The sequence below is a fragment of the Cuculus canorus genome, chromosome 1, assembly GCF_017976375.1.
Source record: "Cuculus canorus isolate bCucCan1 chromosome 1, bCucCan1.pri, whole genome shotgun sequence".
In the NCBI taxonomy this organism is placed as follows: domain Eukaryota; kingdom Metazoa; phylum Chordata; class Aves; order Cuculiformes; family Cuculidae; genus Cuculus; species Cuculus canorus.
In genome coordinates this window covers 171570769-171639496 of record NC_071401.1, presented here as the reverse complement: position 1 = coordinate 171639496, position 68728 = coordinate 171570769, and the positions used below count along the sequence as shown (strand labels likewise).

The window sequence follows — 68728 nt, the reverse complement described above, 5'->3', positions numbered from 1 at the left end:
TACAGGTGGTCCCGCTCTGAACATGAACTACTCAATATCCTGTCCTATCTCCAGATGCTGTTGGGAGAGCGGCATGGTACAGCAGCACTGAGAGCCTGGGGCCATGCCTCAGCAGCAGCTATGTACTCATTCCAGGAAGATGAGGGTGACAAAGATACTTAAATGAGACAGAAATCCTGGCCCCATTAGGTCAACAACAGTTTTACCACTGACTTTATTTAGGCTAGAAAGGCATCCCATGTGCCTGACTCATATTCTACCAAAATTCTGAACTGAGTGTCAGGATTCCTGCCCTGCCCACCCTTGCTCTTCTGTTTCCTCACCAGTTCCAGCATGGGGAAGGTTTGTACTGGGAGATGAATGGCGCCATGCTCCCCTTCCTTTAGCACTGTTCAAAGTATTGTATAGCTTCTTATATAGGACGTCTGGATCCCACTCTCCATAGCATACAAAGGCAGCAGGAGAACACATTTGAATGGCTGTGGTTCAAAAATCACATGATTTTTGGATTATTTTGTTCTCCCATGCGGTTAAATGCCAGAAGGGAACATATGGCCCAAAGCAATTTTTTTCCCACTTTACAATTCACATATTCTTTACCATATGCAAGGCATTATTTCATGTTATGGCATCTATAATCCCTCCCATTTCTATTCTTCCTTATCCTAGGACAGACATTATACATTCTTGTATTTCTGTTCCTAAGGCACTGCCACTCTGATGGTCTTTTCAGGCATCGGCTATAGTTTTCCAAGAATGTTCCCAAATGATTTTGATGTGCTTTTTTGTTATTTCTGTGAGAAATTGTAATGATATCTCTAGTTTTAACTTTGATTCTGTAAGCACTTAAAGCTTTCTTGCTAGACAAGTCACAGACCACTTGATCTGTTATCAAAGAAGCTTGCATGATCCCACAGTCGCAGAATTTGAGCTTTTAATCTCCAGTGTGTGACATATGCATCAAAGGCTTTGTGGGCAGCCACATTCAGCAACTATAATCGTACAGCTCTCATACATTTCATTCCTTTTCAGTGAGCAATATTTATCAAATCTGCCCATTATCTCCTCCAATAGATGTAGATGTTAAACCCTCTGAAGCTGATGTTGCAGGTAACTTTGATAAAAGAGATTGCTTCCTTTGATACAATACAAGAATAATTTTGTAAAAGATTATTTTCTGTCAACTGCTGTTCATGTTCTCCATCATTTCTAAGGCAGAAACTTAAGTGCATGCACTTTTCTTTCCTTCTTCCCATTTTTGCTTTGTTAAGATCTTCTAGCTTTCCCTCTACAACCCCACTAAATTCAGCATTGCTTAGTGTAAAACAATGTCCACTAGAGTGGAAAAAATAAATCCTGGTACCTCTTCATAAGATCTAAGAAGATTTGTCTCAAACAGATATAAGCAACATATCTTCAACTGAATTTCCCCCTGCATTTGGGGACATCTAGGGAAAAGTAATCCTATTATATGTAATAGTGCATAGGGACAGACTGGACTTCTGTCACAGACAGGACGTTTAGAAGCTGTCTCTTTTCTGCTCTACATCTAACTACTTTGTGGTGAGATATTAAATACACTTTGAGATATGTAATAATCTGTCAGAATTGATAGAAATCAACTGATCAGTTCACAAACATTGTTGAACATTGTGTAGATGTCATTTTCATAGGATGCCAAGACAAAAAATAAAATCAGTGGTGTGGCCTTGTGAATGGCACATTTGCCAACACGGCTCTGAAAGGAGCAGTGCTAACAAATAGCCAGAGAAAGGGAAGAATGACCAGGAACATGGAAGAGATCTGATAGAAAGAGAAAGCACTGTAGGGAAGGACTCAAGCAACTTGAGTCATGATAATCTTTAGAGCAGTAGGTACTGGAGAACAGAAGGCTAAGGGACATTTGGTTTCCTTAGTCTGCAAAACAAGGGAATGTTAATGGAAAATAAATAAAGGTAATTCAAAACCAGGAGAATATTTGCCCGTTGTCCCCAGAACTGGCCAATCAAACTTAAATTCATTGTGTCTGATAACAGATAGGACCATGCCTGAAAGAGCCTGGCAGCCTCTTGGCAGCCCCTGGTGCTTCCCAGCCATGAGACCTTGTGGTGGCCCAGGTCCATGCTGCAAGTCATGTAGTGGTGCTCCTCCTTGCACTGCTTGGCTGCAAGAAGGGCTGAGCTCAAGTCCTGAGCTGGGCCTTCTCCTGGACCAGTTTTGTTCCCACAGAAGTAGGGCCAACAGATGCCCTTGGTAATCACTCCAGAAATCCACCCTGGTAAACAGAATGACACAGATAAATAGTGTTTTTACTTTCTCTGCAGGAGAACCACCGTGAGCCAGTAGACCCTGGAGTACCTGCCTAAGCTAAGGCTGCCACTTCCAGGCAATATTCCATCCCCTCTCAAACATCTCAGGACAAAACACCTTGGTGAGGCTGTAATGAGTTTTCATTTGCTAAATTAAAGTACTACAGAAGTTTCATAAATACAAGGAATAACAGGAAACTCATAGGAATGGTTTTGTATGTGCATATTTCAATATAAGAGTTTTCTTTAATTATTTCCAAGAATATTTCACAACTAAATACTTCAATGCAACTTGGCTAAATTAAGTCCAACTGCTAATCTTATAAGCAGGAGTGGTACAGTGAATTATGTTAACACTAAACTAACGTAACTATTTAGTTTAGCATGTTTTTCAGTTGTCCTAAGGACACATAATTTTCATTACATACTCTTTATCCAATGAAAAAATCAATAATCAAGATTTGAGAAAATGGAAACAATTACAAATATTTTTGCATGGAAATGATTTATAAAAATGCAATAAAACTGAAAAAAAAGGTCTATTTTTCTTTATTTAAAATTACTTTGGTCTAATTGTTTTAAAATAAATATTCACATCTCTAAGTCAAATACAAAATCTATTTCAGAAGTGCAACTTGAAGCAACGTTACAAGTTATACCACCAGAAGAAAGAGCTTAGAATTGATGCATCAGGCTGATAGCAGTAATCAATTTTGGAATTAATTGATAAAATAGTTAGTGTGCACTGTTCATTTTAAAAATGAAACCATTAAACTCTAAATTTACTTCAAACTATTAAAATAATGAAAATTAAAATTAATTATATTAAAGGAATGTGTATTTGTTACTGCAGTTTAAAAAGTTAGATTTGCTCTTTTAAAAGCTGAGAACTGGCAAACAAGTTATAAGAAAAACCCATCATTTAAAAAATTGCTAATTCAATGATTCAGAAACTCCCAGAATGTACATTGTGCATATAACACACCTGCATGCATTGTAAGATTGCAGCTAATAATATAGTTGCAGAAAACACACAATGCCTACTTGATACTTCATTTTCTCCAAACTCTACATCACCTGTCCCTCATCATCTCCACTGTACTGTCTTTTAAAAGGCAGAATTGTACATTTGTGCACTATGTCTGGGGTTATCTGCCTGCATTTTGGGATTCGGCAGACAAGACTAAAGATCTGATGTCAGGCAACCAGAAATGAAGAACAAAACTTGGTGACTACCTGGGAAAAAGAATGAAGGAACTTGCCTATTGCCACATAGGAACATGATAGAAACAAGGACAAGGACATCTCTCTCTAACTTCTTTAGTGATGTGACCATTTTTACTTCTGCAAGCTCCTGTCTCATTCACTTTTAAACTTTTCAACTTCAGCAACAAATGAGGGAGCAGGTCTAAAAATAATTGTCTTCTTCAGCACGAAGCCTGATTCAAAGCCAGATCAGTTCCATGCTCTCCACTGGATCAGCCACAAATATTGTAGGAAGAGAAATAGAACAGGTAAATCATCTGTATCATAAACATTATCTTATAAAGTAGGAGACCTCTTCCACCTCTAGGGTGTGATGTTACAATTTTCAGAGTGTTGCTTTAAAATAGCTTTTACTATTACAATATAGACTATATTCTAAAATAAATAATGGGAATGTTATGTTCAGAATAATTGAAGGTGGAGTGTCTGATTTCCCATTTGAAATGTCAGAAAATTTAACAGACTCCAATTTCAGAAAAAAATATTTTTCTAATAAAAATAGTTCCATGATTTCTGTTTTTTTCCTGCTAGCTCTAAAAGCAGTTGTTTTGGCCTAAACAGCAAGAATTTAAGATCTAATTCCCAATTAATAAAATTTGTTTCTGCTGAAACTGGCAGGAATTTTGTGATTCACTTTTGTGAATAAACCCAGTGAAAGCTGAGCACTTCTGAAAAAATCCTGCTTCAATTTGGCATCTTCTTTATTTAAACTGTGCAGTTGTTAGTCATTATCTACCAATGTTCACCACAAAGATACAAATAAATAAAATATAGATTTACTATTTCTGCACACCTGGTACAGAAGCAGGAGGTGAAGCAGCATGTACAATCCCTTTGGGATGAAAATCATCACCTCAGGTCATATTTATGCCTATTACTGTTATTAGTGAGTCCTATTTCTCCCTCGTTTTATATTACTCATAACAGATGAACGAAAGGCACCAGGCAGTGACTTCCGTATCCCTCCTTTGATACATCATCATTCAAATCATCCATTCATTAATTCATTCCAAGGCTGTCATCAGGGGGACGCTGTCAGTTGCAATGAATGTTAGGGCAGGCCACAAATCCACTATAGAAGCATTCCTATGAAAGTCAGTGGATTATGAAGCCACATTCACAACATAGTTCTGTTTTCATGTATGTTTTCCATTTCGCTAAACAAAGAACCACAAAATCCTAACTCTTCCAATCCACTCTCCATAGTGCTCTCAACTCACTTAAAAAATTACTATTATTCCCTGAAATATGTCATGTAAGTTAGGAGAAGGAGACATATGAAGAAGGGATCAAGAAGAAATATAACAAGCTTTTACCTAGATCTGCACGTTGAATTCAAGCGGGCAGTATGAACACAAGCTTTGTGAACCATATCCTCAATGAATCTCGCTGTGGTACCATCCTATAGTAAAGAGAAACTGAGGAGAAGACACACTGTGGCAGAACAGGCCAACCTGAGCAATACGATGGAGATCACCTAAGCCTTGCTGGATGAGAGAGTTGGGGTTGTTCAGCCTGCAGAAGATCTGGGGAGATCTTTTAGCGACCCTCCAGTACCTGAAGGGGGCTACAAGAAAGCTGGGAGGGACTTTTTACAAGGGTATGGAGTGATAGGTTGAGGGGGAATGGCTTTAAATTGGAGGGGAGGAGATTTAAACTAGACATCAGGAAGAAATTCTTCACCATGAGGGTGGGGAGGCACTAGCATAGGTTGCCCATGGAAGTTGTGGATGCCCCATCCCTGGTGGTGTTCAAGGCCAGGTCGGATGGGGCCTTGAGCAGCCTGGTCTGGTGGAAGGTGTCCCTGGCTGTCAGGAGAGATAGTGAGCAAGAGATAGCCACAAGTGTTGTTGAATCTCTGGAGCGAGAGTGCAGAGCGTTTGATATGAAGCAAGCCTCTGGCCTAAGAATAATCAGCATCGGTAGCAAAAACAAGAAGGCATGAAAACAATAACACTGGTCACGAGGAGCTTGGAAGGAGAAGAACATGCTGTGGAAATTTTTATGAAGGGCTTGTGGGACTGGTGTTGACAGATTTTGTAAGGTATAAATACAAGCTTGTAACAATAAACTTGGTCTTAGCTTGAAACGAAAGCTGAGTCTTTACTTGTTAATACACTGCACCTGCTCATAGCAGGGGGGTTGGAACTAGATGATCTTTAAGGTCCTTTCCAACCCAAACCATTCTATGATTCCATGATTCAATGTTGTTGGAGAAGAGGTACACAATGTGGAAACACAAGCAGAGGTGTATATGGACTGGGACATTCTGGAGATACAAACACATTCCCACTGAACAGTATTTCAGCCACCACCTACTTTGACGGAAAGCAAGCTGATCGTTATGCTTTTTTTACTCAGAGGTGTCTACATTGTACCCCTGGAGTTTCAGAAATGATGGGCTACTACCTGACAATTCAATTCCTTTGCTAGATCTTAACAAGGCGCCTTTAAATGATAAAAAAACCAGTATTAGAATCATGGAATCATAGAAAGTTGGGGTTGGAACGGACCTTAAAGATCATCTAGTTCCAAATCCCCGTGATGGGCAGGGACATGTCCCATTAGATCAGGCTGCCAAAGCCCTATCCAACCTGGCCTTATTATGTTAATAATTATTATGTAAATAATTTTATTAGAATATACAAAAATCATACCTATATTAGGGTCTCTTTCTAACCTCTTTCTAAAAGGTTTAGAGTTCAGATATTTTTTCTCTTTAGTTGCAAATCATAGAATCATAGAATCACCAGGTTGGAAAAGACCTCTTGGATCATCGAGTCCAACCATTCCTATCTGCCACTAAACCATGTCCCTGAGCACCTCATCTGCCCATCTTTTAAATATCTCCAGGGATGGGGACTCAACCCCCTCCCTGGGCAGCCTCTGCCAGTGCCCCATGACCCTTTCTGTGAAATTTTTTTTTCCTGATATCCACTCTGAACCTCCCCTGGCGCAAATTGAGGCCATTCCCCCTTGTCCTGTCCCCTGTCACTTGGGAGAAGAGGCCAGCTCCCTCCTCATCACAACCTCCTTTCAGGTAGTTGTAGAGAGCAATAAGGTCTCCCCTCAGTCTCCTGTAAATGTAAGATGGCTTGCATATTTTTTAAGCTAAGAAAAATTAATCCCGTGTAGTTCTTAAAATCACAATATTTTTCTGCTTTCTAAAATCAAATCCATTAGTAGTACATTTCCAAAATAATTAATAGCTGTTTTCTTTTACACATCCCAAATCTCCACGTGATAGATTTTTTTTGTTTTTCGGCACGGCTTTGTTTGAACATCTGTGGGAAGTTCTCTCCACCCGTTTCTCACGCAAGAGGGTCCCTGACAGCCCCTCCTGCGGGACGAGCCCCCCCCTGCACTCGGCGCGGGGTGCAGGAGCGGCCGCGGCCGGCAGGGGGCGCCGTCGCACCGGCCTCCCGGGGGAGCCGGGTGATCTCCTCCCAGCGCAAACCGTTCTATGATTCTAAGTCCAACCGTAACTCTAACGCTGCCAAATTCACCACTAAACCATAAAAAAATAAATAAATAATCACCTTTATCTAATAAATATCTAGAAGTCGGACGTTTGTGTTAGACTTCATACGCTGACTCCAGTTTTTGGAGCCTAAGCTTTTCCCGCTAGGCAAGTTACTAGGGAATCACCTGAGGCTGGAACTGGATGATCTTTAAGGTTGCTTCCAACCCAAACTATTCTATGATTCTATGACTTAAGAGAAGTGTATCCCATCCTACATTTGCCCACAAACGCTCTCCTTGGGTAAACTTCTGCAAGATACTCCCTCCCTGAGTCCCAGCTCCCCATCTGTAAAACGCAGCGAAGCTGGGAGGAAAGGGCTTGGAAAGTGTTCGGAGGCGCAGAGATGCCTTACATATACTGGTATATAGAAAATTAGAGATGTCATTTTAATGCTCTGCTTCAGAAGGAAGAATTTCTTCACCATGCCAGTGATGAGGCACTGGCACAGGTTGCCCGGGGAAACTGTGGCTGCCCCATCCCTGGAGGTGTTCAAGGCCAGGTTGGATGGAGCTCCGGCAGCCTGATCTGGTGGGATGTCCCTGCCTATGGCAGGGGGTTGGAACTGGATGATCTTTACAGTTCCTTCCAATCGAAACTATTCTATGATTCCATGATAATTACAGGTTATTCATGAATGTATACATACACATACATACACACAGCATGGAAACATGTGTGCTTCTCAGGTACGCTGTATGTCTGCTGTTCTAGGAAATTTGGAAATAAAATCCGAAGCACATGGGACAATAGAAATGAGGGAGGGTACCTACTGCAGGACGGGAACAGTGACATGGGATTAGTGAAGCGATCCATCGACAGCGGCAGAAGATTCCTCAGAAGGAGATACAGGAAAACCCACAGCAAAGCATATCAGCAGGAGGGGAAAGTCATTTCATGTGTTGAAGCATAGACTCCTTGCTTAAAAAAATAACTGTTAACAGTTTGGCTAAGCTCTTCACACATGAAAATGAAAACTAATGACACAGCTCAGTATCTTTTGCAGGTGTATACACTGATATGGCAAACTCTGCTGAAGCAGATCTGTCTGGAAAAGCAAGACCAACTTCATGTTGTTTCCCGTGACCTGAAGAATTCAATTTCAGGCGGTTAACCCAGAGATAACTTTTGCAGTCACACTAACAGGGTGGAACGGAGTCCAACAGCGTGGAAGGAAACATTCAGAGACAGACAATACCCTCTAGTTTCTTCCAGAACATTACAGACAGAAACCTGGGACTTTGATTCAAATTGTATCTATCCTGGATAGTTTTAGCTTTTAGAAAAAGACTTGATTTTTTCCTATGAAAGAATCCAGCAAATTGAGAAACTATTCTTTTCCTTTAAAAGGCATAATTCTGTTAAAATAACTTTCTGAATAGAAAATTCTTTCAGCTTTACTAAGTTTCTGTATTGAGCCAGTTCTGCTTTCTGTGTAAATGGCAACATTTCAGAGTTTTTCACTTTCTGCTGTTCATGAGGCTTTCAGACGAAGGCCAGGTGAAAGCTTTTTCTCTCTTTAGCACACTGTCATATTCATTGTGCAGTTCTCTAGAGCTGGGAAGAGCCGTCACTCTGTGGCCTCACTCTGTGCCCTCATCCGCCAGTATGGGCAGGCGCCTCGCCCAGCTTTGCTGCATCCCACTGGGAGCCCCTACCCAACTGCATCCACGTGCCATTTTGGTGGTGCTTCCCTAATCCATAAATCAAACTCCGCATATTCCAGGCAACTGCTATGCGCAAACTGAGGTTCTTCAAGCAGAACTGAGGTTCTTCAATGATGCTTTTGTGACCTGTGGTGGAGTTCCCATCCCTGGAGTTGTTTAAAAGATGTGTAGATGTAGTGCCTAGGGACATGGTTTAGTGGTGGACTTGGTGGTGTTATGTTTACAGTTGGACTCAATGATCCTAAAGGTCTTTTCCACCCTGGATTATTCTATGATTCTGTGACAGCCAGGGTGCCAATGGTGCCCCTGCAGAGCACACACTGGGAGAGGGGCTGGGACATGCAGCACCTCGTGCACAGCCGTGCCAGGAATGGTGACCCTGCAGCTCATCTCCCGTGGGAGAGGAGGTAGGATAAGGGGCAATGGGTATAAACTGGACAGGGGCAGATATAGACTAGACATAAGGAAGAATTTCTTCATGATGAGAGTGGTGAGGCACAGGCAAAAGTTGCTCAGGGAAGCTGAAGTACTAGGGAATCACCTGAGGCTGGAACTGGGTGATCTTTAAGGTTGCTTCCAACCCAAACTATTCTATGATTCTATGATGTAAGACAAGTGTATTCCATCCTACATTTGCCCACAAACGCTCTCCTTGGGTAAACTTCTGCAAGATACTCCCTCCCTGAGTCCCAGCTCCCCATCCGTAAAATGCAGCGAAGCTGGGAGGAAGGGGCTTGGAAAGTGTTCGGAGGCGCAGAGATGCCTTACATATACTGGTATATAGAAAATTAGAGATGTCATTTTAATGCTCTGCTTCAGAAGGAAGAATTTCTTCACCATGCCAGTGGTGAGGCACTGGCACAGGTTGCCCAGGGAAACTGTGGCTGCCCCATCCCTGGAGGTGTTCAAGGCCAGGTTGGATGGAGCCTCCGGCAGCCTGGTCTGGTGGGATGTCACTGCCCATGGCAGGGGGTTGGAACTGGATGAACTTTAAGGTCCCTTCCAACCCAAACTATTCTACAATTCTATGATTCTATTACAAAAAGTGGATTTTTTATTTAAGAATTAAATTAATTTAGAATTAAGTTTTATCTAAGTAATCGTAGGTTTTGGAAGTTAGACAGAATGTCCCTCCAACAGTATGTTTTCTTTCAGACAGTGTTTTGCCAGACACTGGTCATTCTTTGAAGATAATAATGTCTCGTGTGCAGTGTGATCTGTGCTGAACAGATGCGTCTGCTTCTCTGATCACCTCTGTGTTTGGAGTTTATCTCAAGTGCGAGGTCAGGCAGAGAGCTGGAGCCGGCTCCAAATTAGCGAGAGATTTGATGGTTGTGAAGATCATAATAACATTAAAATGAGTCCTTGGGAAGTAATAGAATATGCATAAGATTTCTGGGAAAATTCACACCCATGCACGCGAGTGGGCAATACACCCTGTCCCAGCTCCTGTCTCGCTGCACGCGATGGATGGAGAGAGATCGCTCCCCCGCTCGCTTTCTAAAACTCTGCAGAAGGAGCCTTAGAGCGTTGATTCGCGGCACTTTAGGGCTCCCGCGGCTGTGCCCACCTGCAGCCCCTCCTCCCCGGGGCCGGGGCCGGGCCCCGCCCCGCCTGGCGCGGCGGCAGAGCCGGACGGCAGCGCGGAGCATGGCCCCGGCGGGGCGGCTCTGCGCGGCGCTGCTCTGCGGCGCCCTCAGCCTCTGCAGCCTGCGGGCAGCGCCGCGCCAGCCCGACACGCTCTACCTGTGGATCGATGCCCGGCAAGCGCGGCTTCTCATCGGTGAGCGGCGGGCGAGCGCCCTGCGAGGAGCGGAGCCCGGGCGGGGGTCGGCGTCGCCGCCGCCCATCACGCCCCTTTGCCTTTCGCAGGCTTCGAGGAGGACATCCTGATCGTGTCCGAGGGGAGGATGGCCCCGTTCACGCACGACTTCAGGAAGGCGCAGCAGAGGATGCCCGCCGTCCCCGTCGCCATCCGCGCCGTCAACTTCACCTGGCAGGCGACGGGACGGGTAGGTGCGGGCACCGGGCGCGGCCTCCGCGGCCCGGGCGGGTGGGGAGGTCGAGGGAAGCCCTCCCCGAGGCTCGCGGGGTGCGGAGCGGCCCGGAGCCCACGCGTCCCGCGGAGCCGAGTGTGCGGGGAGCAGCGGGTGGGACGGGGGGGCAGAGGGTGCGGGGAGCAGCGAGGAGCAGCAGGAGGGACGCGGGGAGCAGCGGGGGGACACACGCAGGGTGCGGGGAGCAGCCGGGGGACACACGCAGGGAGCAGAGGGCGCGGGGAGCGGCGAGTAGCAGCCGGGGGGACGCGGGGAGCAGAGGATGCGGGAGCAGGGGGGAACACGTAGGGAGGAGAGGGTGCAGGTAGCAGCGAGAAGCAGCAGGGAGAGGTGGGGGTACGCGGGGAGCAGTAGGAGGGACGCGGGGAACAGCGGGTGCGGGGAGCAGCGGGGGTTGGGAAGGATGCGTGTAGGGTGCGGGGAGCAGCGGGGGAGGACACACGGGGAGCAGAGGATGCGGGAGCAGGGGGGAACACGTAGGGAGGAGAGGGTGCAGGTAGCAGCGAGAAGCAGCAGGGAGAGGTGGGGGTACGCGAGGAGCAGCGGGTGCGGGGAGCAGCGGGGGTTGGGAAGGATGCGTGTAGGGTGCGGGGAGCAGCGGGGGAGGACACACGGGGAGCAGAGGGTGCGGGAGCAGCAGGTGCGGGGAGCAGCGCGGGAGGGGACGCAGGTGGTGGGGACGCGCGGGTGGGATGCGGGGAGCAGTAAGTAGCGGCGTGGGGGACGCGGGGAGCAGAGGGTGCGGGGAGCAGAGGGTGGGACGCGGGGAGCAGCGATAAGCAACGGGAGGGATGCGGGGAAGGTGCGGGGACCAGCGAGGGGAACGCGAGGAGCAGAGGGAGCAGCAGGGGAGGGCGGGGGTGGGGTGGGGAGGATGCGGGTGGGATGCGGGGAGCAGAGGGGCGAGGAGCAGCGAGGGGGAAGCGAGGAGTAGAGGATGCGAAGGGCGCGGGGAGCAGAGGGTGGGATGCCGGAGCAGAGGGTGGGATGCCGGGAGCAGGGGGTGCGGGGAGCAGCAGGTGCGGGGAGCAGCGAGGAGCAGCGGCGGTCGCGTCCGGGAAAGCCCTCCTGAGGGGTGTGTGGGGCGCTGCGTCTCGGGGCTGGAGAACCGGCGGGAGGGGTGATCGGCGCCCGCGTTCGGAGGGGGCACCAGGAGCCTTTGCTCTCAGTAAAACGTTACCTGACAGCGGCTCCATGGATGCGGTTTTCTTGGAGCTCTCTCTGGCTTCTGGGCATACACTGTAGGTCATTCACCGTTTCCTGACCGTAACGCGCTCGCTCTGCACTCCTGGTGAATAACAATTCCCTTCTGTAAACATAATTTTACCAACTTTAATTGCAAAACCACGTAAATCTGCCGTGTCCTGAATCCCTTCGGATTCTTTTGTTGAAAAGATAAGAATGTGTGACATATTTTCATGGAGAAACATATGCATGATTTGACACACCGAGGACGTACGTTAAATTTGGATAAAGCTGAACAGCATTAGGAGGCGTTATCACAGATACAGAAAAAGGTCATCGTAATATTAAAATGATGAATAAAATGGACTCATTTTTACAATGCTGAACATCGACTTTATACAATGGAGAACTTGGTAAAGTTGAAGCTATTTACCTTCAGTGAAAAATGGTTGTATAATTAAGCTAATTGCAGCTTCACAAATTTGGTTGTGGTTTTGGTTGTTTTAAAATACTCTTCATAATTACAGGACTTGTTTGGCTTTCAGGTGTTGTCTGAGGTCCTTCTAATTTTTGCTGTCCTCACAAAGCCTTTGTGTTTCCTAACACTCCACCTCCTCTATTCTAGAGAGGGAGGGGAATGTGGAGAAACAAAATGCTACCCTCAAAGGCTAAGTGGCTTACTCAAAGTCTTTGGCGTTCCAGTCCAGCTTTACAGAGAAAACAGCTTTGTACGCCAAGGCTTGGCATTTAAGTAATTAGAAATAATCAGTGTTTTGGGGGTCTCTCTTTCCTGCTCCATTTCTCCATCAGCTTCAGTTGCCATCCATGATAGAACTACCTGGTCTTGGAAAGGAAAATTGAGATGTTATTTTGTAATCTGTCCCCTTTCTTTTGTCCTTCTTTCTTGTGCTCCCTTCTCCGTCCTCTGCTGCCTATTGGTAGGTCATTAGGAAAAGATGTTTGTAGTGCTGACTTTGGTCAGAAGACTCACAGACTTAAAGACAAGCATTGTCCTTGATGCAACTTGCAGGGCAAAATCCCTCTCAGCAGCAGCAAATCTGTTTAACCCATTATTCCTCCTCCTCTTTGCTGAATTCGTATTAGACAAAACATAATTAGTAAGCAAAATACTTAAACGGTTAAAGTAGAATCATTGCACTATGGTGTTCGTAGCATGATGTATTAACATTCACATATTCATGGGTAAACAAGTGTTAAAATTGGGAGACTCTGCATTTGGAGATGTTATAATCCTATCTAGCTATTCCTTACAAGTTCATCTCTGTGTACGGCCAATATAAACATTGGCACTCCAGTCTTGTGGCTGAAGATACTTAAAAACCTATGTGGGTTTGCAGATGAAGAGCAGGATTTCAACCAGCAGCCTGAGCCAAGGAAGGAGTTTAACCCTCTGGTGTTTTAGGAGTGGGAGGGAAAAATGGGCATACTTAACATCCTAGAGAAAATGTCTGCTTTTTGGTAGCACAAACATATTGGAGTTTGCATCCTTTAGAGATGTTTGGGTACAGCTGCCTGTTACCTACAGTTCTTGTTGTCCTCTGTGGAAACCAGACACGTACTGTGCCTGTGCCACCCAGCCCTTTTCCCAATGAGAAGGAACAGGAAGAAACATGAGTATTTCTTCTGTAGCCCATATGGCAACACCATCATTGGCACACCTTTTTTTATGTCTCTTAGTCAAAGGGTGTCCACAGTAGTGTTGCAAATAGAGTAGGATAAAAGTTTTGTGGCAAAAGAACACAGTTTGTTTTTCACAGAATTTCTGATATTTTTTGAGGGGAAGAAATGAGTACATTTTAACAGGTTTTTTTCAGTGTTCTGTTTTGGTTTTAAGTGTGCAGGTTCTTAGAAGTTTCCTCTGACAAGTTCAGGAAAGTACTGAATACTTACTACCTTTACTCTGGAAGAATACTTTTGTCTGGAAATTTTTTGAGTCAGGGAAGGGGAAGTGGGAAGGGGAAGAAGAAGGAGAGGAGGAGAGAAGGAGAGGTAAGGGGAGACGAGAAAAGGGGAGAAGAGAGACAAGAAAGGAAGAAGGAAAAGGAAAAAATACTAGTTCTCTTTGAAAGATGAAAAGCGTTCAGGATATTGAAGTACTAGACTGCTCTCTGTAAAACAACTGTTAACTAGCATACAGTTGTCTGTGGTTTGGTAAAATTTCCTCCGAGTCTTATATCTTGTGCCTTATAGGCCTCTTACCATTGTATAACCTGAAATCTGGAGATGTTTCTCTCAGGTGCCAAGTTTTGGGGCTGTCAGTATTAGCTGGACCCTTTTTGGGTCTAATAAAGATAGGAGGAGTTCTGAGCAGATGCAGGAGAAACTCTCTATGTCATTACATTTTTCCTAGCCCTGATATCAACAACACAGGGGAATGAGAGAGTGGCTGGGTGGGTGCCTGGCAGCCAGCTATCATCCACCCACAACACCTGGAACCTCCAACGGGGTAGGACTAAGTCTCTTCTGCTGTGCACTCTGCACCCCTGTTTACACCTGTGCAAAGTAGGTATAAATAGCTTGTGGGTAGATTCCATCTACTCAGTTCTGGGATAAACCGTGGTCCAAGTTGTAGGTGAGGAAATAATCCAGCCCAGGGAGTGGCAGTACTTCTCAGTCCTATACCACTGCATATGTCCATATTCTAGTTCAAAAGTGTCTGTTGAAAGGAACATTTTAAGGACCAGATTATGCCTGTATTCTGTGAAAACTGAAGCGGTAAAAGCTCACTACATTTAGATTTAATACAGTGGCCTCTATGACCTGGAACCATTTTATGTAGAAAAGATTTTATATGGTAAACAGACAATTAAAGCCTTTTTCACTAGGAAACATTAACCGCAGAAAAACATCCGTTGCTTTTAGTCCGTAGTCCATTAGTCCTAATTAATTATTAGGAAATATGAAGGGAAACCAAAATGTAAGTGTCTGAGGGTGCTGAATACCTGTTTTTTTCTGGCAAAATCAGGGTAAGCCGGGGGTTCTGAGAAGGCTAGGATACTGCAGAACAGGATTGTTATGGCTTTATGTACCTTGTGGGTTTATGTATGAATATAAACATAAGATTAGAGATGTTATGTTCTGTTTAGAAAAAAAAAAAATGTATTTTGGGTAAATTGGTAATTACAAAGATTGTTCCTTGGTTTGCAAGGTTTGGAAAAACAAAAGTCAGTGGTAGTGTATCTGTGTAATCACTAAAACTCAGTGGCGTGCTTTATGGTTTTATTCCGTCTGTTTTTTTGCAAAAGAAAGAGTAAGGACTTTTGGGGGGTTTGTCCTCTGGAGAAAATTGAACATAAAGTCTGCTGAAAGAAGAATAGACTTCATTATGCTGACTAATGCTGCAACATATTTCACAGTGTCCACCAGTAGGAGGTACTGGAGATTGTAGTGATAACATCTCCACAGTGTTTAGGAACTCAGGGCAGGTATTTAAACTCCAAATGGACAAACACCAGTATGTATGCTTAACTTTCGGTGGGAATTCTGACAGAAATAAAATTAATTTTACATATAAGTGAGTGCTGGTGGGAGAGAACCATATCAAAAAAAAGGTTGATCAGTGCACAGGAAGCGAGTGCTCAGTGACACAGAAACAGTCAATTTGATTTAATAGATGAGAGATGAGAAAAGGAATCAAAAACCAAGCTGGAGTTTTTGTTTTGTGGCACTGCCTGGTTTGATCCACAGAAACAGACCATCTGGGCCACAATTTGCCCAGGCTACTTTCTTCCTGTCAGATATAGAAGTATTTGGGGTCAGATGAATTACTGTAGCACGTCGCTTCCTACATCCAGTGTCGTGAGTACCCCACGGCTCTTCTCTTGCGTAGCTAAATGTGTGCCCATGGTGTGACATCTGAATACTCAGTTTTGTGCTGGCATGTGAATAGGATTTGGCCCATGTGCCTGGAGAGTGCATGCACATATCTCATGGTGCACGGATATTGCGTGTGTATTACGTGCTACAGATATATCCAGCCTCGTGCTGCCAGATGCGTGTCTTTTTGTGACATGAGAGCGGCGATCCTGCCCTATGACAGGAGTAATACATGTGCACACAAGGGGATCAAGTGCTGGAGAAAGAACAATCTTTAGTCCCAGGAGTGCTTGTGGTCACAAGAGCACAATAAGGGGACATCACAGCATGCAATCCCTGGGGCCCTTAAAAGAAGCAATTGGACCTGTCTCTACTGGAAAGGATGAGTTTCTTCTGATCAAAGAGTTGTTAGTCTTCATGAGTAAAGCAAAAAGATGCCCACCTCTTAGGAAGAGGGGATATATGTCATCAGTACATTTTCCAGCATCATTTCTACTATAAATTGGAGCTTGGGAATGGTATATAACTGCAGCTCCTGGAGACTGGTTCTGATCTCAGTAATGTGACCATCAGCCATGAAGAACTCAATCTCCTCCTCTGGAATTATCTTGTATTGCTGAGACGTGGCTTGACTGTGAAGATAAACTATCCAGCTATGTCAGAAGTTTTTCTCCTTGTCCAGAGGAAAGTTAACAGACTACTAATTTTAAGGCATTCTTGTTGCAATTGGATGCTCCATCCAAACATTACTGTTTCCTTCAAAACAAAACTGGTGAATTTCAAAACAAATTAATTCTTCAAAGGAAACTTTTCTTCAAAGAAACTGTTGATTTTTTTTTGTGTATATCTTATTCATACCCAGTGATTACACTGATGCTTTTCAGCTTAAAAAGATGTCTTGTGTGCACAATTCAGTTTTTTTCCAATAAAACTATGGCTGTTCTGGAAGTTTGGTCAAGGCAATTGCACAAACTCACACTTTGAGGATTTACAGTAGTAACTTGACTGTGGTTTCATGTCACCAAACAGAGGAAATAGTTTGTTTTCTGACCTCTGTACCAAAATTTCCATGTGGAATGTGAAGATGTTTACATACTGTGAGCATGATTTTCAGACAGGGGGTTCTCATATCGAGAGCCCAACTCCAAACCTTTAATATTTAAATTCTGCTCAGCTGTGGTATTTTGCATCTCAGTGTTGTAGACATGCCACCAGGGATCAAAGTAATGCTGTAGAGATCCCGCTTTCTTAGTAAAGCAAGCATGTGCCAGCCATCTGTTGTATCTGCTGATAGAAAACAGCAGTAAAGTTTCTCAAAGTTTTGCCAAGAAGAAAGAGGGGAAGGATTTATTGCTCGGCAGAGATGAGTTACAAGGCACCTTGTAGTGTAAGTTACATATGGTTTCCATAGTAATTTACATGGTATATGTGTAAACTACATAATTATTCTTTTTACACAGCAGTGTAAAGTTGTGTTAAATAAACCATTCTTCAATATTTTCATTGTTTATCTTTTCTATAAATATTCCAATGCATTTTTAACAAAAAAAAAAGCTTAAATAATAAGATATTTTTACTACTTTTACAGTAGTAGCTGCATTGTACAACATAACTATTGAAAAGCAGTGGAACTGACAGGACAGCCCAGTGTTCAAGACTGCATTTTGTGAAAACGTATACATTTTTCTCTTCATGTTACTACAGTCTCTCTGAAATATAAAATCCAGGCTGTATTGCTTTCTTCTTCTTCATGTAAATTAAAGTGTTTTCTGTCTACATCACCTCTTTTTACTGACAGTTTCCTAAATATGTTCTTGGTGATCTAAAGTTAATGCTATTACTAGGAATGCCATGAAGTAAGAAGTGAGAACTAACTGGAAGAATTTTTTCATGTATTTAGCTGCTTCTGTTGGTACCATGCTTTCCAAAGGGGCTTTTTTAGGGCAGCTACAAGTATGAATTACTTGCTTCTAGCAAAGTGACTAATGAACATACAAAACAAATACAAGAAACCACACTCTTCCTGGGCCATGCGTGTGTGTAAGAAATATGGTGTGATCCAGAACTTTCAGAATAGTGATATGTAGTGGGTACTTGCATCATGTTGAGTAAGATTTAAAATATTGTATAACTTAGCTCAGAGCACTGAGTTCTTAACTGAGATTTTAAAAGCTTTCAAGAAAAAGCATCTTAAACCCTTTTTTGTGTCACCTTACTGTGGCTTCACAATTGGTTTGCCAGGGTCTGTTCTTCTTTTATTCTGCCCTTTTTCATACAAATTCCACCTTGGAAAGATACTACTTTACTTCTATTGGTCTCTTTTAATTCTGCTGTTCAATCATGATAGATTTTGTTTGTTTGTTTGTTTTCCTGGGTTTTTTTTGTTTGCTTGTTTGCTTTTTTAACTGTTTATTTGTGGTCAAACTCTTCACTACATCAGACTGTAGCCCAGACATGAGGGAAAGTGCAGTCACCCACAATACACAGCAAAGAATGCATAGTTACATTGCAGTCCTCAGTCTTTCAATAAGAAACCACATAATGTGCTTTGCAGTGACTTATTTGTACAAAATGTAGTTTGTGTCTGTTGGTGCAGGTGTGTGTTTCAGTAAAGGTAGAAGATAGTTTTATTTGTATATTCTGTTAAGTAAATGGCTATTTTTTAAATTGTAAGTGGAAGAAACACAAGATCACATCTTTGATATGTTGTTGAATGCATGCTTAACTTTGGTTTTTTTCCCTTCTCTTTGGTTTCTGGAGACTTAACATCTTGAAATGTGAATTGTAATAAACTGTGATTGTAGTAAAATGTATGTAATAATGTAATGAAAGACTAGCTCTTCGTATACAAAATAAAATTCAGATCCATGCATAAAAAGCATCTGGGCCAACTGTGATGCTTTTAGCTCAGCCAGTTGTGTAAAGTAACAGGCGTCCTGTTCAGTGAGTATACATGCATTGAGATCTGATGCATTTTCCCCTTGTGTAGCACCCTGGCCACTGCTTTGTGTGAATTGACAGTCCTACAACGCCTTTGACCGTAGCACTGGCCCTCCCAGTCTCTAATGAGACTTGTCAGGCTGTAGGAGAACCTGTAGAAGATTCATCTCTTTCCTTATGCTTTCTTTGTAGGAGAGCTAAGCTAGGGAAAAATCAGATATGTTCTGAAACTTCTGTGAGGCATGTTCCCATGCCTTTATGCCCCTTCTTTGGACTCACTCCATTGTGTCCATGTCTGTCATACAGGGAAGCTTAGGACTGGACCCAGCACTCCAGGTGTTTCTCACCAGGGTTGAGCACAGGGGAAGGATCACCTCCATTAGCCTGCTGGCAGTGCCCTGTCTGATGCAGCCCAGGAGGCTGTTTGCCTTCTTTCCCACAAGGGCACTTTTCTGCCTGGTGGTCAACTTGGTGTCCACCAGGACACCCAGCTTATTCTCTGCCAAGCTGCTTACCAACTGCATGGTCACCAGTATATATTGGCCTTGGGGATGTTCCTCCCCAGGTGCAGGACTTGGCACTTCCAGTTGTTGTGCTTCGTGAGGTTCCTGTCGGTCCATTCTTTCAGCCTGTTGAGGTCCCTCTCGATGGCAGCATGATCTTCTGGTGTGTCAGCCATGCTACCAGTCTTGTATCATCTGTAAACTTGCCGAGGGTGCAGTTTGTCACACCATCTCAGTCATTAATTAAGTTGTTAGACAGTATTGATCCCAAATCAACCTTCGAGGTATTCTGCTAGTGACTGGCCTCTGGCTGGACTTGTGCTGCTGATCACAGCCCACTAAGCGAGTGTCTGCCTCGCTTATGCAAATTCCAGTTCCTGGCTTCTTCCGCAGGGATGTTGTGGGAGACGGTGTTGAAAGCCTTACTAAAGTCAGGGTAAACACAATCCACTGCTCTCCTCACATCCCTCAAGCCAGCCATGAACATAAAGTGGGCCAGGCAGGAACACAGAACTGAGACTGGGTTGTATAATCACAGCAAAGCAGCAAAACCTGAAGTCTGCCTCAGAAGAAATATTGTAAGTAAGACAGTGGTACTATTATACAGAGACACCAGAAAGACTTTAACCAGCTACCATGCTTGAAGTCTGCCGTGGTATATGGATTCATCGTCTGTGCATAGAAGACCAATTAGCTGCACAGAAGTGCTTAGGAGGCATTACTTGACGGGTCTGTCTGACTTGGACAAGGGGCATCTGCAGGATAGAAATGTCTTAGTAAAGGCTTACAAAGATTTGGAGTGGATTTGCTTGAACCAAACAAGAACCTCCGTGGATTTTATGCATCCATGTATGAAAGTTTGCTTTGTTTTGCAACCAGTTGGTGGAGTCAAGCTCATTTGACCGTAGAAGGAAAAGTTGGCAATTATATTCCAGCTGCTTCAGCGCTAGCTGCCATCGATATCAAATACTTCAATAAGCTTTCAGAGCTGGTCCTACAAATCCTCTGAAGCTACCTCTTAGTCTGGGTAAACAGCTACCTAAACCCAACCGATGCTAGAGGAAATAAATATTGCCTGACATCAAGCCTGACGATCTCCCAGCCTCAGGTTTTGGCACGGCACCATGAAAAACAAACTCCCCAAACAGCAGCCCATGACTGAGAAGACCTGTCACCAGCTCTCAGCACTGAAGCACGGAAACCAGTAGCAGGAACTGCAGAGCCAGCCTTTGCAGTGATAGCTAGTCAGAGAAGTAGGGAGCAGACTCTTAGACCATCAGAATAGAGAACAAGTTCAAAGCTTTCAGCACTGCGGTTATGAATCTATTTTTTGTGAGAATATGAGGAAGACATGGAGAGTTCACAACTTGTCGAAGATCAGGAGAAAATAGGCTTTATCTGCAATGTTTTTTACTTGCTCTCACCTTGTGTATATGTGAATATTGATATAGTAAATAGAAATCTGAGACTAAAAGCTGCATACGCAAATAATCAAATCCACTGAACACCTTCAGTAAGGAGTACAAGTACCACCTTCAGCCTGTTCCTTTTAAACTGCAGTAAACACTGCTTTCATTTTTCCCACTTTGAGCCCTAGCCAGTCTTTTTCTTGCAAAGGTTCTGGGAAATAAATTGAACTGTTGAAACAGAGTCCATTTGAGTGACTATATTGAAAAAAAAATATAATTTTTCCTTGTGAAGCCACAGGTATATCAAATAGCTGCAGGCAGCTTATGTGCCTGCAGTATTCCACACAGGGACCTTTAGGGAGAACAGGCAGGTTGCACAACGAAACACACTGGCATCTGCCAGAAAGGAGGGAGGGGAAAGATAGAATTACTCAGGTCTGTAATCGCGAGCAACAGATGAAATGCGTAGCCATATTAAGAGTTGGGAAATAATTCGCTAGCAAGATGTGCTGACCATTACCTTTATTGATGTTTGTTTGTTTGTTTGTTTGTGCTGGGATTTTTCCCTCCCTTCCATTTTTTTCATGGGAACATCTATTTAAATTGCATAGGCATGGTCAGATTTCTGTATCGGCAAAAGAGTGTAATTGAAAGCTTATGATGCAATATGTTATTCCCCTCCAGTTGGAGCTGTGACATGTCAGTATTGGGTATAGATTCAGGAGGCTTACACTGTCTCTCCCAGACAGAAATTAGAGGGCCTTCATCACATCAAGAACCACCTGCATTCACATTTTTACTTGGCATAACAGTAGCTTTCCTTTGATGGAAAAAAGCCTGCACCTTATCGTGCCCACTAATGGGGCCCACATTTTAATTTTATCATTGGGAATATCCTGTTTGTTAATGGACCCTTTTAAATTGTCCTGCCAAGCATCTGAGTCAAGTAAACTTTGTGATTTATATAGTTGGTGCTATGATGCCACTGTAACTGTGATTTGTTTAGACAGCAGTTAATTGAAACCTAGCAGTAGAAGTGCAAGATTTAAAACATTCCTAAATATGTAGCTTATTTATATTAAAGACCTTTATTCATCCAAAAGTAAGGTTTTCTCATCCTGTAAAATACAGTCAAGCAGTCTAAGTTAATTGAATTTAATTAATGGGGAGTCATTTAAAAGGATCAGGAATGTGCAAGTTTTCTGGCAGGATGAATGGTTACCTGGAGGTGTGCAGATTTCCTTTTCTTATAAAATCTCTGTTTCTCCACCCATCCCCAACCCCAACAACTCCTAACAGAAACTTCCATCTCTAGGTTTATACATGTTTCTGACCCTGTCTGCAAAGACTGTGGTAACTGCAGTAAGGTCTTTCCCTCCCTTCTTGGTTTAGAGCAGGTAATGGAGCATACCTAGGTTCTTCAGGATTTGTTCCCTTCCCCAGGCCAGAGGTCTCATGAAAACTGGGGAGCAGAAACCAGTTTTATGAGAGATGGAAAGAAAGGGATGGTCATTGCCCTTCTGTGAAAACAATTCTTCCCTCTCTGATTCCTCTATAACACTCCCAGCAAAGCAGAAGAAGATCCTCGAACTAACTCACTCTGCTCTGAGGAGAGAATTGTGCCAATCTTCTGACTGGGCTGTGGTTGGTTATTCCACCCAGAAGGGAAACTGGAGGAAGCAGCCAGTCCGGAGGGGCTTCCCTGAGCATAGTGAGACATAGAAGGAAGGCCTTGAGTTCTTCTTATAACCCAAGCAGAATTCCCTGAACTAATATTCATTCATGAGAGTCTGCAACACTGTTTTGCACGTTATTACTATGTCTTGACAACAAATCTGGTTTTGTTACCCAAGCCACAGTCAAATGACAGTTTACTTCAAATGCATGAGCATCTGCTCTGATGATAATCAAGCAGCGAAGAGATCTTTAGGTGAAGCTTACTTTTTATCTCTGATTACAGACATGCAGATAAACCAAATTTAGTAATGAAGTGCTTAAATTGGTTCCTGTGGTAAAGTATAAGTTATATTTCTGGCAAGCACAAGATGAGCTACTGACCAGTCTCAATGCACAGAAAGTATTTTAATACATCTCTTTGAAAAAACAAAAAGCCTTCGATTAAAATATGTGTGAACTGCCTGTGGAAAACTCAAACGTTGACTAGACATACCTTTTGCATCATGTCAAATGGACCTTTTAACTGAGGTGCTTTGTTCAGTTGTTCTCCTTTAGGACGACGTTAATAGCCTACAGTTCAATCATAACTTTTCTGAAAACAGATTTATACTACTTTAAAAATCTGCATTTGAAAATGTGTGTGGGCATCTGCGTATGACCGGTGTGGTTTGGGCTTGAGAGTTTTTTCCATACCTATTTCCCCCAAAAACATTTCTAATGAATCTTGTGGTCAGCAAGTTGTGGCATTGCAGTTTCTGCCATCCCTATTTCATACCCTTCTCAGTTTGTTGGATACAATTGAAAGGTTACAGCAACAAACTATTAAATTAAGTTGATTGGTCTTTATGTGAAAGCATATTTTCCCTAGACCTCTGTCTGTCTTGTACCACACAGCTTACAACTGTGCAGCTTACTGTGTATCTGCATATTAAAGTGTTCATTGACTCAACAGACCTGATTTTCAAAGGCTACTCAGCTGTTTGTAACAGCTATGTACCGAGAGGAAACCTGCAGGATTCTGGCACCAGTTCCTTGGCTGTGTAAAATTCACAGTTCTAGGAGAAGCTTCTTGATGTTGTGTCTCATAGATGAGAATTAGTATGGGCTTGTGTACTTAATGAGGTTTTAATGCCTTGTGAAAATAAGGAGACAGAGTTAAGCCTGTACATATAGCATTACTCATTGGTATTTCTTGATTTTTGTTTAACTTAACCATTAAGACTTTTTGAAACTGTTTTTGGTTAACACAAGTGGTTTTTAATGGCATTTTCTCTGAGGAAAAAAAAAAAAAGAGAGATTCAAAGGTAGAAAGGATAGGAGGAAAAAACCAAAAACCACTGTTCCTCAGAGATTTGGAAGTTTGAAAATAGTTTGTGTGTTGCATAAACTTAATGCCATTGTCTAGACAGCAGTGTGTTTCCACTCTCAGCAGAGCAGAGAAGGAATCTCCTTCCTGGAACACTGTGGAGAGTGTGGGAGAGTCCCTTTTCTGAGCAGACCTGAAGAGAGAGCAGGTTGCGTGGCATCTTCCTCAGCTGCAGCGCTCTAGAGCTGTACTTGCATGGTCCTTCTCTGGTACATCTTGGGAGATCCACAGGAGGGAGCCCATATGCTGTATGCACCACCTTATCCGTAAAGGCTGGTGGAGGAGTGTCAGGCTTTCCAGATTCAGGAGTGCATGTGTTCCAGTCATGTTTGCCCAAGCACTTCATGTGCAATAGCAGCAAAATGGGCCTCACCTTTGCACCAGAACGGCATCATTCTTAGCTGAGACAGGTCATACCTGGAACAGTGGATTTCCTCAGTGACAGTTGGCTGTACGGTTGGCATGATCACGAAAGCCTCCTGGTGCAACATCCTTATCCACTCTCTTCTGTAATATTCTGTACAACATTTTCTGAGACATGGCAAGACAGCCACTTGAAAACAGACATTCATCCTAACTTCAGTTCAGCAGAACAGCACACCTAGGTGGCATGCCACAGTTGGAAGGGTGGCAGTTGGCGTGTGCCTCACTTTCCTGAGAGGTATGTATGTCATATTCTGTTTAAAGAGTACAGCTGCTTTATCACATTTCAGAAACGTGTTTGTACCCCACTGTTGGTCCAAAGAAACCCTCAAGCTTAAATACATGACAAACATGAGTCAACTTGTGTTATTTTTGGTGTATAATCTTAATGAATGATTGCAAAAGCATATTTCTGAGGATGGGATCATGTGTTTGGAATTTTTGTTTTTCTCAGACATAAGAAGCCTTGTGTTCACATGGTGGCTCTGGCAGTGCCATTAGGATGCGCATGTCCTGTTTGGGTACAGGTTCTATTGGTTTCAGCAGTGCATTGGAGGAATCGTCTTCTTGTTGATGATTTTCAGTTTGGTTTCTTTCCCACTCCATGATAATGAAATTTGAGAGTGCAGTGAGAAAAGTTGATGCCTGCCCATGGCATGGGAACAATTTGCCTCTCTTCCAGTGCCATTCCACAACAGCTTCAGCCAGGCTGGCAGCTGACACTGTCCCATCTTCTTTCCCATTCCTGTTCACACATTTCCATTCTCTTTCTTGTGCCAGTGCTGATGCGGCCACTCAGGGAGCTGCCCTGGTTGAAAACTAACCATACAGAAAGTGATTGATTTTTAACTTTATCTGCTGTCTTGGTTAGCTCATCACACACCCTCGGAAGAGGGTGGGACTGCAACAGGGCAGTCTTGGGCTGCCTTCAGCTACCCTGGTGCAGTCCTAGAACTGCGAGCTACAGAAAATGTGACAAATCAAATCAAAACAAAGACACAACTCCCAAACCCAAACCGCTATTAAGCAGAAATTCAAGCAGAACCAAACAGAATTGACCCAGACTCAGCTGACTGGTATACAACAAGTCACTACAGGTGACAGGCAGGGTCTGACCCACAGACTGCATTTCTGTTCCCTGTAGTGATCTAGAGCGAAGACCTGACAGGTCAGCAAGGTTTGCAGTGTGGGACATCATTCTGCTCCAGTATTTATTTCTTTATGAAAGTACCGTGGACCACACTCAGCCAAGAGCTAGTCACTTCTTTTAGTCAATAAAGGCTGCTTTGGGGGATTTGGACAACCTCCAGCAGCCTTCGACTCCAGGACCAGCACATCTGGGATGTGTTGAAGGACGAAAAGGATAGCTTGGCCTCAGTCTGCAAGAGCAGACTGGAGTTACCATAGCTGTGCATTGAGGAATAAATTACAGCTGTGATCTTAGCAAAACTTTTCAGCCCAAATGAGGCAGTTATGTCAAGGCAGAGTATAGACTTCTGCTGTCATCAGACTCGCTCTGGTTTTTCATCAGAGGTAAGTTTGGGTTTGGGGATGTCCACACATTCATGTCTGAAGCTGAACTGTTCCACTGGCATTTTCTCTAATAAAAATGAGGTTAGGATCTCTGCAAGTTGTTCTTCTGGTGAACTTTCAGTTCCTGACTCTTACTGTCAGTATTTATACTACAGATGATAGTTCACATTATCCAGAGTTTAAAAAAAAACAAACCACCAAAACCCAAACAAACCAGAATGTGGCTTTCCGAAAATAAAATTCATACCTTTCTGAACAGGACTCATTCCTGCAAGTGTGTGCAAATGGTTCATCTGGAAGCTCAATGTTACCCTGACGGTCATAACTCTACCTAATTTCTTTCATCTTTCTTGAACGAGGGACTGCCCTGGCTGCTCCAGCACTGCCTCTATCAGAACATTGCTTTTGTCTTTAACCAAGTTCATCTGCACAAAACTTTTAACCTAGAAAATGCCAGGACCACTTCTTAATCCCAGTGACGAAAGAGACTGAAGCAGAAGGAGGAAAAAGAAAAAACAGCACGACTGTTTGACATGTTCATCATCTGAATCCCCTCTAAAGAGAGATGGTGACAAGAAGAAGGGGAAGGCAAAAAAGACCGGCCTTGAAGTGTGGGAAAGAATTAGTGCAGTAGCAGTGGCTAGGAGCAGAAGGAAAACACGTCTGAGGAGAGGATTTCTCCAAATAACTGTTGCTAAAAATCAGTAAAATGATGCTTTTCCTGAGGGCTGTGCAGAGGGCTCAGGACTCGCTACCACCTGTCTGGGTTGTGACTTTGCTTGCAAACCAGCATAGAGAAAGTTAGCAGAGTCCAGGCCACGTGAAGATTCCTACACTGCAAATTAACTCAATCTGCACCCAGGAAGACCCAGGGAGAAAAGAGAAAGGCACTTCAAGACAGCAGGTAAATTGGAGTCTGGCTCAGCTGAATTTTCTTCTGCAAGTGCTGGTCTCTCCTTTGTGTGTGCAGGAAGTCAAGGATGAGCTCACTCTAAAGAAGATGCTTCATTTAAATGGTAGGACCATTCTAGACTATTCTGGACCTAAAGTCAAAAGGCTTGACCTCCTGAGACTGATACTGAAACCCAGGGCTGAAGCTGTGCAGATCCTGCCTGTGAAAGACAGAAAAGTTGTTTGGCGAAAGTGTTCAGTTTCCAATCGGAAGCTGGGGATAAGGTAATACTTCTCTGCTTTACTATGAAGATAAGTCCATCTTGCTTTGAAAAGTTCAAAGTATGGTTACAGAGGACATAACTATATGGAGGCGTGTGTGGTACGTGGAAATATTGCAGTAATTTATGTCCACATACCAGGGTCTTGTCTCAGTAGACAAATCAATGTGTTTTCCAGTACACCGATCAAATGTTCTGTTTAAGTAAGGAATTTAGTTCTTCTTTCATGGTAGTATCTAGAATTTGCTTTGGTCAGTGGCAGCCCATAAAACGAGAACAAAATTACTCTGGACATTCACAAAGAAAAGATTTTTGAAAAATCCCTGCAGCAGATGGTAAGAGAGAGCAGTGTTGAGGAAGTCTTTCTAACAACTAGTCAGGAAAGAGTTGCATTTGTTTCCAAAACTTTTCACCTCAACTTTTAAACACTTGTTTGCTTCCAATACAAGGTTAAAACATTGTGGAGCGCTAAGTAAAGAAACTATCACTTGGAGGTGCTGCAATTTCTGTCACTTGATATACTAAAGTGAAAGCATCCTCCTTTGAGACCCTAGAAGGACTCCAATGTGACAGATGCTGCTGTGAGATTTCATCAATTTTGAGAAAGCTCATTGCTTACGTTTGGAGAGAGATGTTTATTATACAGGAGTGCCAGTTAAAGCCAAGAGTGGCTTTAACACATGGACTCAATAAAGGCCCAATTACATGACCTTTACTGTTTGCCACGCTTTTAACTTGTGTGAGTTACTGATTATGCTTTCATGAGATCATAATCAGAAGGTTTCTTTGGTAGTGGTGTGCAAGAGGGGCTTTATCCTTAACTCAAAGCTGTCCTTTGAGGCTTAAGAACAGAGTTGGAAGTTTGAAGCATGGCCAAAATGCATCTGTGTGCATTATCCATGTTTACCACTACGCAAGAGGTGGATTAGCTGTGCTTCAGCTGTGACTGAAGAGTCATCATGTCAGATTAGCCACCATCTCTAAGTTTACATTTGCGCTTTTAAAAACACTCTGTTTAATTAAATGTGGTGTCTGCTCAGATTTCCATCATAATTAGTCAAAATACTTGTTAGTGCAATCATTTTTCTTATGTTAAAGGTTTTATTGAAATCGTATTACATTCTCTGAGTAGAATTGTCAAGCTAATTAATTAGTCATAAATAAATCTGTCCAGAGCCTGAAACTGTGAACAGTCTGTAGTCTATGTAAAGATGCACTCCCAGGACCGTCCAGCCCAGGTCTTCATGTATGTTCACAGCTGTGAGGGGGGAAAAAAATAACTTCATAGTTTATCTTCAGTGTAGATAGGGCTGCACAAACGTGCTGCAGGTGCCAGTAGCAGACCTAGATATCATTCTTTTGTTGGAACTAACCTGATGAGGCAGTATTGTATTTTTTTTTTCTCTACAGAGCAGTGATAATTTTCCCCATTTTTATAGCCTTAGGAAACTGGTATTTTGGACATCCCTGATCATGAAATCTCCACTAGAGTGAGCACTGATCTTTTTCCAAGTGACGAAAGAATTAATTAGCCCTTCTTGTGCTGGAAAAATGAGTGACTTTTCAGCAGAAGAGCTTTCACCAATTCTCAGGATACCAAAACAGCATGTTTCATTAAATATTTGAAGATAATGAAGGCTTTTATATATCATACATTTTTTTTAATCTGAACTCTTAATGCGATTTCTCATTTTGGTGCACTGCTTGCTTCTCTCCCATTCCCCAAAGCAGAGTTCTCTGATTTTTATCTGTAGGATGTAGGAGAAAACAATTTAAGGGAGACTTGTGCACTATGTGTACATTTCAGCCTGGTTCATGCTCAGAAATGTAATTCCTTGCTAGAGATTTTCAAGATGTACATATTTGTCAAAACCCTGATGATTTTGTATCCTTTTACCTTAGTTTTCTCAAAGGTATCTCTGGAGAAGCAGGAATAAAATACATTGTAGAAAACCCATTAAACAAGAAAATTTCTAAATATGGGGATTTGTGCTCTTTTGCTTTCTCTTTTGTTTCTGAATAAAGCAAGGTAGAGAAGGAGTGAGAAACTCATAAGTCTTTGGAGAAATGAGGAACTGTAAATTTGTTGCGACTTTGTTTTTTAAGAAATCCTGCATGGCACATGCCTTTGTAGCAGTGTACACAAGTGCAGGTCTTACTTGGAAATTGCTGTGGATATGTCCATCTGTACACTGCTTTCCAAGATTTTAGCGTTTTGAAACAGCTCGGCTATGTCCACTGCAGTTGCCTGCTGCATCAAAGGATTGACACTGTTCTAAACCAAAATCATATTTTCATTAGCAATCTAATGATGAGACAGGAGTGTCCAATAGGCCTTTGTTTGGCCGTCTGTTTCAGGAAGCTCCTGTGCAAGAAAATGAGTTTTAAAATCAATGTTCTGGTGGTGTACTTGGATTTTTCTTTTTCACTGGTGTCCCTCTCGAACCCCACTCTCTGCCAAGCCCTTCAGTTTCCAGTCTTGGGTTGGTTTCAAATGACCTCTTCAAATACTAGAGCTCTTCCAGAGCTGAAGGTCTGGTGAGATAAAGTATCAGCTCATAACGACCAGGTACCAGGACAGATACCTGTCCTGTTTCCTATGTCTCTCAAAGAGCAGTCAACTGCCAGAAACTCAGTTTCTAAATGTGTTCTTAAATGTATTAATTTGTGGCCTCACCAAGCTTCTTCACAGTGGCATTACTTATCTTTACAGAAATTCTTTTATCATTACGTGGAGGAACAGTTAATATATTCTGCAAAGACTTCTGTCCGTTTCTCGTGTGCAAAACGTTCTGGGAAGCCTGCAATGTCACCTTTCAAAATCTGGGACTCCTTTTGACAGCAAACAAGAAATTTCTCTTTCGGCTTTCTAAACCATTCTCTTGGAGGATCTGATCTGTCATCCACAGTCACATACCACAGGAAACATTAAGCTCCAGTTAGTCATCTTGCATTGGCAAAATCAGGGGCGTTTTGTACCATTTCTTCTAAAACCACTAAACCCACAAATGGTTATTGTTGAAAGTTGCACACAGGGATTCATTCTGTGGTTAAAAAAGTCTTCCTCCTCGTGCATTGGTTTTCTTCAGTCTGCCATAGTTTTCTTAGCGTGAAGAGAGCAGGCACAAAACAGGCTCTGCCGGGTTGTGTCCATTTCACCACAGCATCGTGTAATTAACACAGTCATATAATGTTTGGGGGTTCTTTTGAGATTGCCCATTCCACTGAATTCTAATTTGGCTGCCTCTTTTTTTTAGAAGTATTAAAATATCTGTCATTTTCCTTTCGTGTGCATCTCTGATTTTGTTAGTCCTGCTGCTTCAGTTCATTGCCATACCCTTATCAGCCACTACTGGAACACAGGCAGCTTATCTTGTCTTCTGTGTAAATTGATTTTCTCAGAGTGTGTTTCTGTATCATTCCATATTGTTAAGCGTGCCTCCCACTTTGGAACTAGCTTGCAAGGCTGATGGCATGAGGTACAAAAAGTAGTTTACCCGCTCCATGACAGGACCAACAGGTAAGGCAAAGCTGCTTTCCCTAGCAGAAAAAGAAAGCCTTGTAGGCAAATGGTTTATTATCTGCGTGTCTAAGGAGGCATCATGATGTTGTTTGTTACTACAGTGTCGTGAACCGCAGTTACAAAATCTGCTGCTGAAATACATGTTCTTGCTCTGGCCAGACTCCTTCAGTATCCTGGTACACACACACAGTATGGCTATGACCTCCCCTCTGTTGAAATTAGTCTCATTTTGCTTCATGCTTCATCTTGGAACATAGACGGACCAACTTCTCTGACCTAATGCAGTTAATATCTTGGAGAAGTAATAGTCCATGCCGTAAACACCTACCAAACACATACATTGCCTCAGTTTGTGCTTTTATTTCTGCAATACGCAGCTGTGAGCATCTGCTATACATAATGCGTACTAGAATCTTCTAGTGTATGCATAGCCAGAATCATCCATGGATCTGGGATAAAAAGGAATTTTTTTGATGAATTTCTCTCTTGAAATGTAGAAAATTGGCATTGGGGTATATTTGTATAATTGATAACAGAATAGAACATTCAGCACTGATCTCTTTAAAATAATGAGAAGAAAATATACTTAATTTTTTACATCTACTTACAAAGCTAATACACATTCTCTTTGTTCAAAAGGCTACAGATTTCATTAAGTTATTGAGGTGTTACATGCAACAGTTTAAGCTACTGTGCTTTGCTTTCGGGAACTACCAATCCTACGTCTTTCATGTAAAATGAAGAAAACATGAAGCACGTGCTTTGATTAAATATGAAACAAAACCATGGTAGGCACATTATGGCATCTGAGCAATAAGAAAACTCCAACACAGTAGAACTTGAACTGAGGAGTGGATTTCTGTAGGAATTTGAAGTGTGTGTCATTTAAAACTAAACTGCCAACAGATGTTTGCTACAATACTTGTTAGGGGGCTTCGTTATTTTTATAACCTTTTAAATTGCTCTGATTTATAGACAATGGCCATTTAAAATCCATAAAAGTTAATCCTGATCACGGAATTATTTGCCTGAAATGAAATTTTCTCCCTTTGCCGAGGGCTTTGCCCACATGGGGGACTGTTAAAGGGCAGCTGCATGGGGCTACCTGCTGCCTGAAGGCACCAAACCCCCAGACTGTTCACACAAGGGCTGCTGGGGCCCTTTCCTCAGTTTCTGAAAATCTCAAAGTCTTTACAGAAACGTAAAGCCCATCTTCCTTGGGTGCTTCCTGAAGTCAAGCCAAAACCAATAAGTCTTCTGTGCATGCAAAGCTTGGAATTGTCAAGGCTCGACAATTTATCTCAAACTCCACTTCCTCCATCACTTCTGATAATACCGTTCCTCTAAGATTGAGCTTCAGTACCAAGTTTTGCCTCTCCAGTACCCGACAGTTCATAGGCTGGCTTAAAACGCGAGAATGCTTTTATAATGGAAAAGGGATTATATAGTAGAGTATGTGGTTTTCCCCTTTATCTATCAACAATATCCAAGGAAATTTTGTTCTTGTTAATAGGTCACTTGCAATGGCCACTTACAGCACAGTTTATGGTATTGCTACACAGTATTTTAATTCCACAGACCTATCTCTTCAATTAACCATCATGACTAACTTTCGTGCTAGGCTGGAGTATGGTAAATATTTGCTGAGGGTGTGTTGTTTGCTTTTCAGACATGGTGACTGGTGCAGATGAATTGGCAATCAATTCAATTTACAACAGGACAATTCTGGAGACTGGATGTAGGGATTGTGTCAAGATAGATTTTTTTCCAAATAGGTGGGATTTATGGCAGACAAATCTTGTTTCAGACTCACAGGTGTGAGGAGTTAAGCTGCTCTGCTCCATTCTGTGGCTTCTCTAGATTTGATTTTTGTGTATAATTTTTATATCAAAATTTAACCAGCTCAGTCCAGCTCACATGATTTGCACATACACTTTGCAGCACATGGATTCATAACTTTGAAGTCATGCTAGCTGGATCTACCTGAGGTGTTTCAGGTCTTCGTAGATACCATCATATCAAGAAGTTTGGTTTTTGTCAACTCAGCAGATGTACAAACCTTTGTACAGAAACAGTGAGAGCGAGTATCTCCCCCCAATGCAGTGTGTGGCTTTCCTCCTGAGCAGCCTCTTGCTTGCACAATCTCTTCCTGTGCTTTTAATGTGTGAGCAGAATGTACTCCTGCCTCAGGCACTAATCACTGCTACGCCTCTACTCTGGTCAGAGTTCCTTCCTTGAAAGGCAGTGAGTATTGTGGTTCATACAGCAATCAGTCCCCTTTCTCACAACAAACTTTCATTTTGTCTTTGTTCTTAAGCATCGTTTCAACTCTAGAAAATGGGATTTCAGTTACTTTCCTACAAATCAGGGTTCTGGCTCACAAGCTGACCTGCTATAACAGTGTGGCTGGAATGGAAATATGGGAGTGGAGCTGTTTGGTCTAGTTAACAGTTGTTGTTTACTAGAATAGTAAGAACATAATGTTTTAATATCCCAACCCATTTATCTAAACCCTGGTTTAGATATAACTAAACATCAAAGCTAACCAATGAGAAACAGACAGTACAGTGTTGACTCACTCACTGTACTATTCTATAGATGTGTGGAGACATATAATTATTTTTCTGAACCAAAGTTTTATTTAACAACAAAAATGTTCACAATCTGACTTTATGGCTTGTTTTCATATTTTGGCATGGTATATTGTATTGGAAAAAAAAAACCCGGGTCTTTAATTAAAAGCAGCCTTTGGAACATTACCCCAGACTTCAATTCTCATCTCCTGTTTTACTGCTTCTCTCCATGTCCCCTCTCCCTCCCACATACACTCCATGTGTTTAACCCACCCTTAAAAACTTTGATCGCTTCCTTCCCTATTGTTTTGCAAGTCCTCCTCTGAGGTCTCCGTGCCTACACAACACCCTCTGAAGACTGCAGAGCATGGCCTCTGCATGCTGTTTGGGGTCTCCTTGCTGTCCCCACGGAGTGGGTGGATGTACTGGCAGGGTTGATGAGGAATTTCATAACGACCTTTTTACCCAGCTTGCGAGTGCTTGGCTAGCGTCACCAGGAGCTAAAGCGAGATGATTGACAGCTGACTGAACATGAGCCAGCAGTGTGCCCATGTGGCCAAGAAGGCCAATGGCATCTTGGCTTGTATCAGAAACGGCATGGCCAGCAGGTCCAGGGAGGTTATTCTGTACTCGGCACTGGTGAGACTGCACCTTGAGTACTGTGTTCAGTTCTGGGCCCCTCACCACAAGAAGGATGTTGAGGCTCTGGAGCGTGTCCAGAGAAGAGCAACGAAGCTGGTGAGGGGGCTGGAGAACAAGTCTTACAAGGAGCGGCTGAGGGAACTGGGGTTGTCTAGCCTGGAGAAGAGGAGGCTGAGGGGAGACCTTATTGCTCTCTACAACTACCTGAAAGGAGGTTGTGGAGAGGAGGGAGCTGGCCTCTTCTCCCAGGTGACAGGGGCAGGACAAGGGGGAATGGCCTCAAGCTCCGCCAAGGGAGGTTCAGGCTGGACATCAGGAAAAAATTTTTCACGGAAAGGATCATTGGGTACTGGAACAGGCTGCCCAGGGAGGTGGTCGATTCACCTTCCCTGGAGGTGTTTAAGGGATGGGTGGATGAGGTGCTGAGGGACATGGTTTAGGGATTGATAGGAATGGTTGGATTCGATGACCCAGTGGGTCCCTTCCAACCTAGTGATTCTATGATTGTATGATTTCTCACATGCTGTTGGGGATTCTGCTAATTTTAGCAGAGCACAGCATCACAGAAGGGCTGAGGCTGATCTGAGGCCAAGCAGTCCAATCTTGAGTACACATCTTTGCTCAAGTATGGTCGGCTAGAGTCACTTGCCCAGCACTGTGTCGAGTTAGGTTTTAAACATCTTCACAGATGAAAGCTCCACAACCTCGCTGGGCATCCTGTGCCAGTGCTAAGACACACCCTCAGTAAAAAGGTGTTGTATCATGTTCAGGCAGTTTTCTGTATTGTGCCCATTGCCTCCTGACCTGTCACTGTTCACTGATGAGCAGAAGCCGTCTTAATTTTTCTTTACACCCCATTATCAGCTATTTATACACACTGATTAGATCACCTCTCAGCCTTCTTCAGGCTGAATGGTTCCAGATCTCTCAGCCTCTCCTTGTATGTCAGACACTCTAGTATCTTCATCATCTTTGTTGCCCTTCACAGGACTCACTCCTGTAAGACCATTTCTTACTTGTACCAGGAAGCCAGGATATTACAGGAGAAAAAAGGACGGTCTTACGTCTATGGACCATTTATCAGCCCAAAGTTCTCATAAAAAGTGAGCTTTAATCTCCCTTTTCTTCACCGTTTTAGCTAAAAAGCAGACATTACAATACGGTCTACTACCAATGAGTTCCTGGATGAAGACACATTTTTGCTAGTGCCTATGCTAAGGTCAGAAATGCTTTTCTGAGAGCGGCAAGTACAATTACCTGGTTTTCCCCATATGATTCAGGGTAAATGAGAAGCCGGACTATAGGGAGAAGGTCCATTTCCACTTGCTCTGCATACGTGCAGCTATGGCACTGATGGTAGTGGAAGTCTCCAGTGACTTGCCGGGATGCGTATGTCGCAGGTGCACCTGGTATGCACAGATATGCTGCAGACACGTGATGTCACTTTGCATCAAATATGAAGAAGCACTGAACAGATGACTGGACAGAGGGGCTAGGATGCCATGGAAGAAAGTACCAAAGCCTACAATCTGTGCCACAATGCAGGTGCATATTTTGAGTCAGATGAAGGTAGTGGAAAGTAGTTTTTCAATCATGCCAACACCTTTTGGAGATCACCAAAGCAAATCATTATGGTGCAGTTAATAAGGAGTGAAATGAAGCCAACTCTGTAGGAAAGCTCTCAGCTCCACCCTGGAACAATTCAGTGAACTGAGGTTGAACAAGACAGAGTCAGAGCTGTAAGCAAGATATGTATCCTAGCGTGGCACTCCAGTAACGTGGCTGTTCATTGCCTGGCATTGTTTCCCCAAGGCCACGTGCCATGTTGTGCAGATCAACCAAGAGCAAGCTCAGATATTCTCACACTACAGTTGGTATTATGCATGTGAGTACGTCCTTTAAGCTGTGCGCATGGTGCAGACGGCTCAGGCAGGCTCACCAGTCAGTTCCAGGAGGATTCTCCCCAAAAAACAACTTTTAAGAATTAGCTTACTGCTTGTACATGTTTTGTGGCCTGCCAGATAAAATGTGTGGGTTGTACAAAGTGTCTTCTCTGTATAACAGTTGTTCACTGTATATGTGCCATTTTCCTTCCTGTTATGCTGCGTCCTGATTAATGTATGGTCACTTGCAATCTCTGAAATAAGAGGATGTTAGCTGAAAATTATACTTAGGTGAAGAAGCACTCAGAGAAATAATAGAAACAAATTCAGTGAATGGCATAATGAAAAGCGTAGTATTTTTCTGCTGTAGTTTATATGCTAGACAGTTTGCTTCTGTGAATGCAGTTAAAATACATATTGATTTTTCATTTATTTTGTCATAGGCTGAGTACTTCTATGAGTTCCTGTCTTTGCGCTCTTTGGATAAAGGCATAATGTCTGATCCAACTATAAATATCCCCCTGCTTGGAAAAGTTCCTCATAAAGCATCAGGTTTGTGCTGTTGATATTCTAAATTGTGTTCCTGTAAAAAAGTATTCTGCAGCCAGTAAAGCCTAAATGTTTTACTATGAATTGCAGTTCTGAAGTTTATTGCTAAAGAAATGCATTCCAGAGTGCTTGACACTGAACAGTTTGTGGGTGCCTTGCCTGACTACAGCAGCACATTTTGTCTGAGCGAAGCCACATGAAGCTTTTTTGTGTAGATAAATCAGCAGAAACTTGTGCAAAATTGCTGCATAAAATTCACGTGCATGAACATTATTACTTAAGTTGGGCAACTTTTGGAAAATAAAATCTTTGATTGCTATAGGAAATAGTTATTAAGTTATTCTGTGGCTGCAGTTTGCAGATGTTTTACTTTCACTTTGGGTCAGCTGTTGTCATCAGACATTCAGCTCGAAGACCCAAGTTCTAGTTTAGGATATTATCATTTACCACTTCTCCCTTAGTTGTGTGTTCTTAGTCCTTCACTGGAGCTTATAGCTCCACAGCAGAAGCTGAGTCCAAGCCAACAGGAATGCTCCAGAAGCACCGCAGTGCACAGTGAGCCAAATGGAGCAAAAAAGCTTCCCATGAGAGGTTATTGAATCCACTTTGCTCTGAAGTAGATGAATAACAGCCTGCATGATCTGTTCCAGGGCTAATGCATGGTAGTCTCTGGCACAGAGGCAGAAATATACATCTGGGTGACAGTAGTGTCTTAGTGATCATGGTTTCATGATTAGCCTTTGCTAGCGTAAGACCATGTGGGATAAAACGGAAAAGAAATGAGAAATTGAGCAGGTGGATGGGCCTGAAAGTGGGGCACTGATGTACAGGTTTACATCTTTGACCAATCTTTCTTTCTCTTCTCTTTTTCAGTCTATAAATTCTGAAAGTTTGTGTTTTATGTACTTCCTTTTCAGCTGTGTGATGTGTTGCAGGACAGCTTTCTGCTGTGGCACCTAGAATTTAACATTACTAATTGGCCTTTCCATTTGGTGTGGATTGAATGGGTGGTATTGGAAATGGATTTGGGTGAAGAGTGCTATAATATTTGTACCATAATTGATGCAATTTAAATAGTTGCAAGCCTGATAATTGGCAGATAAAAATATTTAAAAGTAACTAAAAGTAATAAAGGCAACATTCTTGTTAAGCATTATCTCTATCTCTATGTAAAGTAAGTGGGAAACTGCACTCAGCATCCTCTAATATAAACTAGTTTCTCCTTTAATTTGTAACTATCTAGAAAGGCTAGCCTAGAATGTCCCCCTTCTATCTGTGTATAGGAAAACATAATCCACAAATGCAGAGAGGCCAGAGATGATATCTCAAAGTTCCAGAAGGTCTGTAACCATCATGAGGAGAGGTCTGATTAAAGCCAGAAAGGATTTACCCTTTTTGCAGCACTGGTACTTCAGTTCCTGGACTAATATGGGCATGTCCATGGTGTTTCCTTACATGGATTACATGCAGTGCACCACTGTGCTTAGTATATTTAAGCTGTGTTTAAGTCCTGAGTCCAGTGTTTAACAGCGGTGGATGATCAGTACATATATAGTATTTGAAGCATGTATATTGTTTAATGGTGAGTCACTAGTATGATGGTGGGTTTTTTTACGTTGCCTGCTATCTGGCCAAAATTAACCGAAGTAGCCTTACGTAAGTACAAGCTATAAAAGTAGTGAATTATTGCTACTTTGTAGTTATTTCTGTAGTGATATGTTTGCAAAATTGTTCTGACAGATCTCGTCTGGTTTACCTTGATCTATTGCATTACCAAGTAGTTTTTCTACACATATGCATGTCAGAAAAAATTCTATCACAAGCTTGTATTTGGTACCAAATCAACATTGGCAAGTTATTTATTGAAAAGTGGTTTAGCCCAAAAGATTTAATTGAGGACAATTAAAGAGGAATAAAAGAGGAAAGAGAACTGTATTAAACATAAGAGTGGGAACTAAGAATGAGGATTGGCAGTTAGATGCCTTACTCAGAGGCAGCAGAATCCAGTGGCCTTGTCAAAATCGGTGGACTTTTTGAACTTCTTCTAGGATATTTGCCTACCACCAATAAAGCATAAGGATGGCTTCAGTGCTTTATGGCCTGCCTAACTTGTTCTTTGTCTTATGGCCAGCAGTGTCCATAAGAAGACTTGTGGAAGAGCGAAAGGAGAGCAAGCATGTGTTATACTTCTCTTTACCCTCTCAGCTCTTACTAGCTTCAGCTTGGAAGATTTTCTCAGTCTTAAGTGATTTTCTATTTTATAACCACCTTGGGTGGCAGATCTCTCTTCTCAGTATTTTTCCAGACTCTCCTTTAGTCCATATTGTCTTCTCATATCTCCAGTCGCTTTGGCCAGGAGTTCACTGCCTCCCAGTGTATGAGGTTCCCCTACTGTTGTTTTGAGTCTGGCTGCAGCAGCTTCAAATGTGAATGGGCAGTAGCTCTTGTACTGGTAAGGGCAGCAGTCAGTTCATACTGTTGGTCCTATCCATGGCAGCCATGATTTTGTAGATGTCTATTATGTCCCCCCTAATTTTTCTCTTTGCCAGGCTGAAGAGTCACAACCTACTCAGTTGCTCTTCATTGGATGCAGCCTTGCTGTCCTTCTCTCAGTTTTCTCTAATCCAGTATATCCTTAATGAGATGAGCTATCAAATTCTCCTTTAATTTAAATTAGAATTAAATCACTTTGCTATCAATTCAGTGAAGTCTAGATGTGATTAAAGTGCCATCATTAAACATCTGCCATATCTGCCTCCCTGTAGCAATTTGCTCTGCAAAGTTGCACACATCCTAATGCAAACACCGAATTCCTGCACTTGGAAGGTTACTACAGTTTAAAAAGTTCACTGCATTTACAGTGCATTTAATCCACTGTAAGAGTTTCCTTCTCACCACATGGTTACATACATTTTGTAACTGCCTTTTAACAGATTGGCATAAAAGTGCTTCAACAATGCATTTGCTTTGTAATGAAAACTACAACAGACCTTTCAGTCTGTAGGACTTAGCAGAAGTAGAATGTGTTTCAGCATTAAATTATTCTGTATTGTACCAAGTAAAAAATAACAAAAATGGCCCAATTACGACTTGCAAAATTTTTTTATAACAAGCAATTTAAACAAACAAAATGGAGGGCTGTTAGCTCAATATTTGGTTCTGAAATCTAAGGCCAGGTTGAGAAGAAATGGATGAACAACTTCCATTAGTTGGATCTAACTTACAAAACAGCTGAGAGGAGCCAATTTTGAAGGAAAGAGATAAAATCATTTCATCTGAAGATTATTTAAGATCACTTGTGACAGTCGCAGAGGAGCATGCCATAACTCTGAGGTATCAGGCTTGCTTTCTCATTAAAAAACTCCAGATTTACTGGCTGTAATTATCCACTTAAACTCTTTGTAGTTTAAAAGTGTTTGAGTACTTTTTCTGGGAAGGCAATCTCCAAATATCACTACACTTACCAATTTTTGTCAGCGATGTCTCTCTGTTTTCTTTTTAAATATTTGCACCCATGATGTTATTTATCAAGTGCACCATCTTGCCAGCACTTTTCTTGCAATATCCAAAACAGCAAAAAGTATTTAAAGTAACTTTTTTACCAAAATATGTAAGATGCTTTTGCAGAAGTTGTGTAAGAGCCTGGAAAATCTGGACTCAGAAGTGATGAACTAAGCTTAGAAAATTAAATATAGGCTTCCAGCTTGTTTTGGTATATCCTTAGATACTCCAAATATATCTAATATATCTAAGTATACTCCATATACTTAGATACTCCAAATGAGTGATTGCCTTGTATGCAAGCAGAAGTATGTTTGTGTTAGGATCACTGTCTGTGCTGCAGGCTGTTGGGGTTATGTTAGTAAATGAGCACAGGCTCATCTCCTGTGCTGCTGTACTTTCAGTCCTTGAGCCACCTGTGACTAAGATGATCTGTGCATCTCTGTGTTACGGGTTTTAATCAATGGCATTACTCTAAAGCTTAAATATAAATATTATCTATATATTTTAGTATTTAAATGTATATATAGATGTACGTGCATGTAAATATAAATATTATTGTTATTATTCTCCTTTAAGTTGTTCAGGTTGGATTTCCTTGCCTTGGAAAACAAGATGGGGTCGCTGCATTTGAAGTGAATGTAATCATAATGAATTCAGAAGGCAATATTATTCTCCAGACCCCTCAGAATGCCATCTTCTTTAAAACCTGTCAGCAAGGTAAGTCCAAAGAGGACATGCCAAAATAACTATTAGACCTGTAACCTAACTTACTGATGTTTCACTCAGGAGGAGGGCTAGAGAAGATGAAAGTAAAGCACTTACACAGTGTGTACTAATTGTGGTGAATGCCAAGCTGTTCTAGATCTGTCTGTGGATTTACTGTCCCATTTACCATATTTACTAACCATTTTCTTACTGTCAACTATGTCTCCCTTAGCAGACTGGGTTGGTGGCATTTCTCCTCCTGTTCTCATCTCATCACATCAAGGATATTGATAGAAACGTATCATGTGAGAAGCACTTGTTAGCAAATGATTTGGGGTGCTTGGAGGAGAGCTAGTCCTCTGAAAATAAGCTGAGGCTAACATTTCCAGAAGAGGTACATAATGTGGAGAACTGAACTGCGGGGATCTGCAGTGGGAACACTGACTTCAGTAAATTTTGTTTGATGACATAGTTCAACATTTCCTTAAATCTCAACTTGCACACACAAACTGAATGCAAAAATCCTAAATTAGAACATTTTTGCAAAATTTCTCTGGAGCTGAGATGGCAACCTCTTGGTTTTGGATGCAGGTAAGGTGGTGGAAGTTGGTCCTCAATAATTGCAGCCGTCAGACAGTGAACACATACAGGATGCTCTGGTAGAAGGAGGTCACCATGAAGCAATTACAGTGTGTACTTGGACAAGAGAAAACCTGTTTAATCAACCAATCTGTGAACCACAAACACTATGTAATAAGGCTTTGTGGATTAATTTTATACACTAAACCCAACTATAATTAACGCTTTAAGCTGAGACTGTGAAATTGAAAAATCAATATCTAAGATAAGGCAGTTATCCCATGTCGAGTGCAATTGTATCAAATTAACCCATGATAGGGCTGATGTACAAAGAATGAGATTTTCATTCTTCTCCTATTAAATCTTTGCTCTCAGTCCCATACTTTCTTCTTTGTGCTCTTTTCTCTGAGCTAATTGGCGGTACTGTGGCTTCAAAGTAGCAAGCAGCGGGAGCAGGAGCTGTTTGTTCTTTGAAAACTCACTATACCTAAATAGCAAAGCTGCTTCTCTCCTTTGAAGCTTTGCTGCTGCCAATTAGCCCAGTGAAAGTGGAGGAGGGGTAGAAGAAGTGGGCAGAGAAACTGGAAGGAAAAGGGGGACCTAATGGAAGTAAAACCAATCACATCTCATGTATGAAGTTGGGCATCTGATGTAAATACAACACAAAATATTTGCTTTCTTTTTATGTTCAGTTCACAGTAACAGAACTTAATAATCTTTAAAAATAGTGTTGGGGCAATCTAATAAGGAAAGCAAGAGTTAAAAGTCTGTATTGTGGAAAAATACAACTTGAATGGTGAGGGTTCCAAAATCAATTTAGTAGTAGCATTCATCCAAGCTATAATTTCTGTGATGTTGTTGTTATTACTATTTTGATATGAAATGTAAAATTTAGCAATTTAGCAATATTGCATCATATGGCCTCTCAGGAAAGCTGGAGGTGATTATTGTCCTGATGTTTTGATCATGAAGCCAGACAAGAGCTGCAAAGACAATTTCCAGAACTCTGGAAGTGGGCAGAGGAGGAGTTTTTGGACCTCATCTCTTCCAGCGCATACTAGGGTAACCCCGACTCCTGCCTTGTATCCTGTCAGGTAGACAGCACAATGTTTTGGGGCAGATACTGAGAAGGATGAGAACATACTTGCCAGCTGGTGTTAGACTAGGGGTGAGTTTCCTTTCTCTGAAAGATGTTTCCTTGTGGCAAGAAGCTACAGTTCTTCCTGCTGGGGTGCCGGTCACTGTTTCCCGCCATTCTTGGCCATCCAGAAGGACTTCTGCCAGAGGAAGTGTTGGGACTAAGGGAGCAATTTTGTGGGAGAGAAGAGGCTTTGTTGTGGCTAAAGAGGTGGCTGCACAAAGAATCGTTTTCCTATTTTTTTGTTTGAAATGGTATGTATTTAATCATGCATTTTCTGTAATGAATAGCAGGTCTGTATTCAGCTACAAAGAGAGAAGTATTTCCAGGAAGAGTCCTAAAGTAGAGTGTTGGAACGCAGGAAGACAAAAAAACTTTCACCACCATTACTACTGCTGCAAACAGCTTTACTTTAAAGCACATTTTTTGCTCTCTGTATCCTTGGCCTTAGATAGGAGAGCATTTTAAAATTACATGTTTTCTCCCCTCTCTTTCCAGTTTCTTTGTTAGCTGTACACCACATCCAGGCACCTGATTGGTACATCAGGTTTTCTTTCCTTTCACTTGGTCTCAGAGCTGCCCTTTGCATCTCACTAAATAGACACCTGTAACGTGAGTGCGTCAGAATACTTGTAGTTGTAATAGCCATTGTTTCCTGGGGCTCTAATCATCCGTTAGATACATTTTCAAAACGAAAGTTCATTTGTGTATGAGTCGAAATAACTGATACATCACCTGACTCATGTATCAGAAGAAGGGAGAATCGTTCAAATTTGTTTGAGTCCAAGGTTATGTTTTCCTTTGCATTAATTGGCATTACAGCTTAAAGAATCTCCATGGGCTGCAAAAACGTCTCGGGCAATCTGACCCTCCTTGATTTATAGACATCCTGCTTCTCCTTATCACTTTAAACAAATGTAGGTTAAAGGCTATAACTGCATGAATTTGATCTCAGGTATTATTTGGCTGGGAATCAGTGTGAATCAATGGTACATGTTTACAGCCTATGGATGGTAGGTGCCAGCACTTCCTAGTGAAATCAGGTGACAAGGGAATGGAGAAGAAGTAGGGACGCTGTTGGCAGGTGTTGTCACTCATGATGTTTACAGCACTGTTACACTAAAGGAAAAGAAAAAAAGATGTGATGCCAACCTGACAACATTACAGCCCGTTGCTGTCTAATTGATGAGCTTCAAGTTTAAGTTGAGATGATGGCAATGAGGCTGCTTTCTGAATTTCAGTCTGCCTCAGAGTTTTTTGAACCTTCTTACTTGGAGTATCATGCAGCATAAAATCAAGATGAGTGGGTCATCCCTACTTCACTAAAGAAGCCTCGTGGCCTTGGTACCACTGATCACAAGTGATGTTCACTTTTTCTAATGGAAGCAGGCAGCCTCTCCTGCCTGCCTTCTCTGTGACACACCTAGGAAGGTATTTTCCAGAAACTGTTTTTCTACCTAGCAGTCATGTTTTCATGTGGTTCTATTGCCTTAAATCTGTTTTATCTCTTGTTTGATGGACTCTGGTGTTTTGAGGATGGTGACATACCCAGAGATAGTTCTCACAGTTGCATAATGCAGTCAGTTTTGCTATATGCTTTAACTATTGTTTGATTGATAGTTGAGATGTGAATGAGTTAGATGATGAGATAGGACCACTGTGCAAGGGTGCTGTCATCTTTCTGACCTTCTTTCATCTAGACTTGAAGCTAACTCTTCCACTTAATACAGATTTCATCATTTTGTCACCTCAGTAGAAACAGATGTAGTAATTAATCCAACGCAAGTTGCAATGCAGTCTAATTAAGGATGCAGAAGTTGAAACTGGTCCTGCATGCCAAGGGCAGGTCTAACCAGCAATGCAAGTCCTGCATTGGCTGCCTGCTCATTTCCACACAGAGTGGAAAGTGCTGGATTGTGCAGAGCATCCATGTTGCTCATGCACATACAGAACAGCAGAGCAATGGAAATGCAGTTTGTCAACAGGCACGTCATGTGTTTCTCTGAGTGCATGATAAAAACTCTGTTTGAAGAATACTGAATAAGAAACCAGTTTCTCTTGAGGAGGTCTTAGCTGAACTTCTATTTCTGTCAGCATTTGCTTGTCTTTCAGGAAATGTGTTTACTCTTGTGTCAAAGGAATATATTGATCCTACCAAAAGTTGGCTGACAGCTGAGATAAGTAATAGCCAATTAAACTGTTGTTATATTTTATGAAGCGGAATGTCCAGGAGGATGCAGAAATGGAGGGTTTTGCAATGAAAGACATGTTTGTGAATGTCCAGATGGATTTTACGGACCTCACTGTGAGAAAGGTAATTTAAAAAAAACTCTTCTCAACTGCCTTCTTTACCGTAATCTCAACAAAACTGTAGTTACTGCACTGTAGCTTCTCCTACAATGGCTTCTTCTGATGATTTAATGTATTTTGTGTCTACACATGTAAGAGCGTAGACATCACTATCATCATCCGTGGTCTAATGGAAACATTAATTTCTTACAAGAAAGATGTTCTGTCTTCAAGAGATTGCTTTTAACAACAGCTAACACGAGAGTTAAGTGATCCTTAATCACAGGGAATCCATCTGGCAGAAAGATTAAATAAAATTCTCCTGCTAATGAGGACTAGCTGGGAAACAAATCACAAGACTTTTGTTGTTCAGCATTTGTTTATTCAGAGAGAATATCTAATTTGGAGATAAGGTCTAATTTGGAGGCAGGCTGACAATGAAGACGGGAAGATGAAAAAAAGTCTCCTTTTCCCTTCTATTAGTAACTAATAGCCCTAAGCAACATTTCCAGTAATGAGGGACTAAGTGAAATCAAGTGACTGGGTGAGGAAATAGCTCTTCTTCTTGTCTCTTCCTTCACCTCCTCCAGCGGCAGACACTCCCTAGGCTGACTTAAGATGGAGCAAACCATCCCCATGGGCATCCTATTGCAACGGCATCCTTCACTGAGCTCCTAGGCACTCTGGCAACATCCAAAATAATAAGCATAAAGGATGAGTTCTCTGGCCTGGAGGCCAACTGGGACAGTGTAGTTTGCATTTGTATCTTTAATAAACTCTCTTACCCTCTAAAAAAACACACTCCAAACTCTCTGCTGGGAGGAGCCCTTGGCTGCTGCTTTCCCAGGGACCATGCCCATGAGGGTTTGCCTGTTGTCCAAGGACAAAGCTGTGCTATGAATGGCACCAACAATTTCACAAATGATGATCCTATGCCCCCGCTTAGCCCCATGCGTGTTGCTGTTTAACTCACTAGTATGGATGCACCATTGCTGCACATACCACTTGTGGGCAACCAGAAAATCAAGCTTGCCACCTGACATGCCTCCCTGGAAGAGCTTTGTGAGGTGGCCGCAGCTGCAGAGAAGGCTTGGGGGAGCACTGGACTCTGGAGAAGGTTCATGAAGTGCATGCAGAACAATTTGGCCACCAAACCAGTCCACGCAACAGGCTTCCCTAGGCTAAGTTAGGTGTCCATGCTTATGTTCAGATATGCAGAGGGAGAAGGGAGGGTTCATTGTAAAGCCTGCCTGGAAACCCCACTGAATTGCTGACAGCTCTGAGCACAGCCTCTAAGGAGACAGTCCTGTCTGCAGAGCTGTGGCACCAGAGTCCAGTTACAGAGAGAGGCAGGAATTGAAATATCCAGACAGTGTGGGAAAGCACTTTGCTCTCCTCAGTTTGGAATTAAACTCTACAAGAGGCTATTTCTGCTTACATATGGAACTACATTTGAACATAATTTAGTCTTCATGGTTTTAGTAACATTGCATGTAAATTGCCAGGTACAAATAAGAAATGTAATTGATTTAACCAGCTTACAAAGATGCTTTACAAAGGTAACTTCTTATAGTCAGCAGAAGGAAAAGTAGCTTAAGGAGACAATGTGCTGTATATTCAAATAGACAGTTGCTGTCATACCAGTGATTTTTTTTTTCTGTTCTTTCTGTTCTTCCTGCTCCTCAGCGCTGTGTGCTCCTCGCTGCATGAACGGTGGGCTCTGCATTACACCCGGCCTCTGCATCTGCCCCCCAGGGTTCTATGGCATCAACTGCGACAAAGGTAAAACCCCCTGAGCTCCTTGCCTAGCAGCCTTTCTTTATTCCTCTATGTTAGTTTCCCTCTAGCAGTGGATTTTAGAGAGTCAGGCAAGGGATGAAGTTAGTAAGTTTTAAAAGTTTTGTGATGCTTCAAACAGATTCTTTATCACAACCTGGGAGCTGTTGGAAGTGCTTTTGCAGGTGAATGTACAGGCATCCATATACGCCAAGTCTGTGCAGGGTAATTTGGATAACTGCTTTAGTTGATCCACTGAAAGCTGTGGACCTACCACAAAATTCAGTTATATTTCTGGTGTAGGGGAAAAAAAAAATCTCTGCTTGAACTCTAGTTTCCTGGAGTAAAATTAGTTTTACTAATTATTTAGTTCATTAATTCGCTGCATCTAGACACATGAAAAAATAAGCAAGATATTCATTTTTTGTTGCTGCATCGTGGCTCAGGAAGGATAAAAATGGGCAACCAGTTGTTCAAAACAGTAATTTTGAACAGACCAAGCTATAAGCCAGATAAAAAACAAGTAGTTTCCTGCAGGAATATAACTGACCTGCCCATGGCAGAGCAGGTTACAGAGTATCACATTGCATTTATTATTGCAGAACTACATGAAGTAGACTAAATGCAAAAGGTCCTAGTGGACTTCCCTGCGGAATAATGGGAACTTCCCTAGAGCCTTAGGTATGGTTGCACAAACTGTTGTTGCCAATGTCCTTCTGATTCATATCTAGTCCTTGATGAGACTAATGCAACTTTTTTAAACCTACTCAATGTTTATTTATGATGAGCAGAAGAAAACGTTAAGGCCACATCAGACTGAGTTCATAGTAGTAACTTAGATCATTCCTGTTTTATTTGTTTCAGCAAACTGTACAACAACCTGTTTCAATGGAGGAACATGTTTCTATCTGGGAAAATGCATTTGTCCTTCAGGCTATGAAGGAGATCAATGCGAAATTAGTGAGTAGCATCTCCATGTGCTTGCTTTCACTTACATCAACTTATTCTAATGTTGGTGTCTGAATGAAGAAGCCTCAGAACAAGGGTCTCACGTGGCAGGTTGGGGCCCTTGGAGAGTCAGATGCCGCATGCCTTCAAATGAATTTCCAGCTGATAAGTCTGACTTATTGCTAGGCCATCTCATCCCCTACCTTGTTTTGGTTTTACTAGTAACCGGGCTTGGTAATAACCCTCAAGCCATAAGTATGCAAGCAGTACTCTGTTGCAGATGGATGTGCTGCTGTGCCAAGCCTGTGTGGAGCAGCTATTTTCAAAAGTTATGGCAATTAACACTTGGGCACAGCGATTAGGTTTGAGCCTGCACCTCCAAAAGAACTGCATTAAGCTGAGTATGGAAGAGTTTGGGGTAAAGGGAGGACTGAACCATAAGAGCTCAGAGCTTTTGCTTACGAATTAACTTGCATTCACATGGCAACTTGAAAAATCATGTTGCAAACATCAAAAGACTTGCTATTTTCAGAAGTTTAGCATCAAAGCAATTCAAAATTTTTTAACTCATGGTTGATCTAAGTGTGCTGTGTAAAGCTGAGGGTGGAGGTACGGCCAGACTGGAACAGACCTGGGAGGTCAGCTGTGAAGTATTTGAGTTTTCTCACAGCTCTGTTAAATTGGATTAATTCTATAATTCCCTACACTAGAACAGTGTATGAGCATTTTGGTTTTGTGAACGTACACCCAGGTCATTCTTTCTGGGCTTAAAGCCTCTAAGAGGATACTGTGCAAGGAGCTTCCTCTGCTGTAAATAATCTCACTGACATTCCCTAATGACTTCAGAGGAGCGCAGAAAGCAGCATTTACCCTGGGATGTGTAAGAGCTCATTCCTTAGTATGTGTCAGTAGGGACAGGCTTTTCTCACACTTACGCAATTTGTATCATTAGATACTTTGGAAACATGGAAATAAACTTTAATGCCAATACAGGACAATAAATGAATTTCTGTGCAAAGCAAAACCATGGATACTGTACCTCTACATTTTGCACAGTATTTACATGTAGATAAACAGCAGATGTATGTAAATGTTTCATTGTATCTCTATGCATTGCAAAGCATTTTGCAATTATTTTTGTACCTAATCAAAACTTGAGCCAAACAGAAGCAGAAAAGCTTTACTGTTATTAAATTAATAAATATTTCCCTTTGATATAAATTCAGATCAGATGTCAGCAAGTACAACAAGCATGGGTTTCCACTGAACTAGCCTTTACTTACATCCGATTCAAATTTGACACTCAGACAAAACCTCATTTCTTTCTTCAGTCCCCAAGAAGTCAACTTTTTTGATGCTTCTCAGATGGTGCGTAAGGTTTTTTCAAAGTTCGAGAAGCATGTGTTTTATGTCACTGATAGGTTTTTGAGGACAATTCTTAGAGCTGATATTACCACGTCTACAGAGGCTGCTCCACTTAATTGGTCTGTCCTAGGGGCTCTTGAGCTCGTTGTTTACTGCCATTTGGGACAGGTACAAATGACTTTGGCTTCTTGCAATGGCTTACCTCTCTAACTCAAATTAAATGAATTAAAATACAGGCAGTAAACTAGTTTCTGTACAAAAGAAGAGAAGAAAAATCAGGACCAGAGTATGCAAAGAGCTAAACTGTGATCGTGTGGATGAGAGCAAGGAAAGCTATGCACTTACCTTAGCTTTGTAAAGCTGGGACAGTAACTGTTAGACCATGATTGATGACTTCTACCACCTCTGGGTACTGCAGCAGTGCCAGCACAACAGGGGAAGACTACAAGAAATGCTAGATGAAGCTTAGAAACACCAGAGGAGAAACACAACTCATTCTCTTTTCTTAAATCCAGGGCCAGCTACATTCAGTCATGGGGGTCTTGAAATAACAAGAAGAAAACCTTTCAACAGTTAGAAAGCCATCTTCTGAAAACTGCAAAGTTCTTTTTTTTTATTTTTTTAAATGTTGTTTGAAGATTTTGAGTGCTTGCCTAATAGTTTAATCACTCTCTAAGACTCCTGGGAAATGTACTAGACTCAGTCTCCAGTACTAACAAGCATTCACAGATTTTTCAGTAGCTGTAGTTATGCATTGTCTGTAATTAGTGTTTCAGTTTGAGTTCAGAGAGTTTTATTTTGTTTTGGATTCCTCCCCATTTGTCACCGACTGTGTTGCTGCTTTTTCTGTTTCTCAGTGAATAACAGAGAGAGTTATCACTCTTTGCTTCATTCTATGAAAAAGTCTTAGTTCAAAGTTAATTGAGCTGTGCTGAGCCAAATGCTTGCCTAATGCAAATCTACAGAAGTTGATAGCACACCCCTTGACTCATATTCTCCAGATTTACTTCAAGAACTAGGAAAATTCCTGGATTTTCTTGGCATTGCTCCTTTGGGTTCTTAATTATTTGGGGTCCAAATGCTTACAAATTAGAATAGCTAAAGGTTCCTTCTCCAAAGGCTCCTGCAGGGAAATTGTGCTTTTCCAGAAACTCTCCCTAGCACAGTTTGTTCCATCAGTTGGTTATGAAGCTTATTTCAGGGCTATTAAAATAATTATGCACACTGGGAACAAGTTTCTTTTATATTGACAATGCACACATGCATCACAGAAATCTGACAGGGCAGAGAGCTTAGCAGGCGCTACCTGGGGTATTGAGCTCCCAAGGGGGCAGGCTGTGATCATGAGATGAGTGCATCTGCTGAGAGTTTCAGCACAGCAAGTCAGTGTTGGTGCTTAAATTATCATGTGCAGGTCTCAGTCAATACCCTTTTTTAATAAAAGAACAAGGAATAAGTTTTCTGCCCCAGGTTCCATTTTTTGTTTCCTCACAGACTTGCATAAATATTAGTGCTAAATCTGGGAAGGGCTTTTTTCCCCCTCTTTTCTGAAGAATCTAGAAAATGTGGGATTAAAAAAGACAGAAAGAGGTTTTGGATGGCAGTGAGGAAAGCCGCATTGGTACATATGTCCACAGAGGTGGGAAGAGGCTGAGGGTGTAGCTCCTGCTGTCCCGATAGTGTCTGGGGACACGGCAGTGAGCCTCCCTTGCCCTGGGGGTGACCTACCTCATGGGCGCCATGCTCGGCCTTCCTAGAGACAGGTGAAGACTTAATTAGTTCAATAATGCAGATAAATTCTAACAAGGGATTGACAGGCTGGGGACAGAAGATTTGATGTTAAGTTTGAGGAAGGCCCTTGGTATGAGTCAAGTTCAGCAGGAACTTGAATATGGATCTCCTCCATCAGTGAGGACTTTCTCCCCCTGCCCTGTGCGAGCCAGGGTCAAACAAGCCTTCCTACAACAGTGCTGTCAGACCCAGCCTCTTCCTCTGGCAAAGTGTGAATGTGAGGGAAAGTAATTTACGGACCAAAAGCTTTCCGAAATGGCTGCCATTTCTGATTATTGCTATGCTCTGTTCTTTGCAAACAGGAAAGGAAGACATGCTTTTAAAATGCACCTTTAGTTTCTGAGCTGTGATGCGGAACAGTCCTCACTGCACCATCCACAGCTCCGTGGTGCTCTGCAGCCTCAAGATGATAGGCTTTGCCAACCTGTTTATTATAGTCTGCAAGGAGCAGCCGTACCTGTCAGTTCCTGAGCTTCCTAGGGCTCGAGATCTCTCGAATGCCACCATGTTGTCTTCCGCTTGTTTCTCCTGGGTCTGGATTCCACTCTTAGCAAACACAAAGTCTGGACAATGCTGTCTTCCCCACAAAGGGTGAGGGGAGCAGGAGGCAGTGACACGGGGGACTCTGCTGAGTGCAGGTGGGACAGGTCTGGGTAAATGCTGCGTGGGCACACGGGCTTTGACTATGTCAAATTATTGTCGTATTTTCAAAGAAGAAGAATGCATATAAATTGTAAGCAGAGACTTGTAGCAGAGACTTTCTAACAGATCCACAGTGCACGCTTCCATGCTAGCATCCAAGGAGATTTTGGGTACAAGGCAGGCTTCTCAGACACTCATCTCCAGTAGGAGCAGAGGACTAAGACCACTGGTTTTGTGCTTTCAATGTCTAGGTAAATGCCATCAACCTTGTCGAAATGGAGGCAAATGTACTGGTAGGAATAAATGCAAGTGTTCCAAAGGTTACCAAGGAGACCTGTGTTCGAAGCGTAAGTACCAAAACCACTCCATCAGCCTTTGTTGTAGGAGCATCATGCTGGCTGTACAGTGTCATTTTACATAATGCCAGCACTAATTGTTTATTGTCAAATTATTTCAGGTTAATGTACTTCCTGGACATACAGCAGACACCAGACTTAAGGGAATTATGAAGCCAGAAAACTTTAGTTACAAAAGCCTCCTTACTGTCTCTGTGTATTCTGAGTTTCTATAAAACAGCCATGTGTCAGCTCAGTAATAGCAGTTTAGTAGTAGAAAAGTGCTTAATAAAACATCGATACATAGCAACATTAAAATCCAACGGGAGCATTTTAGAGAGATGCTGGAGGCTGCCCTCCTCTGCTGTTGGTTCTGTTGTACACTTAGCTCTGTATTCCATCTGCTTCTCTGTGCCAGAGACTGACCTTGCAGGGGAATTGAGGGGTGAAATGTTTTGGGGCGCTGCACAGATTCAGTGCAAAGTCACAGATTTACTGTGAGAGCCCCAGCCCGTGCCAGGACCAACCCATCATGAGGAATAGCAGAGAAAGCAAATCTATAACTCTGTCTGTGGGTTAAATGCCAATAGGTCAAGATATGCTCTCGCTTTCTTACAGCTGTCTGCGAGCCAGGCTGTGGCCTCTACGGCACCTGCGTTGAACCCAACAAATGCCAGTGCAAAGAAGGCTGGCACGGGAGGCATTGCAATAAAAGTAAGTGAGAAACAAACCCCGAGAGTCCATGCTGGGTATCATACACGTCCGATACCATGCAGAAATGACTGCCTCAAGAGCCTTGCCAGCACCATTAATGATACCTCAACCTTTATTCTAATCTTTAATCCAAACAATAATACTTTTCAATAATACAATTCAATATTTTGTAATTTTAACTACTAAAAAAACCCCTCAGAATTGTTTAAAAGTATTTTACCAAGATCAGCCTTGTCAGAAGTTCCAGAATCTAGATGACCTCATGTGTCTTCCATCTGTGGTGTGGAAGGGATCCAGTCCTTCAGTACTCCTCAGTAATATCAGTTGGCTTTACAGTGTTGGGTAGGCATTTTTAGAAATAAAACTTTTGTTAGGTTTTAAAGCTGATTAAACCTTAGGGAAACTTAACTTCCTTTAGAAACTTTAGGGAAAACTTGAAGAGTTTTGCAAGCTCTATGCTTACCAACTTCAGAGTTTCATCCTCTTCTTCCTGGCCATGCGCCACAGACTACAAAATATATTGTCCCAAAACAAAGCTAAAATCTTCAAAATTAATTTCTGTTGTGTTTATTGATCTGTTTGACACCTGTTGAAGCAATTGATCATTTCACTGGGTTTAAAACAGCACTATAACGTTATCTGAAATATAATTGGATATATCCAGTATGAACTTAGGATTTGACTTTATATTTCATGTGCAACAGTACCATAACAGCAGATCTTCAAGAGACATTCTGTACGGCCTCCCATGAAGTATTAATGTTTATCACTATTAACTAATGATTCACGTTTAGTGTTTTAAGTGTCAATAATAAAAAAGTTGAAAAATTTTGCACCTATAAACCCTACCACTAAGCCATAAGAAATGTAAACCTTACATTTCAGCATCAACTGAATGTCCGTTTTTAGTAAATTGGTGCTGTCGATGCCTGTGATTTTTATCATATCAAAATGTAATAGAATAAGTATAGTTGTTTTCATTGTAAAATCAGTATTATCTGACTAAAAATGATTTTGCTGTGAAAATTAGGTTTGGGGAGTTCACTTTTTGTGCAGTTAGCTAGTGGACCTGTGTTTAGTTCGTGCCATTCTTTGAAGGAAAAATATCATTAATATAAATTATGGTTAGAAAAAAAGGTAAGTGGAAATGAATCTATATAATAAACTTCAATCCCTAAGTTCAGTATGAAATTTTTCTTCCTGTCACGCTCTTCTTATAAAGACCTCAGATAGCAAGTGAAAAAGGTACTATGGGTTACCTGACCGTCCCCAAAGAAGTAATTACGTGTAAAACAAAACCAAACCCCATTAACTGCCTTGTTATAGGGAGTTAATAGTCACACATTATTGTCAGCTCTTAGGTTTTCCAGCCTTCATTACCCAGAGTTTGGGTACAGTCCTGCTGTGTTTAACACTGCAAAACTCTTTGTATTCAGCAAAGAAACTGAGAATACGCCTTCTGGGTAAAATTAAACCTCATTTGAAGTGCCCATGAAGGGCTTAAATTGAACATACAACTGCATGCATTGCAATTCACTGTTTTCAACTAAAACCAAATGTCTCCTGATCTTGAGAGGAGATTTATAGTTAATTTGAAGGACTTGCTTCATACTCCCATCAAATGATTGCCTCCTTGGTAGAGCTGTTTTCTTAAAAAGAAGTGGTTAAAAATATTGAACAGAGGGCTTAGTTTTTCAGTTTTTTCCATGAGCTTTAAGTAGTGCGATGGGTCCATGAAACTATAAATAATTGTAACATAATACTTTGGATTCCATTTTTATTGTTCGTTGTTATTTTCCACAACAAAGCAGCGCTGCTAAACCTGTTTCAGACTGCTTTCCCACTCCCCTTCCCCAGGTGTTTATTGCCGCTGCTGTTCTTTCTCTTCAGCCATAAACAAAAGCCAAGCTCAGGTAGCTGATGGGGATTGTCCTGGGGGATGCTTACACCCCTCTTTAGAACCCTCTCTTTAAAGCCCACTGCTGGTCGATGAGCATGACTCTCGTCCACTGGTGTGGGCTGTGCATATGTGAACCTGGGGCTGAGTGACAGCCTGGGCACACTGATGGTCCCCTGGGCTTCCTGGTGAGGCGAAAGCATCTTTCTGTAATTAAGCCCATCTGGCAGCACCTCATCCTTCCTGGAGAGCATGAAGAGTGGTGAGCACTTGTGCATATCAAAATCGTTTGTTCCAGTGGCGGGGGGGGAACTGTTTCCACTTGAAATATTAGCAGTGGATTGCAAGACCACTTCTTTGGTTTCTTTTCTCTTGAACTGGATAATTTTCCAGGGTACGGAGCCAGTGGTCTGAGCACCCTGAGGTCAGCAGAAAGCAAACACAGACAGCAAACGCCTTCACCGAAAAAGGCTGAGGAAACGCATGTTCCACCCGAATCCAATTATATCTGGTGAACTCCAACATCTGAAATGGTTTGTATTACATAAAGTTCATAGCCTTCATTAACCTCTCATGGATTGAATGTTAAAACGCTGTTCATTACAGTTAAGATTACCAGCTGGAATTTTATTAGCTTCATTGTAAACCACTGAGCTGATATTTACTATTCCTTTTAAGTTTTATAAATACTTCTATAGCATGATTATATAAGCTTCTTCTTTCAGTGCTTTGGATTGTGTTTTGTACTGCAGCTATGTTTAAACTTCCCATCTTGATTATAAAGCTGAAAAATCAAGTAACAATGTTCAAGAAGAAGACCTTGTAGATGCCGACCTGAATAATTTCAATCACTACAGATTTAATTTGCGTAAGACAAAGGAAAGATGCCTTTTTATGTATTTGCTATTGTGTGTTTAGACTTCCCCTTCAAGAAAAATAAATACAATAAGTAAGTTGCCTAATTTAAAAACTGAATAACACAATTCAATGTTATTTTTGGACTTACGTTTTTGCCAAGTACTGTGTATTAAAAATACACCGCAGTGGTGCCATTTAACCAACATAATATATTGTTAACAAAGTAGACGTATAACATCTGAACTTTCTGCATCAGCTTGAAGCAATATAATATATTATAAACAAAATAGCTCTTATGTAATAAACTTTTTATACTGACAGTTATGTATAAAATAAAGATGCTGCTTTAGTTTTTCGAGTACTGCTCTGTGTGGCCTGCTGTGGTCTCATCAGCACTGAGTTGGGGTGTTGGCTTTTCTAGAGCACCCTCGTAAGACAGTGGCACAGTGGGGTTGTTTTCTCTGTCTCTGCTTTTAGTCTCACAGCTCTTAAAAGTATTTCAGAGGAGCAGCTTCTTCTTGTGTCTTTGCAAGGGAGGGGACAGCACCGAAGGCCAGAGCTCTCCCTATATTTGCCGTCCACCACACCTTCCTTTTCCCCCCTGCACTGCCAAGCTGGTGCACCCTGTTCATGGCACCTCTGGTGCCTGGGAGCTTCTCCTCAGAGCCTATGTCCAAGAAGGTAATAGTCCAACCCGAGTAATGTTTCCTGTTCAAGGTGATGCTCCGTGTTGTGTTATGTTGAGACTGTGTAAGGTCTGGGGGCTGCCTCTTGCAACAGCCAAAGGCCACACAGTTCGTAGTAATGAAGCAGTGAAAATGGTTTCTGTCTGCACTGAAGAACAATATCCACTTCGACAAATCATTACTAACCTTTGCTGCGCTGCAGTTCTGGGAACCACGTTATTGGGGAGATGCATAAAAAAATAAATAGCACATAATATGGGGCATGAAATTAATCTTAATGAATGAGAGGTTTTGAGTTGCAAACGAAACAGTGAGGTTTATTAACCTGATCTTGCTGGTCTTATTTAGTCAAAGGACCCGTAGGCCAAGTAAAAAGACTTGCTTAGGCTAGAAGGAGGGAGACCAGCTCTGTAATGATCTGGTTTTGCGTTGTCCTTCACGCAGTGGGACTGTAGATGCTGCCCTGCAAGCCTGGAGACCAACCGGCCGTGCAGGGCTGCAGCCCGCCAGGTCTGGTGCATGGAGAAACGTGGCTGGGAAAGGAGAGGCAGGGCCAGCCTGGCCCCCCATTCCACCCCAGCCAATAAATGAGAAACAGCCCAAACAAGGTGGTTGGGCCACTTGCCTGATATCCTTGCCCAGGATGGCAGTAAAACAGCTCAGGTTTTACTTAGAGTGGATGCTTAGGAGCTTTCTTAGGGGGTGTGTGTGACAGCTGTGGCTGTTGGGCTCCAAAGTGGTAGTCCCCCAGCTCTCAGACTCATGCCTCTTGTGGGACCCCCGGCATCTCTCACAGGGAACTGGGGCGAGCCTATGCCACAGGGCACTCAGGTGGCAGTGCAGGGCGAGATGCGACCTGCGGCCAGCTTGGCTCTGTGCGTGCTGTGTTGCTGTGCTGTGAGGGATTTTGAAGAGCAAACCTCAGTCCCTATAGCAGCCCCTATGGGCTCTTAACTGACCTGGCAACCTCTCCTGTGGATCTTTCCCCCACACCAAGGCTGTCGTTGATTGTGGTAAAATCTACTTTTCTTTTAAAAAGATAATCTGTATCTACAGGAAAGAAAGCAAAATACCAGCTGCTGGTGTGAGCTGGGCTTTTCCCTTCACTGAGGCCAGAAAAGGGGGCAACGGGGCAGGGAAGGAGCTGACTCTGTCCTGTCACTGTGGTCCCAAAAACACTCTTTAAGTCGAAAGAGGTTGGGAAAGGGGGAGCCTGAGGCACAGGAGAAGACACTTGAGTGATGAAAACCCATGAGACGTGTGAGGATGGAAGCACTTCTGGAGGTTTTCCTTAAAACCAATGAATGCAGGAGATTAATATTAGGCTGAGGTTAAGCATGTAAGTACTCTACCTCCAGGGATGCCCCAGGAGCTCTTTATAGGCACGGATACCGCATTTACTAGATTTTTATTCATTCTGTAGCAAAGATTGGTTGAAGCCATTGGTCACACAGCACAGTAAAAAGCACAGAAATTTCCTACTTAAAATTCCTCAGATATTTTGGCTGCACTTTTTCTATGCCTGTCAATTTCTTAGAAAGTGCTTCCTAAAAAATAGCAAGTGTGTTGTTTTATATGAAGTAATTTAATTTGCTGCTTGTTCCAAAGACACTAAGTACTGCTGCTTTGTTTTCAGAGTTTCACCACTGATTTTTTGAGACATCATTAATCATGAAGACAATATGGTCGGAAAGGTTATGAAAGGAAAAAAATATTCCTCAAAGTGCATGCTGTAACACAACTCCCTTTCTTAAATAAGATCAACTTTCTACACGAGTATTTTCTATCACTTTGCCTTCACTGCCAGCCTGAGCACAGTTTCCTTTGTAGACGCAGTCCCTCGTGGCAGAGAAGCTTTAAGTGAAAGTCCATGATATCTGACAATGCTAAAAGAAGACATTAATTCCTCAGAAAAAACGTCCAGTAGAAAGTTGAGAGCAATTCTGCCATTAAAAAATAAACTAAACAATTTATCACACCCTCTCACTGGACAGAGCATATGCATGGGAACAGTGCATGTGTGTGCATTAGGTGAAAATCAGTTAAAGAAAAATACTAAGAAAAGTGAAAATACCAGTCTATCACAATAGATAGGACAGAAACTCCCTTTTTAGCATTTGCAAAGTTTGCAGTTAGACGGAGAGAGATGTTGTGAGCAGCAGCTGTAAGCAGCAGCTTTGAGATGAGCAAAACTGGTAAGAGAATATAAGATGTTAAATCACTGTAGCTCTATCCCGGAAATACTAGTTTAAGCAACTAACAAAATTACAGGTTTATAAAGTGCTTCTAATAGTGCTTGATAATTTGGATATCTAATATTAGCATTCTCCTAGGTCCAGATGTGCACAACAGTTCAAAGGACACATACATAAGATGCAGAAGAAAGCAGAGTCAAAAGCCCTGAGGGCAAATTGCCTTCTTTGTATGGCTGTCATTAGGAAACTGCTGCACATGGGGGTTTGGGTTATCTATAGGTTAGTATCCCCTTAACTCTGGTTTTGCTGCTTGATTTAAATGTCTCACTTTTAATGCCTCTTCACTTGATTTTTAGAAACTGGAGACAGTTTGGGCCTTTTCTTGTTTGTGCTATGCATGAATTACATGAAGCAGAACTTCATTACCACCTGCAAAGCAATCTGTGCGCCTGCTGGGGTAACGGTGGACCAGCACTGCCGTCCCCACAAGGTGATGTTCACAGGGTGTCTCTGACCAGGTGGCAGCGCTTGCTGCTGGGACCCAGCTACGCTTCCCTCATGTGGTGTGAATGCATGGTCCAGGTGTTCTTTTTCCATCTTCAGCTGCATTTCAAGGAATATTAAAGTAAAAAAAATTATAAAAGAAAAAAATTCAAAGTTGTTCCCGATGACTCAGTGCCTGTAAGATTCACACTCCAAAAGCCAGGCTGAAAGCTTTGGCCAGACCTAGTGCTATCAGTTCAAACACTGCAGCTTTACTTCTGCTGGACAGATTTGTTACCTTTCCCTGCCTCTCACTTCTCTACATTGCCTGTTCTACTTAGTTTGCCAACTGTGGAAGAAATTCCCACTTGTAGATCTGGCAGCAGCAGAGTGGAAGCTGCCTGAAATAGCCTGAAGTTATGCCAGGGTTTCTTTGGTGCGTGCTCTGCCCACTGCGGTGCATCAGGTGCTGTTGAGGCATCACGCAGAGCCACAGCTTCACGGCGGCACCACGCCTAACGGCTATTTCAGCTTAAGTCTGAAGAAACTGCATCAGCCAAAAGTGCTGTCATCCATAAAAGGGACTAAATCCTACTAAGTCCCACAGGTCTTGCAGCGTGAATATGACTTCATGGTCAGTGAGGTGATGAGGTTATATGATTAGCCAGGCTGCAGCCAAACCATAAGGTCATGATTAAATCAGTGACACCTCCATCTCTAAAATGTGCCAACAAGATTCACTCACATGATGCTTAAATGAAAAAGCATCTAGTTTTTAAAATAATCTCAAGTGACGTGAGTCTCAGGTGGTGGTGCTTATATTTTCTTGCAGCTCTCTGACTTGGTGGCTCTCTGCACGCAGCTCGTGCTGGAGCAGAGCAAATTGCACACTCCTTGGTGCCTGGCCAAAGGCAGTTGCCTAGCCTGGCCATGCCATTAACACCAACAATGCAAAGCTGAACTCGGCACAGAACAAACGGGTTAGGAGAACAGCAGGGTTTGGAAAATGCGAGGCAGATTTATTGTCTCCGTGGTTTTCTAAAATTTACAACATTCAGACAATATTAATTTTAATTAATAATCACTTTTTAAGGTCAAAAAACCTCCACTTAAGTTTTTGGCTTAGAAAAACATATTCTGTTAATTATACTCATTACAGAAATTGCATTTTAATCCCTTTCGACATAGCCCATCGAGGGACAGGAACAGCCGTGTTGCACAAGTCTTTCCATGGAAATGTGAACTTTTCAGAGTGTTTAGCACACATGCCCTGTCTGGCCAAACCACAGCTATTAAGCAGTTCAGATGCCTGTGGGGGGCATCCTCACAAGTCCTCTCTAGCACTTTCTTTCCTAGTGTATCCTTGGAGGATCTTGTGGCTGGGGAGGGAGGAGAGGCCAGTCAGTGCTTTAAGCATGTACTTTGCAGGAGGCACCTCTTGTCTCCAACCCAGTCTACAGGGATTAAACCCAAATGTCAGGCACACTTGGTGACCAGCTGCTTCTGGGCATATGTGCCCCAAAATGACAGAGAAGCTGTGAAACGTGGTGCTGGCTTCAGTATCTGGCGTTGCTGGCACTATGTGGGGACAGCCTGGGCAGAGGAGGAGATGAGGATGCCTGCAGCTGGCAGCAAATGGGGCCTCACAGTAGCCAAAAAGAGAAACACCTCTTTAAAACCTTGCTTTTCTTTACAACCATTTAAGTATTTATCGGGGTGTCTAAATCAAAAGCTGAATGTCCCAGTAGAAGGAAAATGTCTGTGCTGAAGAGAAGCTGTGCTTCCAAAACACAGTTAGGCTATTTGAAGTCCAAGTCGATTTTATTGGGTGAATGCAGTGACACCATTCGCACTGTCTGTTGGCTCAACACACCTACTGTGCCTGAAAAGCAGAACATGAAACCAGTGTGTCATGCAAACAGCAGCTCCGGTGAGTTTACCACCCTGTAAATCCACTCAGCACAAGGATGGGTTTTCAAATAGCTTCCTTCTGGGTCCCTGCTTGTGCAGATCCCACGTGTAATGATTGTGATGAGGGAGTAGCACACTGACCACTTGTACTGAAGAGCTAAATGGCTGCAAAATCAAACTGCAGGCTGACATTTCTTGTACCACTGAGATTTGTAAAAGACATGTTTGATTTGAGTTACACCACCATCTTTACCTCCTCCTGCTCTGCACAATGTGGCATCCTATCAGCCTGTGCTTCCAGAAACATACCCTGCAGCATCTGCAGCACAGTCCTTGAGCGATTGTTTCCTAATACACCTATCCATCGCATATGCAGGATCGAGAACACCAGTTGAGAGTCACTGCACCCGGGCACCACTGTTCCCCAGGCTCCTTCTACATATGTGTGTGACCACTCTACATATGCAGACCCACCATTTGGGTGTTAGGTCTTCAACTTTCAAGAAAGGTGCTCCTACCCATCGTCTTGGCCATCCTGTGCCCTGGGTCACAACTTTTTACATGTAAAACTTTGCACTGAAAAAACATAATTTGCATTGTAAAGTTAAACACTCCGAGAAGCCAGAGCCAGCTGGCTCTGTAAACCCTACAGAGCTTCCCGCAGCAGACAAGGATACGCCCCAATGGTGTCCCTGCTATATGAGGACCCCCGTGTCCCTGCAGGCTGTCAGCTTCTGCCAGTGCACACCGTGACAGTGCAGCTTCTCAGGCCTCTTCATGGTCTACTGCATGCAGCCTCCCTGGCCTTTCCCTCTCTGGAGTGTTCACAACCACTCTTAAGACACAACAATGCGTATTCTTTATCTCCTCCCATATTCCCTATTGGTTTCACAAGAATCATCTCATGAACTTGTTAATGTTCAAGAGAAAAATTAAGCACATTGCCAAGTGCCCTGCTCTTCATTATTGCTGACTTATCATCTACACCATCACACCTAGTTTCTCCCTTTCACTTCATATTTCCTAGTTTCCATCCCATTTCGATTTCATTACAATTCTTCCTACCAGCAGTTCCAATAAAAGTCCAAAACTTGTTTGTCACATACAGAGCGTTTGGTGCACTTGGTGCCAGTGATGTGCCGATACACATCCCTTAATCAGTGTGCTCTGATTGTGCTGCTTCCTTCCTGCCCAGCAACCCCAGCGAGCCCCACGCATAGGCAAGGCTCAGTGGGAGCCCATAAATTCTCTAGCAGGCAGTATTTGGAAAGGCCACTCCACACTGTTTATACTTCATGCATCAGATTTCAGACACTTCTGTGTTATCCATCATGCCTAGCTTCCAGGATCCTTGCCCAAACAGAGCCCACCATGACCCTGGGCTGGCATTTTCCCCAGTCCTCATACTACCGTTTACCACAGTTTGTTGGGTAAACTTGACTACTATGTAAAGTCCTTGTGTTCTGGACTCTGGCTTGCTTCGAATTAGGCTAATCCGTCTGACAGTCAGAGGTCTCAATTACAGTCCTGGCTGTTTTAAACGTACACAATTCCACCCTTCAGCTGGACAGTGACTGCCACACAGATATCTTTCCCAGATGGTGCCACTATTAAAAATGTTCAGTGAACGCTCAGCACAATTCAAGTCAATTTTTAAACCACTTTAATATGTAAAGGAGTAAAGCTTTCTCCCCTTTTACAGTTGCAGCCACAGTAAAGGGGGTATTTTCTGAACCAGAAAATTGGGATTGACTGTGTTGTTTCACTTTATTTACCATGTATAATATAGTGTTTCAGTAGCGATGGTTCCACCTCCAAGGTTATTCTTAGAAGGAACCAATTAGTTTGACACTTTCTCCCAACCCAAAACTAAACAGAGCTCCTGTGTTTCAGATGTCACAAGTTGCACTGACCCCCTTGACAATTGGTTACGAGGGTTTTCCAGGAAGAGGTGGCTTTAGGGTTTTTATTCATTTCTGTGTACCATGGAGATCAGTTGGACTACGAACTTTCCCAAGCCCAGTGGGATTGATTTGGAGTTTTCCCCTCCATCACTACTCCCTTTCTTTGGTTTGAGTTAAAACTCAGTTCGAACAAACAAACAATCAAAAAGTCAAATAGACCACAAGAAACTGAAAATCCACAAAAATTGCTTTTTTTTTTTTTTTCTACTTCCGGCCTGTTTAGAGGAGCTGTTCAATACTGCAGTAGCACTGAGTGTTTAACTCTGCACTTGGCCCTGGCAGTACAAGAGTGCTACAATGCCTTTTAACACCTCGTGGACCACACACAAGCAAGAGGCGCAGCAACCATGTGGCCAGCAGAATGCCTTGGATTTGACATTTCCTTGAGGATCTAGAGGACAACAAGAAAATAGTTTGCTGATTAGTGTTTTGACTCAAATAGATTTTGATCCATCAGATGAGTCTGTTTGGCTTGAGAGGCAGCAATCTTCTCTGAAGCAAATGAGTAACACAAAATGAGTGAGCTGTTAAGAACAGAAAGTATCTGAAAAGAGCCATAAGGGTTGTTAAATATTTAGATTCCTGCTTACTTATTAAGTGGATTTGACATGTCTTCATGCAACAGCTCTGGCTACATTGCAGTATTTTCACATCCGTCACAAAGGTTGTTCTGGAGAAGTTTAAGATAAAAGAAAAAGATCTGCTCAACACAACATCTTGATGGAAAGGGGAGTGCAAAATCCCACATTTCTTTTTAACTCTGCTTCCTCTCTTAGCAAAACCAATTCCTTTTGTGTGTGTCTGCTTCAGCATCCCAGAAAACAGCTAGAGAATAATTGCAAGGAAAAAAATGGCTGATTGCGAGGAATGCTTTATCTGTTGTACCCAGCACAAGTGAGGTCCCCAAAAGACAAGACATCGAACATCCCTTTGAAGAGAAAGGGGAGAAGAACCTTTTCAAAACTTTGCAAGCAATATAAAGTAATTATAACCTTATCCATTATGAATGCCACCTTCCTATGCATTGTGCAGCAGTCCACGTATGCTTCTTCCTCTTAGAAACCGTGAAACAACTGTTTTTTCATATCTCTGAAGTTATTATTAGAGAAAAATTTGAAATGAGAGAGTAGCTATAAAGCTGCTGCCTCACTGCTTTGGATCTCAAAACAGAGCTGCATGGCACAAACTGAACTTGGTTCTTTATTGGATGTATTTGGAGCCCAGAAGTAACTTACGCTGCATGCATGAAGGTTTCCTTGACTTTCAGGCCATCCTGGGTCAGCTGTGTTAGCCAAGCCCTGGAGATTGCCCCAGACTCAGGGGCATCTTGAGCTGTTTGATCCTGCCTGCTTTTCCCAGTTAAACAGAGCTCTCCCAGCTGAGTTATCCATCAAAGTACAGAGGGGAGCCGCAATGAGGAGCTGACAGTGGCTTTCTTCCCTTTCAGACAGCACTGTATCATCGCTCACATGAAATGGCAAGAGAGGACCTTGCAGTGATGTTGATGTAATTTTCTGTGACAGACAGAATTAAAGATCTTAACCAGATGTTGTTATTAAAGAGGTGTAGCTCTAGTTCCAGAAAAAAAAAAAAAAGAAAAAAAAAGAATCTGCTTCCAGTGTCTATATTTCAAAAGAGATCTTGGAAAATTTATGAGAACTGAGAAGAAAGTGGCAAGACCCATTCAAAATCGTGGAAAATTGTTGAAGAGTGAGAGACTTTGAACACGATTCAAGAGGACTGGCTGAGCTGCCTGAATCGCTCCCTGCTGCTAGAAGAGAGGACTTTCCTTCACCCCACACATCATCCTCACCAGAGAAAAAACAAGGCAGTTTTCTGCTGAATATGTGAGCTCAACCAGCTCTCCATCAGATTAGCAGAAAGGAAGAAATCTTTAAAAGGTATCTCAGCCATGGTCTTCAGCTACTCGCAAGGCCAACTCCCTTTTACAAAAATCCCCACTGGGGCTGAAATGTTGAACCTAAATAAATTCCAGGCTGGATCCAGGGTAGATATTTCTAACAGTGGATTAGGTAACTATGAGGTTTCACCTAGCACTGTCATGGATTCTTAATCGTCTGGGTCTTAAAAGCAGGACCTTCTAAAAGATATGCTGTTAGTTAAAAATGAAGTTGCAGGCTTGATGTAAGAATGATCCGGCGAGATTCTGGTCCTTTTACACACTGAGTGCCTCTCTACAGTTTCATTCTAGAGGTGGCCGAAGCTTATTAGTAACTGAAGATAGATGCTGTTGAAGCACAGAGAATTGATCCGCAAGTGGCACATTACAACTTTGTGACAAAGCTAGTGACAAAGCAAAGAACTCAGGGCCATGTTCAACCCTAAAGTGTATAATTTCTAAAGAACTGTGGTGGCTTTTTATTTCCTTCCTTGTTCCTGACATTTTTCACTGTCCCATGGCAACCATTTCTCTTTGCTCTGTTGCTATGTGAGAATTGGTACTTTAAAATGCTATTTTGAAGAAATTTTGAGGAAAAACTTCAAGAATTCACACCATTTAAAGATCAGGAGCAGAGAAATTTCAAAAGAAAGACAAAGAATAACATCTGATAGTGATATCAGCCTTTGTAAAGGCAGCTACTCACAAAAGCCCCACAGCAGAATGAATGGCTCAGTTTATTTTAAATAAAGTACTTTTTCAGTTACAGCCACAGCTATTTTATTCACTTTCCTGGGTACCAGGTGTGGGTCACAGTGGGTAACGCGATTGCTCTTTCATATCTTAGCATGTTGTGTTTTCCAGTCCTGACCAAACTCCATCCTGGACGAGCGTTGCCTTCATTTGCTGGCAGATCATTCAAGGGATCTTTTTGTGTGAGTGACAGCTGAAAGGAATTAAATCGTGCAGTAAATCATTTAACTGGAGCCTAGAATGTGTGAACACCGAACCACAAACTCTGACAGAAGAAAATCAGAATTTATTTTGGTTTGAAGAGTTTTAACGTTAATGGTCCAGTTTAACCACATATAACAAGCATAATCTTTTCAGTTTTCACCAAGGTCTTCAAGTGAATATTATATACCTCTCTGATGGTTTCCTTGAAATTACTTGAGGTTTCTTACTTGAGAATTTTGTTGTTAAATTTAATTTTATTCTCTCGAAAGGTGACAGAATGGGGCCAGACATAGTCGGCGCAGACTAAGTCTGTGCACACAAAGTTCTGCAGAGGCAGTAGTAAACATCACACACTTCCCCCATTGCCACCCTGCAGGAACGAAGGATGAAGAAAGACAGTCTGGGATGAACAGGAAAAAACGGATGACACTTCACACTCAGACATGAATTCCCTGCATCTTGAGAAGGGTCTGTTTTTTTCTTTTTGGGTTTCAAGTAAAGTTCCCTTTGGACAGTTTTATTTAAATAAAATTGATTCTTATGAGGAAAGGAAGCTGGTTTTGACAAATCAGCACTTCCTACAAGAGTTATTTCATCAAAAACTCCAAAGTCACTCTATTCAGAAGATGTCCTCATCCAGCATCCAGTCAGTTTGGCTTAGTATAAACTAAAAAATATAAGCCATATTCCGAAATCAAGGGCACCAACTCAAGGAGAAAGCCAAAGGCTGAAGTAAAACAAGCTCTGTGCAGGCAGAAGAAAACAGCTGTTAAAGTGAGATCTGCTGAAGCCATCCTGGGAGCTGTGAGCAGATAGTGCTGCTAGCAGGAGAGACAAGCGCTTACTGATTTACCCTGACACTGAACTGCCAATTACTTGTTACAGTCACCAACAGCTTTGCACCCAAATTCAAGCCAGTTTTTCGTTTAGAATCATTGAATCATAGAATAGTTTGGGTCAGAAGAGACCTTAAAGATCATCCAGTTCCAACACCCCTGCCATGGGCAGGGACACCTCGCACCAGATCAGGCTGCTCAAGTCCTCAGCTTTACTTACTTACTTACTTACTTAGTTATTCGCACAGCCATCAAAGAGAAAACCTTGGGCTGTGCAGATACTGATGTGCTGTAGCCAGCCTAGAGCTTGGAAAAAGGTGATGGCATTGATGCTGGAGCATCTAGCCACCTGCTTACACACCAAGCTGGACTCCCCAGGACCTCCTGCACCAGGAGGAAATACCATACTTGCAAATGGCCAGTGCTGTGCAGAAGTACCACCTTCTGTCCACGAAAAGACCATCAGGCTGCCTACCTCCTCCACTCACCTGGCCCTTTCCAGCCACCCATCCCTTTCTGAGACATAGCTTCTGAGTAGACAGAGCCCATTCACAGTCACGGGGGTACCAAAGCTCTGGGTTTAGTGATGTTAGGAACCAACTCTCAAACTACAACAAAACCCACAAAAATCATACACTCCCAAGACACCACATGAGGGGAGAGGCTCATGGGCCCAGCAGTGCCCCATGCTCCAAGGACCCTCACCCTCCACTGTCAGCTTCACCTTCCCCACCTTCTTCTTGCAGTTGGACCCTTTAATGCAGTGTGGTAAGCAGAGGCCTCAGTTTCAACATTACCACTTATATCAGCAGCACCAGCACATGCATATAGCTGTCATTTCTTCCAGCAGCTGACAGATGGTCGGTCCCACTATCCTCCTAACACTCACTGGATGACGGCTGCAGCAGCCCCGTTCACAGCAGCCTGTGAGCCTGCTGGGCTCACAGCAGTCCTGACCTGTAGGAAAGACACTCCACATGCTGCCACGTTGTAGAGCAGGGAGCAGAAGGACTCGGTGTGCGTTCATCTTTGGTCCTGCAAGGCGCCACCAGGCCACCCTGTCGTTGTTCAGGGCTCCTGCGACAAGGAGTTTCAGCCTTTTCAACTTCCAGCAGTTTGGATGCCTCCTGTGTTTGAAGCTACTGGAACCACATCAAACGGCCACAAGCAAAGAATGCCGTGAAGGATTTTTTCAGCCTGGATATGAGTGTTGCTGATGAGAGAGAAGGGAACAACAAAGATTTCTCAGCCACTATTGTGATCTACCCACTTAAAAATAAGTTTTAAAAAAAAGAAAAAGGTTCCTTTTACTATCAAAACCATTTGGCTGAGCGTTTTACTGCAGACCTTGAGCAAGTTCCAAATTGCCTGGCTTACATAAATACCTCTGCCATCAGTGAGCCTTTGCGAAAGGAAAACATTTATAATTGAGTAGTAAACCTTACTAAGTGGCAGTCATGAGATACAATACATTTTAGAAAAGCCAAGCGTCAGACTTTTGAATTGAAAACCTACAACTGAAAATATAAATTTCAAAACAATTAGTAGATCCAAACGTTGCTGCAATTAACTTAATTAGTTTCACATTGGTACAGAAATGCATCTGTGTGCTAAAGTTAAAACATTGTAACATTTTCTGCTTAGGGAAGCTGCTTTTTAACAGCAGACATTTTTCTTAGTGCCTTTTCTTTTTTCCTTATTTTATTCAGGATTCAGCAAAGAACTTCAGTCCAATGTATCTTCAACTTTAAGTTATGTTTTGTGCATTCAAGACAGAAAAGCCCAGTCCACAAGCACGTCTGCACTACTTAGGAACACCCATTGTAAAAACTAGTTTGCACATTAAAATCAGTGCAGCTTCCCCTTCCCTCTTCCTATCTAATCCCAGTTACATCTCTCTAAACTGGGCATTTCCACTGCCTTCTCATACCGGCCTTTTACCAGAACAGGAGCCATCCAGGGTGCTCTGGACCCCTCTGTAGGACTCTGTAGGTCATTGGTACTGCCCCTGCTTTAGCAGTGTGTCCCATTACTAGATTTTTGCAACACTCAACTTTTTCCCTTCCTTGCTTTTATTATTCCTTCTTTGCTGCCATTACAATGGGCAGATTTAAACAGAAGATGCAGAGAAGGTGCAGCCAACCTCCTCCAGGAGGTGCACATCAACACATAAATAAGCAGCAGACATAAACCACAACAAAAGATATTACAATTCAGTAAAAGGGGGAAAAGAGAATTTAACCATGGGGATGGTCAAACACTAGACCAGATGTTCAGGGGGGAAGGTATGAAGCCCGCATCCTTGGGGATGTTCACGCTTGCCCACACAATCTTGCACAGCCTAATGAAGGTCCCAGCTGGCCCTGGTCTGAGCAGGCATTTAGACCAGGTGATTTTCTGAGGTGTCTCCCAACCTGAATTCTGTAATGGCCCTTAATGAAGGGACACAAACAGGTACAGCTGCGATCTGTAGGAAGATCACAGGCAGGTGTGCACTGTACCTACTGTCTGCGCCAGTCACGTGGAGATATGTTTGAGACAAAAGATAAAAATACCTATGTCAGACAAGTTTGACAGGAGCAGTTCCCTCAGACCTGTTTTGTTTTTTAAGGACACATCACAGTTCAGTTCAGCTCTCGGGATGCACAAGCATGACTCATAGTGCTCAAACGAAAACCGTATCCATACCTGAAGACATCTGGAATTCGAAACAATTTAGCCCTCATATGTGCATGTCCAAAGACATCCTTCATTGCATACCTTTGCATTCATAAATGGTGTTGTAAGTTTAAAGCACAATTTGACTACGATTCGCCATGCTCAACAACAGTCATAACCTCACCTCTACAAAGGCCATAAACCTTGGGACTGCAGTTTCCTCAGGGTCTGTTTCCATCTTCCCTGCTGGACACTGGATCAGAGCAGGAAAAGGTTGAAAGCTAATGGAGGCAAGAACAAGATGAGAGAGTCAAGCCAAAAAGGATTGCCTACCACAATGTGTAACGCTTCAGTTTTGTTTAAAAAGGGACAGGTGAAATCAAAGTTTGCTGGCTTGCTTGGCATTCCTTCACCCCTCAGCACTGAAAGAAATGTTCAAGCAGGACTGTCCTAGGAAGCAGAAGAGCAGCAACAAATTGGTGAGAAGACAGACAGGAACCTGAAATACCACCCCAAACGCTCCTGCCTTTCCCTCTGACTGCTGGCCATTTAATTCCCATTTC

General features: G+C 42.5%; 1 protein-coding gene across 1 annotated transcript; it reads left to right on the top strand.

The window, feature by feature from the left end:
- Nucleotides 1-10201: 10201 nt before the first annotated feature.
- WIF1 (WNT inhibitory factor 1) lies at nt 10202-54933 on the top strand. The gene is made up of 10 exons (XM_054056214.1): nt 10202-10545; nt 10635-10774; nt 35929-36037; nt 40115-40255; nt 44179-44274; nt 45936-46031; nt 46890-46985; nt 51023-51118; nt 51725-51820; nt 54111-54933. Exons 1-10 carry the CDS (start codon nt 10233-10235, stop codon nt 54230-54232), a joined length of 1305 nt encoding a protein of 434 aa, XP_053912189.1. The 5' UTR covers nt 10202-10232; the 3' UTR covers nt 54233-54933.
- The last annotated feature ends 13795 nt before the right edge of the window (nt 54934-68728 follow it).

What these genes read in the sequence shown, in the direction of transcription:
- WIF1 (XM_054056214.1), top strand. Translation starts at nt 10,233, where the DNA reads ATGGAGAGAGATCGCTCCCCCGCTCGCTTTCTAAAACTCTGCAGAAGG. An exon ending in CTTTAAAACCTGTCAGCAAG is followed by an intron (nt 40,256 to 44,178) that starts GTAAGTCCAAAG and finishes TATTTTATGAAG; the next exon opens with CGGAATGTCCAGGAGGATGC. An exon ending in TGGCATCAACTGCGACAAAG is followed by an intron (nt 46,032 to 46,889) that starts GTAAAACCCCCT and finishes TATTTGTTTCAG; the next exon opens with CAAACTGTACAACAACCTGT.